This window comes from Schistosoma haematobium, chromosome 4 (genome assembly GCF_000699445.3).
Source record: "Schistosoma haematobium chromosome 4, whole genome shotgun sequence".
Classification (NCBI taxonomy): domain Eukaryota; kingdom Metazoa; phylum Platyhelminthes; class Trematoda; order Strigeidida; family Schistosomatidae; genus Schistosoma; species Schistosoma haematobium.
This window is the reverse complement of record NC_067199.1, coordinates 22515050-22570576: the sequence shown is the minus strand read 5'-3', so window position 1 is coordinate 22570576 and position 55527 is coordinate 22515050. Positions and strand designations below refer to the sequence as shown.

General features: G+C 36.6%; 2 protein-coding genes across 4 annotated transcripts; one reads left to right on the top strand and one right to left on the bottom strand.

Annotated features, from left to right (window-relative positions):
- The first annotated feature begins 9913 nt into the window (after positions 1–9913).
- Positions 9914–36951, top strand: MSH6 (DNA mismatch repair protein msh6). Its single transcript, XM_051215987.1, has 22 exons — positions 9914–9953; positions 10019–10225; positions 10266–10391; positions 10428–10679; positions 10715–10933; positions 10973–11305; positions 11340–11411; positions 12995–13253; positions 14629–14840; positions 22426–22534; positions 23872–24034; positions 24160–24327; positions 25615–25699; positions 27028–27123; positions 28172–28231; positions 30429–30655; positions 31085–31217; positions 31824–32066; positions 33400–33786; positions 34540–34674; positions 35377–35444; positions 36679–36951. The coding sequence occupies exons 2-22, from the start codon at positions 10085–10087 to the stop codon at positions 36749–36751; spliced, it is 3561 nt and encodes a 1186-aa protein (XP_051066534.1). The 5' UTR covers positions 9914–9953; positions 10019–10084; the 3' UTR covers positions 36752–36951.
- Positions 36952–38432: 1481 nt separating this feature from the next.
- On the bottom strand, positions 38433–47788 carry TR2_1 (beta ketoadipate:succinyl-CoA transferase, tr2). Of its 3 annotated transcripts, XM_051215984.1 has the most exons (8): positions 47433–47788; positions 47185–47392; positions 46533–47151; positions 45313–45563; positions 42065–42244; positions 40853–40922; positions 40108–40144; positions 38433–38705 (listed from the first exon to the last, which is right to left on the bottom strand). In XM_051215984.1, the coding sequence occupies exons 3-8, from the start codon at positions 46588–46590 to the stop codon at positions 38483–38485; spliced, it is 819 nt and encodes a 272-aa protein (XP_051066531.1). In that variant the 5' UTR covers positions 46591–47151; positions 47185–47392; positions 47433–47788; the 3' UTR covers positions 38433–38482. The 3 variants fall into 3 exon arrangements, with proteins under 3 accessions (XP_051066531.1, XP_051066532.1, XP_051066533.1); XM_051215985.1 differs by having other exon boundaries at positions 46189–47151; positions 47185–47788; XM_051215986.1 differs by having other exon boundaries at positions 45313–47151; positions 47433–47533.
- Between the last annotated feature and the right edge of the window lie 7739 nt (positions 47789–55527).

Below are 55527 nucleotides of genomic sequence, written 5' to 3'. Positions count from 1 at the left end.
ACGATTGCTGGTCAGTTACTCCACCCTCCCTCCTTTTGTGATGTTAGGCTCATTTTGTGTGTATGTTATACCTCACACAATCCTCTGTGTTTCACAACCTGTTGGAGAATACTATTTCTATCAGTACCGTTTTACAACCTTATCAGGCAGTTACAAGTTATGGAGTGTGGGTAAGACATCGATGCAGTGCTTCTATTGACTATAGTATAAAGTATAGTTTGCCAATCAGAGTATAAGCATTCAGAAGGGTATAATGTAGGATAGTTGTTTATTAAGGCAGGCGGAAAAGTATATGAGTTGTAGATAAGGTAACGAGTGGAGAAATAATATTAATTGCTAGTCAACATATTGTACAGAAGAGTAAAAAGCTAATACAGGATTAACAGTAAGAAACTCACATTAACTTGGTGCTGATGTTATTTTGTGTTGCCCTAACCAGTTGATTGGTAACAGGTTCTATAGATGCAAGACCACTGGTGGTAGGCAGTCGATTGTGCGATCCTCTTGACTTTTTGGGGTGGTAGTGAGTGTCCCTTAGCGACCGAGCTTAGTTGAACTGTATCGATAGGTCCAGTGATCTACCCGTCTACTTCAAGTGAAGGAATAGGGTGGAAAAAGTAATTAATACAACTGCAAAGTAGGGAAAATAAGGCAAACTGAACTTGAAGTCCATTTTGGTCTAGACATGGAGAGAGCCTATGATGTCTGAGTGGGGCGCAGATGTGTTCGTACGTGCAAGATCAGTGCAAGTGAGGGCTTGATCAAGCAATTTTTCAAACGTATGTAATTTATCTGCCATGCGTATTTCGTAGGGAAGACTGTTCCATATTATTGCATACTTGGTGAGGAAGAAGTTTTCCCGAGTTTTTGATCTGTATTCCTCAACTTTGACCGTAGATACTTTGTTTCGAAGTCCGTATTCATGTGAATCTCGGGCAAGAATTATCTGACATGTTGAGTAAGTAAGGTTTTTGAGTAGTTTGAAGTAGAGAATCAAATTAGACCTAAGCCTTCTCTCCCAAAGGGGTGCTATTCCTAAGACTTGGCATCGGGAACTGTATTCAATGACTTAGTCAGTTTTAAATATTTTGCGGGTGAAGTCTCGTTGTATTCCTTCCACTTTTAGTATATCAAATAGGCGTGGGTTGGAAAGTAAGAACGAGCAGATCTTGCACAAACTTTATGAAGAAGGATTTTAGATTCATTTTGTTAGAAATTACGGAGAATGAAGACAAGCGATTTCCGCATTTAAGATGTTTTGGCTGAGATGTGTTCAGAGAAATTAAGACTGTGTGAGCAGTGTACCCCTAGGTCAGTTACTGATGCCACTCTGTTCAGTGTGTGATTTCTGAGTGTTAGTTGTATTTTAAGAGACGTGTTTCCTATACGTAACCAGCCGCACTTCTCTATGTTGGGCCCTAACCTCCAGCGTTTGCACCAGTCGTCTATCGTGTTGAGTTCATGTTGGATTGTTTGCATAGTACTACGTCCATCGCAAATGTTAGTTTTATAGATGGCTTTTAAGTCATCGGCATAGAGATAGGTCTTACCTGTGCTAAAGCACTTGCATATATTGTTGGTGTAGAATATAAAGAGCAATGGACCCAAGATACTACCCTACACAACACCACTAGTTATTGGTCGAGGTGTAGATGTTGTAGAGTTAATCTTTGTTATTTGATAACTGTTCGTAAGAAAAGACTTGATCCATTGCAAAAGGGGGTTTATAATTCCAACTGACTGAAGTCGGTTGATTAGAAGATTATGAGGTACCATATCAAAGGCTTTCTTAACAAACAAAACGGAACTTTAGTTGGAATCCCTCCTCTCTATTGTTGTTTTTCTGTTCTTTTAGTTAGCCTACGAATACAGATGCAATTGGAGATCAACATATACAGACAGTATGCCTGTTAACAAAACAGCCTCCAAACTCTTGCGACGCGAAGATGGAAGACACTTATAGAGTCACATATATTTCATTGCGCATTGATCTTACTTTGAACGCTATCTAATTGGTTGTGACTACGGAGTCCTCTTTAACTAAGTTCAATAGACTTGACATCCATTTACGCACCTATCGTTTATTAACATTTACCCAACATACTCACTGACCATATGCAATGACAAGGCAACATGGCTTCGCACTTACCAGCTATGTCGTTAAAATCCAGCAGTAAAAATTTTACTTGAAACTCCCGCCTTAACTACCAATTCAGTGATATTCCCAGCTAGTTGTTTCTTTAGTTTTTCATCCAGCAAATAAATACGTATATCTTTTTGCTGAGTTCTCTGCCTTTCCTATACTCCATTACACCATAATCCTAAAATCTTCCGGAACTACAAGTGAACGGCAGATCAATCCTAAACACACAACTACACTTTAACGTAAGTCAAACAACTAAAATTCAAATAATTTTCAAACCAACTTGAACTATTGTCGTCAGATGCGTACAACCAAATATGTAATAGAATTTTACATTGAGATAAGAAATAGTGTAGTAGCGGTAAATAAAGCCCCAAAATAAATAGCTCTGTAAATTTTCGACATTGGATGCTGACCATATGTTTTAATGGACTCATCTAGCTGAAGGCGCTCAGTCATGCATCCGCACCACATCACGTGTGGTAACGCTGTGCTCAACATCTACCGCAATCGCTAGCCAGATTAGATCAGAGAATTCCGATATATTGGTTTTCGCCAAATACACTCTTCCTATCTCCTCGACTCTGTCTTTTGATTTCTCTTGGTGGGTACAAATTATATTAGAAGGTGTTGCTGGTAAAAGCGTTGTCAAACACTGAATACCTGTGCCATCTTCATTGGTGAGACCGATGTGATCTGGTACACCTAATTGCAACTGTGAGTCTGTTCCTTTTTGGGATTTTTTCATATATTATTGCCTTATTTTTTAATTTTTATACATTGTGATATTTTTTTCCCCGCGTCTCAGAATATCTATGTTTTTCACTTGTATTCTCGTACTTAATATTACCCTACGACCGAACAGACTCCTAAGGTATTTAAGATTAAGACCATATCCCCACCCTCGTTCCAACTTATGCCCTTCTGGCCCGACAACATCGAAGCCTGGTTCTGCTACGCAGAAGCCGACTTCCACGAGCACGGCGTGAACGACACACGTGCTTAATTCCTCTCAGTAGTCAGGTACGTAACACCTAGTATGTTTACTAGTGATGTCTCTGAACCTTACGAAACCTTAAAACGCTCGATTCTTAAACGAGGAGATCACACCGATCGACAAAGGTTAGATCAACTCTTTAATAACATAGACCTGCAGCACGGTTCTGCGACGGACATGTTGCAAAGGACGAGAGAAGTGATAGGCCTAAGAACTTTCGACGAAGGCCTATTCAAACAACCTTTCTTGTTTAAACTTCCCCAACAGGTGCAAGCGGTTCTGGTCTCGTTTCAGAACAACGCCTTAGACGAACTGGCTGCATCTGCCGACCGCATTTTAGAAATTACGAAATCTTCTACGACAGAGGTTTTTTCAGTCAAAGAAAAGCCTCACACGACTCAGAATGACATAACCGAGTTATGTCATACACTCACGCGTTATCTTAATCTTCGTACCGACCGTAAGAGTTCGCACGCCCCACGTAGAAGCATTTCACGTGAGCGATCTGTCTCTAGACCACGAGAGACGGATAACCCCGACTGGTGCTGGTATCATAACCAGTATGGAAAGTTTTCCAGAAATTGCAGAAAACCCTGCAATTTTCCCAACACGAAACAGACTGACTCGAAAAACAACTCGTGAAACTTCCAAGCCAGCACGCGTTAACGGCAACCGTAGCCGGCGAACATAGCCGTCTGTTGTACGTCACAGATGTGACAACGAGGTTTCGCTACCTCGTTGACACTGGCGCAGAAGTTAGCGTTCTCCCAGCGAATTCCAACGACCGGCTTCGGGAATCGGCTCTAAACTTACAGGCGGCAAACGGAAAACCTATCGCCACGTATGGCAAAACGTACGTTTACCTTAACGTGGGTTTACGCAAACCCATTCACTGGATCTTCGTTGTTGCAGATGTTTCTATGCCAATCGTTGGTATGAACCTTCTACAACACCATAATCTGGTCATCGATACTCACAATCGGAGGCTAGTAGACAGAAACACTAATTTATCCGTTAGCGTAACCTCCTTTTCTGGTTGCAGATTATCCCCAGTCACAACTAAGCATATGATAGACCCACTCTATCAACCACTACTCGATAAGTACCCTGGGGTACAACAAACTCAACCGAAACTACCGTGTGTAACCAGCAACGTTACACATCACATCACGACTACAGGACCACCTGTATTCTCTAAAGCACGACGACTAGCTCCTGAAAAACTAAGGTTAGCGAAAAACGAATTCGATCACATGATAGACTTGGGAATCATACGACCGTCAAATAGCCCATATGCATCTCCGTTGCACATGGTCCCTAAAAAGGACAGCAACGATTGGCGTCCGACTGGCGACTATCGGCGATTGAATGCGAAAACCATTCCCGATCGTTACCCGTTGCTTCACATTCACGATTTGACAGCTACTTTGAAAAATACAACTGTCTTTTCGAAAATCGACTTGGTTAAAGCGTATAACCAAATCCCTATGGCTACTGACGACATTCCGAAAACCTCCATCATTACTCCCTTCAGACTCTATGAATTTTTGCGAATGCCTTTCGGTCTAAGAAATGCTGCTCAAACATTCCAAGGAATCATAGACGACGTTTTTCGAGGTCTCAACTTCGTACATGCGTATGTTGACGACTGTCTAATCGCAAGTCCGGACAGAGAAACACATCTCAAGCATCTGGATCTTGTTTTCGAACGACTACAAAAACATGGCATAACTGTAAACGTTCAGAAATGCCTATTCGGAATCGACTCATTAAACTTCCTGGGACACACTATAGATGCTCAAGGTATTCGACCCCTTAGGACCAAATTGGCGGCAATTCTGGATTACCCAGAACCGACCACCGTCAAGCAATTACGCACGTTTAACGGCCTGGTAGGTTTCTATAGACGCTTCATACCGAAATGCGCATTACTTATGAAGCCTCTTACCGATCAACTTCGTGGAAATGCGAAATCCATCAATTTGGACGACACCGCACGAAAAGCATTCTCCACAATTAAGGAACTTATCGCGAAAGTAACAATGCTTGCACACCAGGACACTCGAGCACCCATTAGTATCGCAGTAGACGCATCCGACTCAGTAATCGGAGGAGTCTTACAACAATGGGTTAACAACTCCTGGCAACCATTGTCATTTTTCTCTAGACGATTGCTAGACACTGAATCGAGGTACAGCACATTCGGTAGGGAACTCCTACCTATGTATTGTGCTGTACGACATTTTCAACACTATATCGAAGGTCGTGAATTCACTCTTTTCACTGACCATAAACCACTCACCTTCTCTCCAAGCTCACCTTTAGATAAGTACTCTCCCTGTGAGTCTCAACAACTGGACTACATTTCGCAGTTTACTTCAGACATTCAACACATCTCTGGAGCAAACAATGTAGTTGCAGACGCTTTATCTCGCATAACTTCCTTGAACAGTCTCCAAGGGATCGACCTTTTTAAACTCGCCGAGCTTCAAAAAGAAGACAGTGATCTTCAGCACGAGTTATCGTCCACAACACTTAAACTACGCATCAAACAGATGGGAACAGGTAAGGAAACCTTACTTTGTGACACATCTACAGGTAGGGATCGCCCAATCGTCCCGAACCATTATCGACGCAATGTCTTCAACACATTGCACAAGCATTCTCATCCAGGTGTTCGTGCTGTAGTGTTAGTCATTAATTTTAGCCCATAATATATCTTATTCTAGTTTTCGGACATTCCATTCTATTCATTCTACTTGAGTCATATTTTGACCTTGTCAATTATTCACTTATCAGTCTTGACTGTTTTTATATATGAGCGTATATGTGTGTACACTTCATGTCCCATGACTCATCACATGTTTGTAGTTTATTTTTGTCTGACTATAAATACTGAGTAACGCTTGATTAAAATGGAGTTGGCTTCCCAGCCATCTTCCATACGTGTCATTTTGCTTTGCTGTGCTTCATTCACTTCATGTACGAAATATATGTATTCTCAAGTCAATTCTCGTTATTCGACTTATTTAATTCCGTTATTGGATAACGCGATTTAAGTCGACGATTATATACGAGAATCAGCGATAACAATCATTCATACGCTCTAAATGGAGTCAGATTAATGGGCCGCCGAAATTGGATGTTCTGATATATCGAGCGATGGGTATAGAATAGAATATCCAATTTTGACGGCCCATTAATCTGACTCCATTTAGAGCGTATGAATGATTGTTATCGCTGATTCTCGTATATAATCGTCGACTTAAATCGCGTTATCCAATAACGGAATTAAATAAGTCGAATAACGAGAATTGACTTGAGAATACATATATTTCGTACATGAAGTGAATGAAGCACAGCAAAGCAAAATGACACGTATGGAAGATGGCTGGGAAGCCAACTCCATTTTAATCAAGCGTTACTCAGTATTTATAGTCAGACAAAAATAAACTACAAACATGTGATGAGTCATGGGACATGAAGTGTACACACATATACGCTCATATATAAAAACAGTCAAGACTGATAAGTGAATAATTGACAAGGTCAAAATATGACTCAAGTAGAATGAATAGAATGGAATGTCCGAAAACTAGAATAAGATATATTATGGGCTAAAATTAATGACTAACACTACAGTGCAACCATCAAACTTATAGCATAACAGTTTTGCTGGCCTGGTATGAATAAAGACGTGAGGGAGTGGGCCCGCTCCTGTGTAAGCTGCCAAAAATCTAAGGTCATCAGACACAATAAATGTCCCTTAGACTCGTTTAAAACTCCCGATGCTCGTTTCGACCATGTTCATCTGAGTTTGGTAGGACCGTTACCAGATTCAAATGGATACGCTTACCTCTTAACCTGCGTAAACCGTTTCACTCGATGGCCAGAATCAGTACCTATCAAGGACATCACTGCTGAGACAGTGACTCGCACCTTCGTCGAACGATGGGTAGCAAACTTCGGCTGTCCTTCAACCATCACTACAGACCGCGGACGTCAGTTTGAATCTGAACTTTTCCGTCGTCTGACCACACTTTTAGGAATCACTCGCTTCCGAACGACCGCCTACCACCCACAAGCAAACGGGTTGGTAGAACGTTTTCACCGACAACTAAAAGCTTCACTATCAGCTGCAAACGTTTCACAGTGGACCGAAGCTCTTCCACTCGTCTCACTAGGTATCCGCAATGCAGTGAAAGCTGACATCGGATACACTGCGGCTCAACTCCTTTTTGGAAAGACACTTCGACTTCCAGGAGAATTCGTGGATCCTTCGTCCTCTTCAATGAACACGGATCCAACCTCCTACACGAACAGGCTTACAAACGCAGTGCGTTCAGTTACACCTGCTTCCACTCGACCACAATCAACCGGTGTTTTCGTTCAACCTGACTTACGATATAGTACACACGTTTTCATTCGTCGAGACTCGCATCGACGACCGTTCGAATCAGCATACGAAGGACCTTTCAAAGTTCTTCAACGCGAACCGAAGTACTATCTAATCGATAAGAACGGAACCAACGATAGCATCAGCATCGATCGCATCATAGCAGCGTATTTAGAAGGAAATCCTATCTACGTCGATTTTCCTTCGATACAATCGAACGTCTCGACTCCACTCATAATTCCTCAACCGACAACCAACACTAGCGATGATACTCCGAATGTATCTGAAAATAAACTTAAAACGACGCGTTCTGGAAGAAGAGTTAGATTTCCAGAACACTTAAACGACTATTGCACGTAAGGCACTACTAGACATTTAATATTATCTCGATCTTTCTTTTTACGATATATAATATATTTAAAAAAATAAATTTTAATATGCTTATATATTTTTATTTTTATTTCAAAAAACACGAAATAAACATTATAAATCTTTTTAAACAAAATTACGTGTAAATCAGTTTAAATTCCAATTTTTTGTCGCCGACATTGTGTTTTTACGCACATACAAGTGTATTTCGACATGCACTTACATTTTCTTTTTTCTTTTCCAGGCCGGCTGAAAATGAACGATGACGTTTATGAGGAGCTGAAATTTTCATTGTACATTTTCTTTTTTTACTACGTTGTACCTCGGTCCCATATAGTAAGGAAAGACGACCAGACGCTGCTAATCCTAGTAAGCTATCAGAAGAGTGTTTACCAACGACAAACTCGTTGGGTTTAAACTTCTGGCTGGCCACGTCTTAGGGTCATCACTGCCCCACTAGGGGGGAGTGATCTGTAGCGGTAAATAAAGCCCCAAAATAAATAGCTCTGTAAATTTTCGACATTGGATGCTGACCATATGTTTTAATGGACTCATCTAGCTGAAGGCGCTCAGTCATGCATCCGCACCACATCACGTGTGGTAACGCTGTGCTCAACATCTACCGCAATCGCTAGCCAGATTAGATCAGAGAATTCCGATACATTGGTTTTCGCCAAATACACTCTTCCTATCTCCTCGACTCTGTCTTTTGATTTCTCTTGGTGGGTACAAATTATATTAGAAGGTGTTGCTGGTAAAAGCGTTGTCAAACACTGAATACCTGTGCCATCTTCAGTGTAAAACAATGTAAAATTATATTACATATTTAGTTGTAAGCAGTTGACGAGAAACCTCGAAATATTGTGAATTCATACTATTCAGCATCAATATTTGTTCTTGCTTTATTTAAATTCATAAAGGGAACTAATTGCATGAAACTTTTGAACCGTTGTGACCAAAATCTTTGATGGGTTTATTGAACAGTGCGAAATGCACGGAACTTTATTTATTACTAAAATGCGAGTGGAGATAAATCATTAAGATGACACTAGCTAATCACTAAAATGTCAAGTGTATTGAAAACCGAGTCACGAGAACAAATAACAAAACTTACAGACCATTATTTTATACTCTATACATGTCTATGACTGTACACAGCATGTCACATAGAACAGTATTACGCGATGATCTCAGCTCATCGGTGGCATTGATGGACAGGAGGTCACTAGAAGTAGATCCTAACAAGACTGTGGTGATGTAGTTAAATAACTATGATGATTCGTATCATTACACAATACGTGGATTCGTGCTACCCAATGTAAGAAACTATAAAGATTTAAGAGTCATACTAAGCAGTGATCTCAAAACTACGAGTCACTGTAAGGCTGCTGCCTTAAAAGGCCATAGGGTATTATGGTCTATTCGTAGGTCTTCCCAGTATTTGGATGATGAAACGACCTTGGAATATGGGATTCACGCAGCGAGTCCGTGTTTCAAGTAGGAAGCAGATATGCTGGACCGATTTGAACGACGAGGAACTAAGATGGTAAAAGGCTTAGCTGGCCTATCTTATGAAGTCGGACTGGGACGTCTTAAAATATTTCCGTTATCATACCATAGAACAGGGGTGATCTAATACTGGCTTATCGTATACTGAACGATGGACTTAGTATTAATACACTTTGTCTTTTCATTCCGCCTAGGACTGACCATTTGAGAGGAAATTCGAAGAAATTTAAAAAACTGAGGTCAAATCATCTACGTCTGAAGTTTTGTTTCTTGCACCGAGTAGTGAATTACTGAAATTCTCTACCAGAACACCTAATATCAGCACCTTCTGTTGATATATTCAAAACGGGGTTGGACCTTCACAGTGCTACAAACTGCAAGGATTAATATAGGTCGATAGACCTTCTATCCTTATTACTGAAGACTAAAGACATATCATTGTTGTTCAATGAACACCTTCCTTTTTCTTTTTTACTGACAGCAGAGCAGACCTTGTGCCAATGCGCTCAATTAGGTTTTAGAGACTTTGCGGTTATAAGGTAGTTTTGAATGTTCTTAGTGAGTTTTGACTAATCATGACTCGTTTATGTCCCCTGACTTGTAGATTACTCAAATCTGCTTAGTATAGGACTTGATTATCAACTTACTACAATTTTTGATATCCTAAAAAATGCAGAAGAGCCTTTTGACATTCTTTACGCGTTCCCCTAAACCTTTATCTGAAAATTCAAACAAAATGTGTTCAGAATCCTCAAAAAGCACAAACTCTCCAGTTGTTTGCCTGAGACCACCCACTGGACACGATGACGAAGTAAAGTTCATCACCTCGAACTTAATACATTTAATGCTAGATTATGTCCAGCCCCACTACTTCGTCCGTTAGCAAAAGACGACGGGTTATCATCGAATCCAGTGATGATGAAGATGAGGCCCCTGCTCTTTCAAAAGAAAAGGCAGAAGCGGTAAATAAACATGATGTAAGTGATGTTACTGACCTGTTATTTTAGTAACAGTTGTCAAGGTATTCATTCTCCCCGCAGCCGGTCAGACAAAATGGCAAAAAGATAAACGAGGCGGCAGACGAATCTCCTCTAGAAATGAGTGTAGTCGCGCAGGTCAATGAAGCATTTGAAGATGAAACTGTTTCATGGACTCACTTAAGCCTTCCATTTTTAGAACCCTCTAAAATCAAAGATATCAATGGTCGAAGGCCCGATCATCCAGAATATGACTCACACACATTATATGTCCCAGAGGAGTTTAAGGTTTGTACACGAGTTTTTTTTGTTCAGTACTTTAGACTAAACAAACTCCTGGCATGCGGCAGTGGTGGGAATTAAAGTCGCGATACACCGACGTAATTCTGTTTTTTAAGGTTGGAAAGTTTTATGAAATGTACCACATGGATGCTATGATTGGCGTAAAGGAGCTTGGTTTGGTGTTTATGAAGGGGAACTTTGCACACTGTGGATTTCCTGAAGTGGCTTTTCCTCGTATGGCTGATCAGCTTGTCCGTAAAGTAAGTTTATAGGTTTCTTATGTGTTATTTCAAACCAAGGGTTATAAGATTGCTCGCATTGAACAAACGGAATCAATTGATGCTATGAATGAACGATGCAAACGAAAATCTTCAAGCGAGAAGGTTGTGCGAAGAGAAGTATGTCAACTTATAACACCGGGTACTTGCACAGCCAGTACGAGGTCAGAGATATCTGATGTAAAGGCTGTGGAGACTGGTGATGTTGAAAATGATGACGAAAGCTTTAGGGATTTGATAAACTTAGCCAATCCTGATTCATTTTTACTTGCTGTTGTAGAATCGCACGGTAATAAAAGTTACCCTTTTGCTTTCGGAATAGGTTTATTGAATGCATCCACTGGCAAAATCAATGTAAGTTGCCTTCGGTTTTATACAACTAAAGTAGATTGGTCAGTTTTTAGATGATCGTCACTGTTCTCGATTACGTACATTTTTATCCCACCATCCTCCTAACCAGGTAAGATATGCAAAGGCGTTTTGTTTTGTGTTAGATACTTAGCGTTGGTGTGTTCTCATCTGTTCACTTTGTGTTACCCTTTACATTGTTTACTCAAATAATTCTCTTTTAAATGTTATTCCTAAATACCTTGATCTCCGGTCGCATGCGAAGAAATCGATGTTTTTTGTTTTACGTCATAATTTACTTCCTTTTTGAATCCGAAATTTCTACAATTACTATATTCCATTCACATTTACTTCATTTGTGGATGACTTTGTCATTATGTAATTAGGGGTTTACTAAATTCTCTGTAGCCACATTGATTTAATCGTGTTACACCGAATCTTAAAAATTTCCACATGGAATATTCGTGCGCAAGTCAACATCAGATGCAATTAAGTGCTAAGCCGTTTATAAAATGTTTTCGAAGTTATTTAATTCAGTGATGGCAGGGGAATTATCTGTATTTATTTAAAAGGGTAGTAGGACCGTTACATTTCAGTCAACGTTTTTAAATATTAGATACCACTTAGGTCCAGACGATCCTCAATAAGAAATGGGAGATTTTTGATCGTTATAAGCGTACAGTTCCAAGTTCACCAAAAGGTTACTTCAAACTGTGTTTAACAATTATTCTAATGCTCTCGAAATTTAGTCATCTAATAGTTAAGTATCGGCGAGTTAAAATTTATCACATTAAAGTTTATGAAAATGTCAGAATAAGAGTAAGGTTGAACGACAAGCTCTAGAAATTTTCATTTGTTCTTTCTTCATGGCTTAAGGATTCAAATACTGCACCGACAATAACAAAGTCAAGTGTTGAGTTCTTTTTCAAATAAGTGTAAAAGACTAAGACGTCTGAAATAACTTTACCAGTCTGAGTTTGATGTGGATGGAGTATATATGATGAAATCCCTTTTCTGAAAGATTGGTGACTGATCGGTTAATATCTTTCGTAATATTCAATGATCAGTTGTTGGACAGTTGATCAGTACAAATTTGACCAATCTAATACTAACAATTAAAAAACAAGATTTATTTATGCAGTTGTTCTTCCTGGAAACAGGATCTGATGAACGTCCCATTACCATGATACTCGGCTTAGTATGAAATGATAGTACAGTAATATGAGCATTTGTTGAATAACTGAGGCTTCAATCAAGATAAGTGGCAGGTATTGTAATAATGATCTAAAAAGTTAAGCTATTTAGCTTAATACCTAATAATACTAGCTTCTGCTTTCTCACATGTACTGTCAACAAGCTCACTTCAAGTCATACGTTCAGTTCTTGAATTGGTTTATCCTAGAATTCTACCTCCTCACTCTGGTATTTCATCTTTTCGCTTCAATAAAACCAGATCATTACGGACCAAATGTAGTACGCCCCTCCCGTTCTAGCCGATGCTTTCGAGATCTTATCACTCGATATACTTCAGCTAAGTAAACTATTTTGGGAATTTCTATAACTAACAGAAAAAGCCAGCTTGGTTGGATCATTTGTTTAAATAAAAATGAAGGCACTATACACACAACCACTCAAGCAAGTTAATTTACTGATGATTTGGTAACATTAATAAAAAGGTTTAATGTTTTTTACCAGTTACTAATCGAGCGTGGAACTGCAGGAGTAGCTATAAAATCCTTGATAAAAACATCTCTTTCATGTGTTCCAACTGAGTTTCTAACGCCAACGAAACAATTTTGGAGTGCAAAGAACACTGTCCAAGAGTTGGAAACAGCTGATTATTTCCCAAAACGGATGTCCAACATCACCGTTGATTCGAACCATATCTCCAAAGTATCTTCGTTCCCTGATAAGGAAAGTTGGCCAGATGTTCTCTTAAATATGTTATCCGAAGGTTCGTTACGATATGTGTAATGTTGTTTTTCAGATTTCGTCCTAGTTAGTCTGTTTTGAAGTTGCAGATTTGTCAAAATCTTTGTAGCAGAATAACGATTATGTTTATTCTATATGTTTCAACCAATGCAATAAAAGTTCAGTGTTTTTCTTGTCGTTTGTTCATATCAATTTCTAATTTGAATTTTCATTGTTTTCAAGCATTTATCTTGGAGATATGAACCTCCAATAAGATGTCGGAGATACATCATGAATTAGTCACACTCAGTCATGTTCTAAACTGATCCTTTTGAATAAGAAGTGACATTCTCGCAACACAATCAAAAATTTAGTTGTGTTCTGAGAAACGTCCTGCCAAAGTAAGTAGTATCTGGTGGAGTTTTGTTCTCTGAGCTGGATGGTTTGGTCGTGGAGCTTTCATCGTTCTTCTGAACGACATCATCAGAATAAACTTCAGACTTCAGATAGAAGCTTCACGACCAATCCATCCAGCTCAGAGAACAAAACTCCACCAAAATCATCCATCTGAGCTACAAATCTTCTCCACCATCTCAAAGTAAGTAGTAGAAGAAAGACTTTTCGGTGTCATAACTAATTACAGTGACTCAATATTTAAAACGTCGGACTTTCAACCATTGGGTTGAAATTCAAATCTCATTCCAATTTCTTTGGTTTAGAATTCTTGATGATACGAACAGCGCCTAGATTTGAAGCATCATTCGAAGCCGACTATATTAGTCTGAGTTCAGATAGTGGTGTAAGCAATTTTCATTCCTTATTTTAGTAAAAATCAATCAAGTATATAAAAAGCGGTATAGTTAGTGTGGGAATTGGTTTTAATGTATTTATTTTGTAGTTTTCGTATGCACATCTCTTATGACCGGAGATTATATTTGGTCGTAGGTGACAGTCGTTATCATGTTAAACAGCTATAAAGTCCAAATCACATTAGCTATAATGTTTTTACTCGAGGATCTACTGCAGTAGGAGAATTGACTTTCTGGTAGTAAAACCAGCAGCACATTTATCACTGTCTAATACAACATATTATAACATCGTGTTACACAGTCATACCTTTCACTTGAATGTGCTAATAGTATAGATGCAGTACAATTTTTAAATTGGTCTCTTATTCCTGTGACATTCTACCCATGTCAGTTTTGACCTCTACGTTTTTAGTAAACCTCTAACCAATGGGTAGGTTAAATTTCCTAGTTCGCTGACTGTGAAATCATCTTTAGATTTTTTCATTACATTTTCAACAAAGTAAATAACACTCACTGTAACTGCACTTAGTACAATTTTATATTTAAAATACTCAGTAATACTTCTCTAAGTTCTAATGAATATGGCCTTTTTTATTTATTTCGGACCAGATGATCCACTAGGACGTACTGTAAAGCCAGAATGTGAACTAGCATTTCGGTGTCTTGGTGCACTTATTTACTACTTACGTTACTGTTTGATTGATCGTGAAGTACTATCACTGGGTTTCATTGATGTATACGTACCAATAGATATGAAGAATGCTAACTCTCAAAGAAGTCCTGGGTCTATTGAATTATTTTATGATACACAGTCTCAGATGGTAAGTTTAGAATTCTGAAATGCATTTGAGTTTTAAATCCCAGTTAGGTCTCTATCTTAAACTACTGAGTTTTCGGCCGTCTCAGTGATCAGTTTTCCTAAACACATCAAACACAACAAATGAGTGGTTTTTTATTTTGTTTCCGCAGTCCTAAGAAGAAACTATTGATGATGATTTTCCTATTGATGTAGTACTAGAACATATTAATTGACGTGTTTATTATTAACTAGCTTAAATCTCGATTGATTGATTTCTGTACACCCCTTTTGACATTTAACCACATTGAGTAAAACCAAGATAATTAAGTCTGCCACTTTTAAACTTGTGTTTTTGTGATACGTTTATTGGTTTCCGATTGTCAGATCACCACCTAAACCACTAGGTACATACAACTTACTCTATCCATATTTCTATATCATAGCTTGTACTAATGTAGAAATAAAAGTCTTATACTCATAACGTCAAACATGAGTTATTAGTATCAGAAGGGGTTTTGTGGAGATTGTAATAATTTCAATAGTTGAGATCATGAGTCAATTGAAGCTAGACCACGATGGAAAACCTGGAAGCACTGGACGACCGTTTCGTTCTGTTGTGGGACTCCCAAGCAGTACGTATCCACGATACCGCCCAGCGGGGTTCGAACCCAGGACCTATCAGTCTCGCGCGCGAGCGCTTAACCACTAGACCACTGAGCCGGCATCCAACGGTGTTAATGTCTAACTTCAACTAATCCACGAAATTGAGTGACACACCCACCATTGTCATCAGTGAGTCCCTATCTCACATGAGTGTTATTATTAAAAAGCTCAGACATTTGGTTTGGACGATGTGTACCGACCACCTATTCACCTCTTCCAACACCGTACCGATGTTCGAATAAGTAAATAAATAAAACAGCCCCAGACTTCGTAAATAGGGTTAATGATACAACTAAGAACAAAGTATATGACAGAAAAAAATTCAAATTGTCAATTATGTGCATTCTCTTTCTTTTTGGAGAAACTAAATGTTTTATACTTCAGTTTTTATTTAGCGTCGTGTTTTCTGTTCTCATAGCTTTTTATTTACAATTGATTGATCACTGGGTACTGATCAGTGTCATGTATGTCAGGTCCTTCTTATTGCAGGTCGAATCCTATCGACCAGGTTGCAATGTGGCTCGACAGTGCGTGCACTATGTTGAGATAAGATGGCGGTTGGAGGTAGTCAACAGGAAATCCTAGACCTAGGTTCTTATCACAGCTTTTTGGTATAGCTAGGATCCTTATCTTCATTTTCCCCTTCATTCTCTATCCGCGTGGCTACTAGTTAATGCAAACGTAGACTGATCGTCTGTTTCGGAAATTTTTCATTAAAGATGTCTGTTTTCATTTCACATTTTTTACACTCATATGTTTGAATTTGTAACTTTAGATCGTTGTTAACTCCCAGGTTTTTCTTAGGTATTGCATTTTCGTAGAATAAATTTGATGACTTATATGAGTTTCGATTTCTTTCGTTGTTGATATTGAGAACTGAAATAACCAATAATTTTTGCTATTTCGGTTCCTTATACAAATTTCTTGACATCATTTGCGTTTACGTATTTATTATACTTCGGGTAGTGGATAGCAACGAAATACGTATTCTACTTTTGTTATTGAGAACTGTTGATGAAAGTTTATTTATTTGAACACATAAACATTGGTACAAGAAGGCACCGAATACCTATGCGTCACACAATAACAATGAGGTTGTGAAGAGAGAGGATAGAGGGTGAGGATAATGAAAGAACAACAATGAACAGAAATTAGCGTATGAGTGAAACATTAATAACAATAATAATAATAATAATAATAATAATAATAATAATAATAATAATGATAATAATAGTGGGAGAAGCAGTTCAGTTAAGAAAAATACAACTAGAAAGAATTCTTTCAGTTAAAGAAGTTACGTCCACCTTTGCGAAGAAGGTAAAAGAAAGTTACAGCAGGATCGCGATGGGCTTCTTTTCTGAGCCATGTCTGATAACGTCTCAAGCCACTGTGTTGTACCATCTCTAGGATCCCAACCAGGGGGTCGTGAATGACCAACAGAAGCCAGTCCTGTACAGCTTTCTTTCATACCACATCATACATTGACCACCTCTCCACTTTTTCCGACCGGTCCCTGCTTTGGCAAATAATGCACAGAGTGGAACTCTCTAGGACGATATTCGTAGTACATGTCCAAGCCACGGAAGTCGATGTTTCGAGATGGTGACATCAACTAAATTATCATCTCTGTGCCCGAATGCACGACGTCGAACATTCCATTACTGGATATCAGCAATCCTTCAGAGAGAGCGATGATCAAACATATAGAGTCGTCTAACATCATCAACTCAAACAGGTCAGGTTTCACAAACATAGAGCAAGACTGCTCTCACTGATGTGTGATTGATCCAACTTTTTTACACCCAGTGTAACATCACGGTGTCAAATATGGGCCAGATTGTCCTTGGCTTTCACCATACGTGAATTGATCTCATCTCACGCACCGGCAATTACACAGCTACCCAGATATACGAATTCTCGACTACTTGATCTGTCACAATCCAGGGGGAGTGCGGGTTCAGGGTCCTGCTAGTTTTGTAAGTGCTTTGCACTTGGAAGGTGCAAAGCATATGCCATACCGATGGGCACATTGCCAACTGATTGAATGCGGATTGCATGGCTTGGGTATCATCCCGCAGTAAGACAATATAATCTGCGCACTCAATGTCCAAAAATCTTTCTCCAGGCAACAGATCCACACCACCACTACTTACATCCATCATAGCTGTTTTCAGAACGTCATCGATGAAAATACTCAGGAGGAATGGTGAGATCAGGCAGTGTTGCCTAATCCCACTGCTTGAATGGTGCAATGAATAGAGATGGTTACGTGCCCTCACTCTGCCTGGTGTGTTTGTATATAGGGCTTTAATGATGCTAATAAACTTTTGAGGAATACCCTTCTTCAATAGACAATCTCAGATAACAGCCCTGTCGAACGAATTGAAGGCGTCCCTAGTGTCGAGAAACACTACAATTTTTGGCTCGCAATAAGTATGGCGGTGTTCCATGCAATGTTTGAAGAGATTACAAGATCACCTAAAATCGGCAAACGAAACGAAAATTCTGCGACACGACGAATCAAGCTAACTATTCCAATGCGTCCTAGCCCCGCTAACGAGAGGTAGAAGACCAGTTCAAGATGAGGGAAAGATATATTCCAAAAGCAGCCAGAAGCACGAACAAAACAAGCACACAACTCAAACGTATATATAAAGTACAAAAAGGACCTTCGAAGCGTCATAAAATAGCGTATTAAAAAAATCAATCACATTGTAGATCCTACCAAGTGGGAAATACAATATGAGCGTCAAAATGGGCGCTTTTGGCGCGAAAATGAGAAATTCAAGTCTCAAAAATAAAATTGCAATGATAAGAGGTTTACCAACACCCTTACATCATAAATGGATCAATGTCAGACCATCATTGAAAACCTGGATGCACTGAGCAGCTGTTTCGTCCCAATATGGGACTCCTCAGCAGTGCGCATTCACGTTTCCGCACGCGGGACTCGGACTCAGGACCTTCGATTTCGCACACGAACGCTGAACCTCTAGAACAACGGGCCGGCATCCAACGGTGTTAATGTCCCTTTTCAACCAGTCCACGATAATGTGCGACCGTCCACCATTGTCTTCAGTGAGTAACCGCTTCACAACCAACACGGTAAAACTCCGCTAGTTGCGGCTTTTCACTAGAATTTCAGGAGATCCGTCTTGAAACTGGTCACTAGTGGACATTTAGTGAAGGATGAAGATATGGTCACTACAGCCTCGGCCAGAACAAAAACCAAGCTGCTCCTCGCGAGTCAATGTTTATCGGGTTTTGAACAGTCTACGAAGTATGATGGAAACCAATAGTTTGGGTGCAATCAAAAGTAGACTTTTGGTGGATTTTTGTTCTCTGAGCTGGATGGTTTGGTCGTGGAGCTTTCATCGTTCTTCTGAATGACATCATCAGCACAAACTTCAGGTAGAAGTGAAGTGTTCGAATTTCTCCATATGTGTTCCACAGCTTGTTCTGTGTACCTCGATGTTGATTGGTTCTTATTGACCTTAAATTTATCATTGTTCACTTCTTTGTCTTGGCTGTGTCTCCCATTGGTTCGATTTTTGTTCCTATATTTGTGCATGATTTTCCTGATTGGTTGATAAATTGGATTGATTTCAATATGTTTGTTGATTGCTGATTGACCTGAGTGCCAGGCTTCTAAAAATTCTCTGGTGTTTCTGGAGTTTCCTTTGTCTAAGATTTCTACATTTTTCCAATCGAATGAGTGTCCGTAGTTGTCCACGTGTATTGATATAAGTGAAGAGATATGGCGTTTGACTGCTAGTTGCTGTTCATGTAGGCGAAGGTGAAGGGGGCGTCCGCTTTGTCCGATGTAGTGTTTTTCGCAGTTGGCACAATTTATTTTGTAGATGATGTTTGATTTGTTTTCCTTTGTTATTTCATCCTTCGGTTTGCATAGGATTGATTGTAGTGATTTTGTCGGTTTGTGTGCCACGCCTATCCCGAAGGTTTTCAGCAGTCTCGTTGCGGTTTCTGATATTCCTTGTATGTATGGTAGGGTGATCCTTTTGTTGATTTCTGTGCTTGACTTGGGTTCTGATGCTGCGTGCGGTTGGTGTTTTTTGATTAAGTTGATTGGGTAGCCGTTCTTTTGAAATACGTCCTTCAGGTATTTGGGCTTGGTGATTTGTGTCCCTCCAGGTGTTGAAGTTTCTTGCGCTATTCCGCCTCGTTAGGTGGATCAGTCGTCATCGGTCATGGAGGGCACGACAATTTGATCGATGTCGCCGGAGCAGCAGATCAGTTGAACTGTTACTCGAAAAACTCTGTCCATCGTCCAAGACGTCGGTAGATATTTTTGGTTGGCATCCCGTCAGCTCCCCAGATTGTTTCACTCACACCAGACTTCATGCTCCCAGTGGCTCGGATAAATTCAAAGGGCTTCCGGCAGTTACCAGATGAAACTGTTGTTCCCAATTCGTTAGCACGTCCTGACCACCAGTCTTCTCGGTCCTTAAGCAAGCTTTTCACAATTTCATTTCTTGAAAATATTCGTTTATGGTCAAACTCGTGGTTACCCGAGGTAGACCGACGTGCTTCAGAGAGTTGTTAAGAGCTATTTAAACCCAGCCCTTATAAATGGGAAGTTCTGCGAAGCCGCAAGCGACCTTACTCGCCATTTTCATGGCGTTATGCAATTATAGCCAATACTCATCTATACTTTTTGGTGGGCTGACAGCTTACCTCAAACCTACTCGGTCTGATATTTAGTTGCAACAGAAGCTGCAACCATGGATCCGTTTAGGACGATGAATTTGTTGGCCACTAAAAAGTGAGGTAAGATTAGCGCAAGCAAGGGTATGATCAAAGTCCACATAGGTACTCCAAAAGAAGCGACAATCTTGTACACAACCACGCCAGCGGTAGCTGGTCGTAATGTGATCAATCTGAATCCAGGCTTGAGATGACGAGGGAGGACGCCATGTAACACATTGGCGATGACTATGTTAGTAGATAGTGCTAACCAGAAACACGCTGTGATCTGCAAACAGTTGGAGTAGGCAGTCCCAGTTACCTGACCGGCGACCAACAAGTTCCTATCGGCCACCTAAACGACTCTTTCCCGTACCTAGACGCCCGACCTGAGCATTCAAGTTTCCGGCTAGTACTGCAATATCTGTCGAACTCACTTTCTATAGAAAAACGGTTAACTGGTGATAAAACTCACCTACAATCGCACCCGGAAAGCAGTCTATCGGAGAGCAGGGGATATGACGAGAAGACATGGTTTCTCACACCGATTTCTTCGCACTCCGATGTAACTTAATCTAACAACACATAGCCGACTGTTAATGAGGATTTAGTCGATCAGTACTGCCTCAACTTTAGTGCGACACCAACACCAGCAAAACTAAACAAAGATGCCACAAGGTCTCCGTATAAACGCACGTAAAACAAGCTTATCTGGTCGACAGATGGAGAGCGAATTTGTAGTACTTCACTAGAGTCTTGAATACGGGTTTCAGATAGACAACAGACATCAATAATAATACTTTCTAAGGACATAGCCAACCCTATCTGTTGTCCGATCTGCATTAGTGCGCGAACGTTGAAGGTAGTCAGTCTGAATGATGTACATGGTTTTAGAAAAAACTTTCAGTATTCGCATTCGACGGTAGCATCCAACTTCCGACCAGTCAGTGACTTGATATCGTTTAGATAAGACGGTTTCCACCATAGGCGAGCTGCTGTATAATTTGAAAAAGAAAAGCATACACATAATGAGAATAAAAGGGAGTAGATAAGCGACGTAGTGTAAGAAAGATAATTTTGAATATGATTTGTTGGAATCAGTGTCGAAGCAACAATAATTTTCTCCAATATTAATAATCATTTAATTTGTTTGAGTGTTGGGATAGTGCAGGGGTGCCTAAACAGGTAGTTTTCTTAGGAGGCTACACCCGAAGCCTTTGACCTAAAGGTCTATTCCACAAGGCAGTGGAACAACGTTAGAAAATGCAGTCCTATGGAACCGGTGACTAACAATAGGTCCATACGCCATTTGTTCCCTCAGTATCCTGGAGCCTGTGTGCACCATTGGTTTTGAGTCAGGATTTTCCAACCCCTGTAGGTAGATCCTCTGTATCCATTATTCCGGTTAAGGAGTAATTCTCTTTCCATCCTTTTAATTTCGTAAACAACACCCCCATCGCATGAAGGCAATGCGTAGGACCTACCTTGCAGTGACTGTATACGTGAGTTCATGTGAGAGTATTTCGAAAGGGAATCGGATTCTCTTTCTTCTCGACCATATCAGGGCATTAGGGGCTGATGAAAGTTGTTACGCAGAAACCCGGTGAATCACGATCTGATATGCGAGATAATGGGCACTGATTTCAAGTGTCGGTGAAGACATCATTAAAGCACATATACGTTCAACTAACAAGTTCTGAACTAAACGTAATTCGTTTCATGAGTAACTCTACCACTAACCATTAAAAAATATATATGTCAAGTAAAATTAATGTTATTAAACAACAGCGTCTATAGAGTTTTTCTAATCGGAGTTAAAACACTAGGTTTTTATAATTAATTTCTGCACCTTTGGATGTTGTCTTCACTAAATACTTCATAAAAGTATCATTTCTTACTATTATTCCTACTAATCAGCTAAGACAAAGTAGTATACTCAACACTCTGGAATTACGCTATAACAATCCAAAGTGAATTTAAGCAAATTACAATACATTTTTGCAGATTACTACAGCCTTTGTACATACTGAATTAGCTCAACTTGTCCTGATTTCAACCCACTTCTGGACGATTGAAACTAATGTTTTTCCACAAAAGAGGTTTTTATAGGATAGTAGGCTGGTCAACATTTAATTGTCATAGATAGCATTTTTTAAATTTAGGTTTCGATATACCACATTATTCAATATATTTACTGTTTAAGTAATTATTTTGGTCGTGTGGATAAAACATATATGCAGGTTTTGGACAGTATTACATTATCTAATTTGGATATCATACGAAACAATGTAGATGGTTCTCAAGAAGGTTCTTTGCTGCAACGTCTCAATACTTGTTGTACCTTCTTTGGTATGTCATTGTTTGTATTTGTATAATTTGTTTTATAATCGGAATATAGACAAATAACATGTAACAAGAAGCGGCTATAATAAATGTCGTTGAGTGTTGAACAATCAGTTAGCCGTAACATAGAGTCTGGTACGTATGCACATCGGTTCAAGATGTCATGCTTCATTAGCACAGAGAAATGGAATTGTTATGCTAAATCTCAGTATAGTAGATGTAGTGTTAGCATCAGTGGTAATAGGAAAGATTACGCGTTGAAGATGCGACTCGAGAAGAAAATACAAAATAGTGAAGTAAAGATAAAACAGTAATTTAAGAATCTTAGGATTTGGCGGAAGATGAAGAACGAATGCACGTGCTCCATTGCAAATAATTTGAGCCATGTCATTCAAAATCTCTAACCATTGGTTACGATAATCACGAGGACCCCAACTGGGTTCTGAACAATTAGTTTCATAATCGTTGGATATCAATTGTTTAGCAGATACTTGTAGTTATGTTTGTTAAAATCACAACAATTGAATATCGTCAACGTTTCGCCTTTCGGTGCGATCCCAACCTCAGAGAAATAATCTAAATAATGTCACACCAAAACTATGTATTAAACGATTGTCCGATCATGTTAGACTGTTGAATATCATTCCTAATGTGTGAATATGAGTCATTTGATGTGAAATACATTCAAATTGTAGTAATTGGAGAAATGTTTGTATCTGTATGTGATTATTACTCGAAAATCAACAGTTGTATATGCCGTTACTCTATTGTCATAATCATTCACATTGATGTATAGAAATCGAAGTCTTTAGTTACAACTTATTAAAGAAAATGTACTATAGAGAACCTAATTTTTTATAAACTAATAATAATAGATTTATTATTATGAAAAGTCTCTCAAATTGTAGAGCAAATATAATTTTGTTATGACATTTGACCATTTAAAATGCCGAATTTCATAAACATTATCGAGACGAGTTCAAAATTAACCATAATGACTAAAAGCAACGTGTATTCCTTATTTATATGATAACTTTGTAATAATCGAAATGATCATTTATTGTTAGCCAGAAATCCCATTTACACAAAATGACTCTGTTGTAAAAATACTTTTCTGACGTCCGCTGTCACTACTATGCTACAAACTCAACTAATTTCTTTCATATTATGAAGTCGGTTAAAATATAGTATCTTTTTATTTAAAAAAAAAGATTGGTTTACGGATGCTAGAAGTAATTACTGCTGTTACCCTAAACACTTAATGGATATTGAAAAGACACCTATCGGTTCCTGTTTCATATGTATTTAACACAATTTTCTCACATTTCGATTTCTCTTTTAAGGACGTCGTTTGTTGCGTCAGTGGATAACTGCTCCACCATGCAACCCAAATGTTATTAGACAAAGACAACTGGCAATTGAAAATCTTATTTCTATCAGTGATATAATTCCTAAACTCCGAGACAAATTAGCTCAGTTGCCTGATTTAGAGCGTCTTATTACAAAGTAAGTTTGTTTGTTGATTTTTTAAGTTATATTCTGTTTCTAATCAAATCTACTTTGTACCTTAAAAATACACTGATATTTCAATAAAGACGATTGAACATTTCCGATAATTTTTCTTCCTACAGAATTCATTTATTGGGTTCTAAAGGTGATAAAAACCATCCAGATAGTAGGGCAATCATATTTGAAGAAGTTCAATATTCAAGAAAAAATATTACTGATTTTGTGGCTACTTTAGATGGTTTCGAATTGAGCTATAAAATAATTCATGAAATCAACCATTATTCATTAAGGTTAGTTTTAAATGATTTATGCCAATATGAATTAGTATATTCTCGATCGGCAAGTGTTTTTTTTTAAAAAGTTTACTAGCAAAAGATCCTTTTAGTAAATCCATGCTTATTGATAAGTTCACTTGATGAAGTGGCAACACTGATATTCAGAATTACGTTAGTGACTGATAACACCAGGTTGATGCTAATACCATTCTTTCTAACTAACTTTATGTGAAGTTATCTTAAGATAAATAACATAGTTATTTATTATTACAAAGTACTGTGATATGATCTAAGAATTACGAAGAGTTTTTCGACTTTCAGATTGCCACTATTAATCCTGCTAACATTGGACTGCATAATAGGTTTATTGATTTGAGTGAGATTAAAATTATTTAGAGCTTAGTAAAATAATTTATATTGTTGATTTTCTCGACGTTGATTTGAAGTCAAGAAACTGGTATAAACGTAATTTGATACATGTCTGGAAGGTCGTCGCAGCCAATAACGAGCCATATATAATCATATTCTTTTCCTCGCACTTAAAAATGAACAGTTAATGTATCTGTATTGTGACTAATAGTTTAATCCTGGAAGTTGCTTGTGTTACAGTTTATTAGTATGTAACTTACGTTTCAATGGAAACACTACTTACTGTGTATGTTTTTAGGTAGTTCTGTTTCGTGAATTCATTAATCATAAATATTCAAATAAACTAGTGACTAATTACTTATGGAAAACCATTTCACTATACTCCAGTAACCTAGAAATTTATTTCTTGTTTACATTATGGATATGACTTCTGTAAACACAATAAGATGATGATCACCTTATACTCTCCTATCACAAAGTCCTGTTTATTTACTAGAGAGATACACTTGATATCTCGCAATGAAATTAATTTCTTCAAATGTTACTTTCTGTATTCCGTAATTTTGTGTAACAAAGAGACAAGATCAGATCTCTTGAAATGACTACCCTCTTTTGGAAATTCATTATATGAAGAAAAAATTGCACTCTTTTCTTGTGACCTTAGTAACTGCGTACCCTGTTAGAAGCAATAATTCAGTCAAGTTATCGTTTTCATCGCTTATATTTTCTTTAATAGACAAGATAATTTTACCCATTCTTTCGATTGAACTTTATAAATTGTACTGGCATATCACAAAAATCGTAAATACAACAGTTTCATTTGTCTTGCATATCTGTTTATCTAATCAATGACCGCTACTTGGATGTAGTACCATTTTGTTTATTGTTAAATATACTTGAAGTCTGATGTGTATTTTTAATCCATAATTTTAGCTCCGCATATTTGAAAAAATTAGTAACTTTAACTAGCCTGAGCGGCAACTTTCCTGATATCAGTGAGAAAATAAATTATTTCAAAGTACGTTTGAAATATATGTGTTATTAGCCTTTTAAACTGCTTAATTATAATTGTGGAAACTTTGCTCTGTTGGCCTTTTGATTTGTTTTAATTGTTTCCCTTTTTTATCTTTCCTTTTCAAGTTTTTTGAACCAATGATAAGAGATATGTTGAACCTATGTAGGTTGAAGAGTTGAACCTTCATTTTTGACCAAATAGAACTATGGCACATTTGTCAGTTGTTACCACTAGGGCGTATACTCGTTTAACACATGTCAGTGTATTCACTCAAGTTCTTTTCATTGATTCACCCTTACTCAGTTCATTTCATCACCATTATATAATAACTTGCTACTTGATAGAAATGCCTAGTACTAAGGACTAATCATCAAATAAACTTTACACCCATTTATTATTCATTTCGGATGCAACGGTATCTTTAAATTCAGTTTCTGTAATTAATAGACACAGTCTTTAGTTATTACCTTCGTTGTCATTTTATAGAATTGCTCATAACATTGATTTGTTAAATGGTGGCTAATAGCTTATTGTATGCAGGTACATTTTAAATGTCTAAGATTTCGTGCTTATCTAGTATACGGAAAAGTCAAATGCACTCAAATATCTTATCATAAGTAGTAGAGGAGGATAGGTGTTAATACTTTGACAAAGCGAAATCTCACAAAACGTCATTGATTTATAACATTAAGCTTTGTAGTAGAACACAGGGAGAATAGATGGGTTACTAAAACGAAACTACTTGGACCGGCCAATATACAACTTTCCATAGGTTCGTTCCTCTGCAATATGAAAGGAACCTGATTGACACACTTCATATGCTTCCTAGATGCGGTTGAATGTACCGAGTTTGTCTTCATTCACTCTGTAATTTTATCCATATTGAATAAGTTTCATTATTATTAATTTTCCGTTTCGTTCGTAACTCTTCAACAATTAGCGGATTTTGAGGTTCTCGTATTGAAATCTAAGTTTCTTTGTCAATTGTTGAGGGAATTCTCGACAGCTAATAAAAATCCCCCTTTAATCAACTTTTTTTAAACAGCGAATTTATTAATTCGTTATTTGGAAGAGATTAGAGTTAATATTGAATTATTGTGACTCAGGAAACGGTTTGAATTTTTTCTAAGTTGCCATTTGTTTTTTTCACTAAAGAACTAATGAAAATGTTAGGGTTTTCATGAGGAAACGGATGGCTTTTATTTGAAGTTCAAACAGTGTTGTCTTACAAATATGGAACGAATTATACTAATTTGTTGTTATGTTTCGTTTTGTTCGACTACAGATTTTCACAATTACTCTGATTTCTCTTCATGTCATATATTTTATAGAATGCTTTCGATGCTGAAAAAGCTAAAAATGAAGGTCGAATCATTCCAGAACCTGGTATAGATCCTGAATATGATGAGTCTGTGTCGGAAATCAAAGTTCGTGCTCATTTTATTATTAATAATTTTCAACTCACTTTTAGTGTGATTTGTATTCATAGGTTTTGTTAACATATTGTATGTTTATTCTGGAAGCTACGTGTATCACGGCGGCTTACGTACATTATTGAGTGTAAAATAAGAAAGTCTAATTTTCGTTTTAAAAATAAGCATTCCAATGAAACCCAGTCAAATTTAGTTTTAGAGATTGTGTGTTATTAAAACTCACACTATTAGGAACATTAACATGAGGAAAGCTATTTTAAATTCGAAATAAATTCATCACGGTCCAGTAACTGAAAACTTGGCTTTCAACCACACGCATTAGTGAGGTCCAATGAGACTACTCGATTATCTAAGGGGTGGAGCAAAAGATTTACATGTGTGTGAATGCATCAGCCAAAATTAAGATAGTAAATTAGACAATCATACTAGGTAGTAAATGATAATAAAATGTATCTTATCATATTTGAGAAAACGTGGGACTGAATGCAATGGCTACAAAATTAGTAACGAATATGGTAGTAATAATCAATTGAAAGAGTTTGACGAGTAAATTTACATATTGACTCTGATTTTAACTCACTAACAAAGTGATACGTCAACCGCGGAACCAGGACACAAGATTTATTTAAAATACAAAACCATCACAGCAAACAAAATAAATATTGAAAATTTATGAACAAAGAATCACAATTTGTGCGGTGTTTCATTATGTCGACGAACACATTTGATGAGAAACTTCATACTTCATTCAGGAAACAGCACATATTTATATCAAGCGGGAGTATCAACGACAAACATGTCAAGGATTTTCAAAATTAGGTAGTTCGTTTAAAAAACAAATAAATGTGATCAAAAAAATGAATGATGAGAAAAGAAATAAGTACTGTTCATTGAGACTACGAAACATAACATCAAGCAGTATACAAGTCATACAAATATTTAAGCTACTATGTAATAATAAGTAGTGTCAGCGAATAAACAAATAAAGTTTGGGTGTGAAAAAAATTTCAAGTTTTTAATTTTCATAATTTTCCGCTTTCAGAGGATTGTTGAGGATATGAACAAGTTTTTATTAAAATGGAGCAAAACATTCGGTACACGGGTAAGCGAATAGTTTCTTAAATACCCAAAGGCATATAAAATACCCATTGACCTTCCTTTTTTATTTAAAATTAATCCGTTTTTTTCATATTTCTGAAAATATCGTTTAAACAGTAATGCTAAATGGGAGCTTAGATTTTGGTACGATATGATTTCATGTCTAAAAGGTCGACAGTAATTTGGTTAGATAAATTTTTTTAAAGAGCTTAAAATTATGCTTATGTACAACAAATAGAAGATATTCTAAGAGCTCATGAATCACTATCGATCCTAGATAGTTTAATCGAAATCGATATGATAATGCAGTAGTCGATAGCAGTTAGTAATAAATTCTAAGTTTAGCGTCAATATTTTTTTAGTATATGTTGACGAATTAAAACCAGCAACTCCGTAAACATGTTTCCTTGTGAAATCGTCCGCCAAGGTGCCATCTCACTAAGTTGACATAGTTTGACTAATCGAGTTTAAACACATCTGTTCCATACTGTCCATTTTCAATGACTGCCGAACATTCACGAGCAAAAGTCGTTTTCATTCAAATTAATGCTCAATGGAAAATTGTTTATTTGGAGTATAGGTTTCATCATGCGTTTTTCGCAATCTACCTAGTGTAATACAGATAGTAGAATTTTTTATATTCTAGTAATTATCACATATGCAACGTTGGTAATTTATGAACCAAAGAGACTGGTCAAGAACAATGAAGGCAAGACAAACACCGAAATTCAAGAACACAGGAACATATGGGTAGAACACTTCGAGGAACCTTTAAACAGACCAGCTCCATTGAATCCACCGCACATTGAAGCAGCACACATAGGCCTTCCCATAGATATCACTCCACCAACGGTAGAAGAAATCAGGATGGTCCTCAGACAAATGAAGTGTGGGAAAGCAATAGGACCTGACAATATATCAGCTGAAGCTTCTGATTTCAGAAATAGAAGAGGCTAAAAGCATGCTTCACGTTCCATCCAAGATTTCGAAGGAAGAACAAGTGCCGACGGACTGGAAAGAAGGATACCTTATCAAGATACCAAAGGAAGGAGATGTGAACAAATGCGAGAACCACGGAGGCATCAAATTACTGTCAGTACCAGAAAACGTTTTCAATGGTGTTGCTGAACCGGATGAAAGACTCAATAGATGCCCAACTTCCAGATCAACAAGCTGGATTACATAAGGATCGGTCATGCATAAACGAAATCGTGACACTACGAATAATCGTTGAACAATCAATTGAATGGAACTCGTCACTATACATCAACTCCATTGACTATGAGAAAGCATTTGACAGTGTGGATAGGAGAACATTATAGAAACTTCTTCAACACTTTGGAGGCAACGGATTGGCAAAGCAAGGACAGCATTCTTACAGTTGAAGAACACCTAGAACTCAAAAAACTTGTCAATCAATACTAACATAAAGACAGTTCTACTGTACGGAGCTGAAACTTAGAGAACTACTACAACCATCGTTAAAAATATAAAAGTGTTTATAAACAGTTGTCAACGCAGGATACTCTGTGTCCGTTTGCTGTAAACCATCAGCAATAGGCTGCTGTGGTAGAGAACAAACCAACTTCCGGCGGAAGAAATTAGGAAAAGGTGCTGGAATTAGATAGAATATTTATTAAAGGAATCATCAAAGTTCATCAAAAGGTAAGCTCTCACTTGGAATCTTGAAGGGAAACAAAAAAGAAGAAGGCCAAAGAATACACTACGTCGGGAATCGGAAGCAGACATGAGAAGGACGAATAGCAACTGGAAAGAATTGTCCAGGATAGAGTTGGATGGAGAGTTCTGGTGAGCGGCCTATGCTCCAACATTAGGGGTAACGGGCGTAAGTAGTGTGCTAGTTAATTAATAAATTTACTAAACGAGATCCATAACAATTAAACTGTTTTCATACCAATGTATTTATTCACACCACCTTATGAATAGGTGGTAATCTACCATACAATTTACGGATAACCTTCAAGTACAGTTTTATCTGTGATCAGTAATTGAGTTAATGTTTCATTTTCATTGTTTCCTAATAATATCGACAGCTGTTTCCCTTCCATGTTATTTTTCTGTTCTGTTACTAACCAGGAGTGTTTATTCGTTCAATATTCTTTTTCATAATCATTTTATCTTTTAATCGACTATTTTGTTAATTTATTCATTGCATCTGGTTTCTTGTTTAAAATGTTTAGCTTGCATATTGGGGAACCGGTCGCAATCGTTATCAGATTGAAATCCCAGAATCTTTAGCATCTCGTGTTCCCAACTCATGGCAGCTATCTTCACAGCGAAAAGGTGTCAAACGTTATACTTGTTCAGAGACCCAAGAATGGCTAAGCGAGTTAACTGCTGCTGAGGAACGAAAGGACGCTAGTCTACGGTCGATAATGCAACATATATTTTCATCGTTTAGTGAATCGTAAGTTATCTTTACATTCGATTCAAATACAATTTGAAACAGTGGGGAAGTTAATATTCAACCGATTTGTGATCGTCAGCTTGATAATTATTTCGCTGTTGCTGTTATAACATTCAGAACATAAAGTAATCAATGAAAATATATTTTGAAGACTTTATTCTCAAGCTATATGTGCTCATTATATGTACACACTGGATGAAAGTAATAGCTAATGTTTAACCTGTGTGGCCACAAATCTAGGACATTTTTCTGTTTGTAGAAGCCAAGTTTAATTTTATGTTATTTGGTATGGATACGATAATATTGATAACTCTTACGCGCTTTAATTATTGTTACATTTTTATATAGCTTTCAACTGTTTATTAAATACTTTATTTAAAATCTTGAAGCCATCCATGACAGATTATTTCCGTTATTTTTAATACTTAGGTTTACCGATTGGCATATGGCTATGTCTTGTTTAGCTGAATTAGACTGTCTAATTGCTCTATCTTCGTACAGTACAAATGCCTCTGATGTGATGTGTCTTCCAGAATTTATTGATCTAAATTCATCTACTAAAGTATGTTTGATATTTGTTCATTATTTGTAAAATGTTTGAAATTACTATCATGTAGTGTGAAGATAATTGTGAACCACTGTTAATTTTTCCTGTAAGTTAACAAATTAGTTAATTATCAGGTTTTCATATGAAGTCTGCTGACATTGACTACTGTATATGCCAAAAGACTGGTAGCCTACAGGAAATTACCCACCGGTCCCTGATCTACTATTTAGAACACTAAAAAAAACTGGCTAACTTCCTTTTGGTATTCTTCTACATTCTTCAGAGTCAAAAACTCAAGTGATTGTATACATAAAATTCAAGACCATGATTTGCACAAACAATCTCAATATCTAGATAACTAAGATATTTTTTATATAAAATTAAGTAAAATGTTTATAATTAATCTTCTGTAATTTATAGACGTTAAAAGATATTACAATAGATAATGAGTCAAACTAATCGTTTTGTATATATCTAATCAAAGTGTTCGTATTAAATCTTCAGAAAATAACTATGATATATATATTCCACATTATTTGAATTGATATTATCCATTTATAAGAATAACATTTTTTTAAATTATAGTTGTGTAATTTGGATTTAAAAAATACATTTTTATAGCCATTACTGGAAATAGTTGATGGAATTCATCCTTGTCTAATAAATACATTTTCGGGTGGAGATGTTATTCCAAATGATATAAAACTTGGTACAACATCATCGATGATATATTCACCAACACAACATCATACGTTACGTGATACGTTTAACAATGTTTCTGTTATTCTTGTTACTGGTCCTAATATGGGTGGAAAATCAACTTTGATGAGACAAGCTGCTTTATTAGTTATACTAGCACATTTAGTGAGTTGTATTGTGACTAGTTCTTTTGTGTATATATGTTATATCATTTAAATTATGTGCCGCAAAATGACACCGTATTAATCAGGCTGTAAAAAGCCTAGCATTTTTACATTTCACTTAGAATTTATTGTAATGGTGAATTAATTTTCGGTAAGGTGTTTGTATAAATATTGTTAGATTTTTTGAATTTCGTTTCATGTAATTCTGTTTTGATATCTGTATTGGTGGGCAATGTTAATAACCATTAGGTAAAATAAGTGTAACAGAAAACCAAATACTTAAACATGTATATGGTAAATGGGTTAGATAACTTTATATAATTTAAACCATGCTCATTTTTGATGATTTATGTGTTGGTAAGTTACATCAAACTACATGTTAGTTACTGCTATGAATAGACTTGTGTGGATCTCTTTGTTAATATAACTGAAGCTAAACATATTTTTATGTTTGTTTGCTAATTCATATCAACGCTATAGTATTCACTTTGTAAAATGTATGAATATTTCACATATATTTTAAGCGTTCTGTACAATTCTTTTATTCAGTCTTTGGGTACGTTTCGCCACTTAGCTCAGAAACAGACAAATTTGTGTGGTAGCGTTTACTTTTTATGTATCTTCTTGAATTTAAGTTTTAATATGTTTTTATACATTCATCTTGAAACCATAATTTTTTTATCTTTTCCACTATCTTTGGTATCGCTTTTATTTCGATCCTTTACCATTCACTGTTGATTTCATCTGTGTTTTACTAAGCTATTTGCTCCTCAATTTGTATTTCAGTAGATTTTATTTTATCGAAATACTATATACATTTACCAATACTGTAGGCAACGTTTATCAGACAGCTCAAGAAATATAGATCAGTGCAACAAAAATTGTAGTCGTTTATTTGTATTAAAAATAGTTTCAGTAGCGGCAGTAGATTACTTTTCGAAATTTCTTCTGATCCACATCTGTTCCAGGTCTAGAACTGTTAGGTGTTTGCTTACCCTATGTATTATATTCTTAAATACCAGGTGAAAGATCTTATATTAATTTCAAATATCTATTAAAACATGACCGATTTGTGACCTTATATATTGTGTTTTTGGTTTCACCAAACTCCTCTTGGATTGTTTGCTTTTTACTAATGATGATAAATATCCCATTTTTAGATATTATTTTTATATTACCGCACTTTTCTTTCCATAAATTTCCGTGAGGAATAATCAGAATGGGATAAATAAATATTCGTACATTATAATTTGCATGTCCCATATTTTCTTTGTAAATGTTGACAAGATTCTGATTTAAATTATTCTTTTTAATTGTTTCAAATATCTTATTAGGGTTGTCGCATTCCAGCCAAGTCATGCAAACTAACTCCTGTGGATCGGATATTTTCACGCCTTGGTGCAAGTGACAGAATGCTTTCAGGTGAAAGTACGTTTTTGGTGGAGTTATCAGAGACAGCATCTATTTTACATCATATCACTCCTCATAGTCTTGTTTTGATGGATGAATTAGGTCGTGGAACTTCCACTCACGACGGATCAGCCCTAGCAGGTGCAGTTGTCTCTTACTTAGCTAAACCAAATGGAAGATTTTTCGATGGCTCTGGCCCTAGGACTCTGTTTTCAACGCACTATCACAGCTTGGTAGATCAAGTTGCTAACACAGACCCATCTACTTCCGATGAAGATATGAACCATCTATGCATTGGCCTGGGTCACATGGTAAGCATGTTAATGTGATTGATTATAAATATTCATATATGCACGTAACATCTTTTTGGTTGATTGTAGCAACATTTCAGTTGTTTCTACGCACTGTGATTTATCCTTGAACTTCAAAAATATCTAATTCCTATTTAGTTATCGAGGTGTTTTACTGATGTCAATGTCGACCATCTTTGACACATGTATTACTTGCTTAAGAATGAATGTTAAATTACTGCAAGATGTCCGGAATAAAATAAAGCACCAGTTCACAAAGCCACTGACTATTTACCTGAACTACGTGAGATAGCAGTGTGGAGTATTAGTGAGGTTCTCGTGGGTCTCGAAATCTATTACATAACGAGATAAATATATTCGTCACCATTCTCCAGATCTGGAACACCTTATGCTTTTAATTAGTTGTTCTATGTCCTACGGCATTCTCGTTCCAGTGCAATTTTGTTTATTATGTCCTATTGTTCGGTATATCATACTGGAATAATCGAATCCGTTCAGATATATTCCCCTTTTTTTACTTCCTTTTAATTTGTTATGCAGGAAATTTTTTACCTGTTCAAATTACATTCCCAAGTTAGGATTTCTTTCAAGAAATTTCCTATCTGTATTATAAATGCTTAAGATTGAAAAAGTCTTGGGAGTGTATTTTCCCGAGCATTATGTACTCAAAATGTTTCTTATTAAATCATCATCATAAGAATTTCTTGTATCTAATAATTGTTTATTTTCTACTTGTATACGTAAATAAAAAAGTCTTGTATGGTTGAAGCAGAATCGGATTCAACGAATGATTTGGAAAATATCACATTTCTGTATAAATTTATTCCTGGTGCATGTCCAAAAAGTTATGGCTTCAATGCAGCTCGTTTAGCTATGCTACCTGATAAGGTTAGAGTTTCATGAATAAATTATATATTGTTTTAACAACAATTTTTTTATATGTGCATAAACTGTTCGTTTCTTTGAGACCAGACATTTTTTCACGGGATTTCACATAGTAATCTTAATCCATGTACCGTTATGTGTAACTGATAAAATCTTTAGTATAGTTTATCCTTTAATTGAGACCTTATTACCCAAAGATTGCATTACAACCTAATAGCAAATATGACATCTAAATAACCATGTAGTTAAACACTACGTTTCGTGAGAAATATTAATAATGATATTTGTAGTTTACCTCAAAAGTTCACTGTGTACATATCTGTACCCACTTGAATGGCGATTAAATTATCTTAAGTACTTTTACTTTTTAAATCCCCTACTGAATAATTAACCTTACATCATTTTTATTATGATGCAGTCAGTCTCGATATATGTCAGAACGTCCTAAACATGTGAATATTGTTACTTCAGTCGAAGTATATTTATACGTGAAGTGACTTATTTAATGAGGAAAAGTTAGGTAGATAATGCAAAAGCAGAACTTTAAGGTTGATTTTTTAAAGTTCATCATGCTGTTGATCATAAGATGTATCACACAAGTTTCCTCTGTAAAACCACATGCCCACCAACAGATTTTCTGGCCTCATATTGTTATTAAACTACTAAATGTTTGTTTGTCACAGCGACTTTACCTTTCCACCTTAGGTTATCCGACTTGGTTTAACCAAAGCGAAGGAGTTCGAAAAAACCACTGCAACGTTTGCATGCCTGAGGTAAGAATTGTATGTTTGCTTCTTATTTATCAAAAGAAAAACTTTCTCAAACAATGTAACGAGAAGTCTTTTTAAATTATCAAAAAATTACCAGTTTTTCTTCCCTCTATTAGTCTGACACCATAGATGACATTTGTTTATCATAAGTATACGAATGGATTTATGAGATATTCCAGGATAATCAATGAAAAACCGAATTCAATAGAAATATACACATTGTCTTATTTTTCATAACAAGAAAACCTTAACAATGTTAAATTGCATCGACTACCTTCTCGGTATCGAAAACAATCATCTTGTGTTATTAGCTTAGAAATTGAAAACTAAACGCGAAATGACCAATTATTTATATTATATAGCTAAATTTCAATCAAAATAACGGTTCAATACATCTACGGCATTGTGAATTGGCGCATTTTGTTCATTCTCTGGTTACTGGCACCTTCCACATTCAGTCATTTTCTTCATACTTTTGCACTCATCTTAAGCGTCGAAGTAATTTTGGTGTAAGCAAATACAGCAAGTGTATAACATATTACACTCATTACTATGAATATCGCTTACTCACTGATTCTATTGCACCCAAACAGTTACAGGTTAGTAGCATTGACAGCTCCGACATAGAATCGACTGTCTGATAGCAGCCATTTAAAATAAGACTCATTGGTCTGTCCATTTGATGATATGGTTTAACATTTAAAAAACGGGGATAAGTTGGCACATTGCTGGTTACTAATTTGCAGAAATCATCGGCCGATTACCATAGGAGACTTATCAAACTTATTTTCTATAACGTCACTATATTAACTGGTGGATATCTTGATAATTTCCACTAACTACAGTTTCTTCCTGCGACACGCGCATATCTTCGTACAATCTGTCACACTTCACATTTGCACGACGATTGAGATAACCTACTTGTGTCCATCGTTAGGTTTGTGTAGGCGGTCCTTAAACCGCAGTCTTTTTACGTTCTGATAGAGAATTCTTTTGTCAGGTATAAAGGAACCACAGGGAATAATTTTCAGTAAACTTCTAATTACAGCTGTCAATAGTATCTGGATACTGATAATTGACTATAGTCATTCACTCGCAACAGATATCTTGGTTGTCAAACTTAATTAACCGTAAAAAATCATTGAGCTTTTGGAAATTTGTAATAATGTAATAATTTTTCAACCTCTATACATATTTTGATTGATTAGTTTTAAAACATTCCTCTTTTTCATTTCAGGACATTATTGCAAGGGCCGGTTACAGTGGAGGACCTAAGACAGTGGAATTCTAAATTAAAAACATTTTTATAACATAAGAACAATACCTTGAAAATCATATTCACTCAACTTTTAAATGGCACGTCTTAGATTTTATTACCAATACATATCTACTTCCCACTTTCCCTCATTAAATAATTCATATTTTTTTTAAGAAAACTGGTTTTCTTACACACCTAGTGGTTCGAGTGCAATTATGATGGGAGAAAAAAATGATCTGTGTAGACATTTTAATGGATTATGATTTAGAGGAAATTTCTATATTATAATAGGTATCAATAGCTTATTTTTAAAAACCGTAACTTTTGGCTACTGCAAATTATTATGAGACCACCTCAGCATACCTCTACGTGTTTCCAATTTTAAAAATTGGTTTCTGTATACACAGACAATAATTGTTGAACAATGCTATCATGCCAGTTGTATCACGTTGTTACATTTCAAACGACCTACTAGATACAGTGTGATCCACTAATACTTAACCAACAGTAAAACAGAAGTTTGCAATCATCTTAGTTTTATGCATATGAAAACCTGATGATACATATCAACTATTAGTAACTCCATTGCTCTATTCAACAAAAACCAGGGAGAAAACAACTTTTGAGCACATCGAGGAGAAACTTCGTTTTGTCAAATCTGATTTACCCTTGCATCTGGTTCGAGAGCGAAACGATTATCCACCACATATCAGTATCCAGTAGAAACTTTGAACAGATCATTCACTAAATCACTTTTCTTTTTTCATGTATGCTGTTGCGAAATGTAGCAACCACGAGACAATTTTTCGTTTCTTTGCCTACTATCAATTTTTCTGTGTATCTGGTACTTTTCAATTAGTGTGAACGTTAGACTGTTTTAGTATATTTTGAAGGGGAAATTTCTAATAGGTTTTTTGATGACGATGATAATAGTAATAACGATACTATTAATAATTGCTTACCCAGATAAACACATTATACCATAATGATCCTCAAGTAAACACGCACACCTCTTTGGAATGTTGCAGACATTCGCTTCCATCTACACCAATACGCTTTGTTGTCCCAAAAAATTTAAATAATCTGATCTCTCTTGGGCGATCTTTACGATGCTAAAACTAGCGATAACATCAAAATTCATGATGCAAGGTTTTCCCATATTTGGATCAGTCTTTAGTTCTTTGATTCTGGGTTTTTTATCGGAACTAATTGCACATGTATGCGCATTCACACTAGCATTATATGAAAGATTCGGGTGAATACAAATGAATTTTACAGCACTATGCAATACTTTCTGAAAACTATTCTCCACCGTTGCTAAAAAAATTTTTTTAGTCATGCGAATTTCAATTTACAATATATGTAGTTGTTCAATCGCATCAGACAATGAAAACTATTTATGTTGATCCGAATTACCGTTATGCATAACTATCTACCTATATAGAGAGATTACTTGATCTTCTGTGTAAGTCAACACTCAATCTGTGAGCAAAAATCCGATTAGCCAATTTACCACGTACAGATCCATGTGCTTGGCTTCGTTTCAAAGTGGAAGGGGTAGGAATACAGCCCGGTTGTCCAAACCTTAGTGGAGCGAGGTTGGAGTCTATGATTTAAAGTTGAAATTCAAACACCTTAACCACTGAAATATTGCTCCACATCTACAATGCTCAACCTGTGATGAGTCACAAGGAAGACATTACACCTCCAGTGAAAAAAATTTAAAGTTAGTGACCCATTTTATTTAAGAAATAGCATGTAATATTTGGAAAAATAAAGTTAATTAGCGTGGACACATGATAGATCGACCACCATCAACCATTAGCAAATTGCCAGTAGTGAAGGAAGAAGCAGAACTCGAAAGGAAAGCTATTGCTCGAGCCACTTCTTCCACAGTTCCGGTTCGTCCGAGAGCATGTGTTTCATTGGCTCTTGAAAGAAACTTCTCATAGTCATTTTCAGACATTCCAGATCGACGATGCAGTTCAGTGACAATAACTGCTGGGCTGTAGAATTTAAGAGGGTCAATGAACAGTTACTGAACTTAAGTATGCAAATGATTATCGAGAACAAATAAGGAGTAATCACAAACACTAATTATATGTAACAAGTGAACCATGGTGAATAAAACAGTGTAATCGACGATTTTGGGCCAACATAGTTTCGTGACGAATATCAATAACTGCATGTTTTAATTAATCGTTTACGGGAATCAGATGCATCGTTTATTAATATTGAAGGTGAAATAAAGATTGATGGACTTCCATAAACTCCCAATCAGCAAAACCGTCCATTACAAAATTTTGACGGGTTTTCCGATTGATAAAGGCCTTTTCATATGTAATCTTTCTAAGAACAAAGTCACTGATATTACTATTAATTATTCATCATAACAATTACACATAACTGTTTGCAGTATAAGAAAACAAACTGAAATAATTGATTGTAACAAACTAATTTACTTGGTCGTTTATAACAACACTACTTATCAGTAAACTAACATTTGCTTTACATGCAACCATCAACTGACTCATATAGCTTATACAAAATAAACAGTGTATTTCAGCATGAAATGTGAACCATTCATAACGCCTACACAAAAATGCGTTCGATGTCGGAATAGTAGTAAAAATGTTGGTCCCGGTTGAATCGAACCACATTACTGTTTGGATGAAAAAAGTGTCTACAACAGCGCATTAATTAAAAAAGAACTGCATATCGGACAGACATGGTCTTGTCACTAATGATAAAAGAAACACCGGAACGAAATGCGTCATGATTTAATAAAGTTAATCTTTTTGATGAATAAAGACACAACAATCTCATGAAACATTTCAATCACAAAAAATGTGTTGTGATTGGTCAAGCATGCTTACGTACTTGCATGAAGTTAATCTACCTGAACAATCTCAAACCAACGTGATGACAGTTCATTATTTTATCGCTCCGAACAGGCCACTTCTAGTTGAGGTTAGAGATTGATCAGTTAGGCTTTTTCCTTTCGTTGAGCGCTCCTCATATCTATTACGGCTCAAAAAGTGTATATGGGTTCTCGAATTCTGAGGGTCGTGTTTTGGAATATCCTTCGCCTATTTATGTAGTTATGACAGTGACTGCACGGTATCAAAAGTGGATAGGAGAAACAAACCACATGCGGTCTTCGGAATCACACTGCGATAGTGAGAATGCTTTTATCTACAGATCGCACAAGCAATAACAGTTCCTAAGGTGCTTTAATAGAAAGATTCTTAGAGTAGATAACCTTCAAAAAATCACCGGTTACATGTAGTACAGCCAAAACATAAATCATGACTTTGAGAAGTTTATTTTTTTTTCATCTTATTTCATTTGTCACCCCTGCTGATTTCAAAAACTTAGTCACAAAGTAGCAAGAATGACACTGCTTACTTGACACTATTTACTCGGATTCCTTTTGGAGCTAAATCTAAAGAAAGTAAAGAAAATAATATATATTAGCTAAGTGAAATACTATTAAAATGTCGCGCTTCAAATTCTTCCTTCTTTATACAAAATGGAGAGAAGCTAAAATATTTAAGTACACAATGTCTGGTTAATAAGATACTCATAAGTATTCGAATGACAGTATCTGGATTTAAATTCAAGCCAATTTTATTGCATTTCAGTAACTTAGCAATAAATTAGATGTCTAATTCAGTAGTTTTATAGTTTACATTAACGTCAGTGCAACTTGACAATTCAGGTACTAAACTACATAAATTGAAACACATCGAGAAAGCCAGAAAAACTAATAAATGGTCATGCGCAAAACTTTGAGTGCAATTTATAAATACAATCTAAAACCGAAAATGCTTAGCTGAAAGTATTACGCAAACTGTAAATATATGTATTTTTAGAATCTCAGTCTGACGTATTGTATTGTTAGAAAAGAACTAGAATTAAAACAAACTGATGAATAACATACCATGTAATATTTGTCACTTGCACGAGTTAATGAAAAAGTGACTAGTATTTACCTATTGAAATGTGCATTTTATACAGCAATAGACAAACAACCAATCAATGTTATACTCATAGTAAAACAGACAGTTTTCACTATTCAACGCTGTTTATATCTATTTAAAGGTCTGTTTTATTTTATCAGGAATTTCGCACAAAAGTTAGCTTTATTTACCTAATGCAGTGCATTTAGTGAATTGATCCAACGCTGCTTTGCTAATGCAATAAGACATTACTCCAGGAAACTGTAAGCAAAAGAAACAGAAATGCAAATTTAATATTAAATATTGTCATAAAACATAATTTAATGCCATCAAACCACACTTCAATAGAATCTCCATGTAATTTTTGAACACTAGAAAAAGTCATAACGATGACATCTGCCTTGTGAAGTACATAACTTGATAGCAATAAATTAATTTTTAATAATTATGGGTAATTTTATTTGAATAAAACTGTAACTTACTAACTAATAAAGTAGTTTTTAAGTAATCGGTGATAACACTAAAATATTAAACTGTAAAGCGGTATGTGTCATTTAATTAAACCTCAAAATCCAATGTTTGAGAAATAAGAAAGGAAAAGTATAAGACCTAGGTAGTCGCTCTTCACTAAATGAGTCGACGTGTTTTTTAGAGGTATTAATTTAACTTTTTGGGATTATCACACATTTCTAATTGTAAGCCCACTCTTCACTCATCAGTTATCGTTATGGCTTTAACCATTCAGATCAAGTCATTTTATAATAATACCGTGATTTAGTTTTATATCAAAAGTCTTTGTTTAATGCTTACTGAAATCCGCAAACTGTCTAACTGTAGTTTTGCATTTCACTTGTACATGTAGTGGATCAAAATCATAAAAAAAATCGTAACTACTTCTTTCGTCTTCTAGTACTTCGATTGGTAATAAAGGAATTCACGTGATGTATTGATTATATACAGGTGTAATATTTATCTAATAGGATTAATGAAGTGTAAGTTACGTACACCTAACCACTACCTACTTGAATGTGCAATTTTAAATATAGCAGGAATGGGTTGAATAAAAATTAGGGATGATCAAACCCATACAAGTCATCAATCTATATGATTGGAATATGACGTGTTGTTAGATGACGGGTACCTAGTAGGGATTCACGGGATAACCTGGACCGGTGGTCAGAGACGTCAGATAACATAGGTCAGAATCGATTACATTGTTTATATCATCTCACTATGTTGATGCGGTAATAACAAATAACTTTGGCTGATCCAGATTTTTGTGAGGCTTCATGTTGATTAACTGTGATTGACTGTTATGGTAATGAAATGAATAGATTATTATATGCAATAACAAACAAAAGATTATAAACTAGACAACATCAAAGCAACTATTTTGAACTCACTGAACGTTTTCCACAGACACTAGATACATTGACGATGGAACCTTTGGAAGCAGAAAGATCTGGGATAGCCAAATTAGTTAACGTAATCGCAGCAGTTACATTCACTTTCATCATGTGTTCATATTCAGTAGCATTAAAGCTTTCGACAGTATCTCTTATCATACATCCTGCGTTATTTACCTGAAATATTTGTTTAAAAATGTTATCTTGTAACAGAATCGCAAACAGATAAAGGTCGCTAGGAATTAACCTGATAACAGACAAGAAAATTTCAAGGTATTTTGCTGAGGATTTATATCACCTTGGGAAACATTGTAAACCATGGGAGCACAAGACAGTTGTTTCATATTAGTGAGGGGCTCCTCAACGGTTTATAACCAGAACCTTAATACAAAATATGAAAACTACTATGTTGGAATCCAATGATCGACATTCCCAACTTTAAATGATATCTCTAATGTTTGTGGTGGGCAATTGTTTCACTCCTGAAACGACTCAATTCCAACAGTCACGGTTTATCATTTGTTTGAAAAAAGACTGACCTGTTGAAAACAATGTATGGCCGCTCAATTGATAAAAAAGCTTAAATTCATTCCTGGAAATATGTCATGGGATTTACTAAACTTTAGTCAATCTTTATACGTAAAATATAGATAAGACAATAGCTAATTTGACTGGGCATATATTTTAGGCGTTGAGAATTTACAAAATATCAACACATAAACTTGAAAGTGTAACCGACGTTCTGTTGGGACTGATCATAGTCAGTCTTTTGCTGTTATAAGTAGTTCTAATGACTACGCACACTTATGACATAGTCTTACAACTTTAATAATTTTATCGCTATTTAAGCAGTATACGTAATCACGACTTACCAATTTCACTGTAGAAACTGATCATACTAAGGAATGAACGTTAAGTGCCAAGATTTTATGTAACAGGCATTTGTTTAGTTGTGTTGATAATTATCAAAATCGACACCAGGACCACCTTGTCAATCAAGTAACCGGGATACTTGATAGTTTGCAAAAAAGTCTTCACTTGGTTTTACGTAATTAAACGGTGGTACTTTGAAGTCTCTAGTGTTGCTTTGATTACGGGTCAAAGACATTCATTGAATTTACATTTCCTGTTTATAATTACTTTCCTGCCGTGTTTCAAGTTCATGATGCGTTAGAACGCTGGTACTACATCTTGCAGTGCCAAGCACGTATCCAGTTCCACAGGTGATACAATTCGAGTAGACTTCAGAACCATGTGACTGAAGTCTACAAGTCAGCAGGCATGCTTATCGGCATCCGACAATCATAGTTCTTCTTAACTTAAAAGCAGCATTTGACTGTAGACCAAGAGGTCTTGTGTCAGTGTCTGTCATTGAAAATTGTGCCTCAGAAGTAAATAAACCTTATAAAGGCCCTTTATTTGAATACTACCAGTCAAGTCAGAGCTTATGGCGAACTATCATCTGCTTTTGCAACCTCAAGTGGTGTCCGTCAAGGCTGTCCACTTTCTCCGTTTTTGTTCACCTTCATCATAGACCTGCTACTGGAAATAGCGCTCTCGTCACCTGAATTTCCGGGCATTGATCTCCTACCAGGAGGTCCACTTATCGACTTAGAATACGCAGATGATATAGTCCTGTTTAGTGAAGACGCTGATAAAATGCAGAGTATTTTGGTAGCACTGAGCAACAATGCCAGAATGTTTGGAATGCATTTCTCCCACTATAAATGTAAATTGTTGCTTCAGGAATGGCCTGCTTCAGTCAACACCTGAACTAAGGATAGGAAGTGAAGTGGTCGAACGCGTAGACAACTCCACATACCTTGGGAATCTGATCAGCCCTAATGGGTTGGTGTCTGACGAAATCTGCACGATTCAAAAAGCTTGTTTGGCTTTTGCCAACTTGTGTCACCCATGGCAAAAACGAGACGCAGGGTATTAAGCAATGATGGTAAGTCAGTTGATGAGGTTGTGAATTTTCATCGACTGAGATGGTTGGGCCACGTGCTACGTATGTCTGAACACCAATTACCACGACGCGCAATGCTGACTAGTGTCGGAGACGGATGGTAGAAAGTTGGGGGCGGCCAAACCAAAAGGTGACGTCAGTGCTTGAAGTCACTAACTTCTGGTCTGAGCCATGTTGTTTGACGCAGACTACTTGGTTGGGGTCTGTGTGACTATCGCAACCGATGGTTGGAGACTATGGGTTACATGGTTCAAAATCGATCACAATGGTGTACGTTTACACACCCTTTTTTTCCTACCAACTGATTATTTCTTCCTGTACTATATCCCTATACATGTTTCTTTTATATATTACTACCATTGAATTAACTACTTTTGCGAATTTAGTGTTCATCAGGTTGTGCTAACGAGGTGTGACAACTTGGAACGATGCATATATGTGCCTAGTCCTACGTTGTAGCTGACTGAAATACGTGAAATATGGTAAATCAGTCTTGGGACTGAAATATACTTCCGACATACGTAATTCATATCATGGATATGGTAGTTTTGGAAACTTAAAAACAATCGTTTTACAACATCCTCATCAACTAAATCACTTATGAAATCATTTATTTTTAATTATAACACTCTATGATTGACTTCAATTTACCCAGTGAGAGTTAAAGAAATGAGATAATGGGATGAAATAGTTGACTTATAATGTAACAGACTGGCATTTGACATTTTCTTGACACTTAATGATTGTAATTCTTAAAATTGTTTATTCTAATATACAATGGAGTGATTTGGCAAAAACTATTGGTTAGTGAACATCCCGTTGGAACTTCTTATTTACCAACTCAAAGTGTGGTAGTACAAACTGGAATCCATTTTGTCTGGAGTCGATAGTTTTAGTAAATATAGTTTCAAATAAATAATTAAGATAATGATAAAATTATGGAAGATGAAGATCAGGAAATTATGGTCATCTTATATATATTTCTAGAGACTAATTTCCGGCTTTAGAAGTTCTTACAATCTAAATACTGGTAAATACAATGAATAGAATAACATATACCATTGGCAGGTAATGAATTATGTCAGAGCTCCTCTATTCTGCAGTGACAGCCTATTAATTGTTCATCCACATCTGATTATTCTTAGGGCTATATTTCACAAACGTTTAAGACCGAATAAATAAACGTCCGTCAAGTAAGTAGTTAATACAAATAAAATGACTATTTACCCACGTAAATGACATGAGAAATCAGTGGCAGAATAAAGAGTTAAATTACCAATATATCAAGTTGGTGAAAGTGATTTATTGCCAATCGATATGCTTTCTCAACTTCACATGGTTCAGCCAAATCAGCCTCAATGCACAAAAAAGGCTCTTTGTGTTTTTCATAAACGTCAGGGTGAGATATTTGGATGCATGCTTGTCGAGTTTCTTCCAATCGTGACTTATCCCGAGCAACCAAAGCAACACACGCTCCCAGTTTTGCAAACAAAATAGCTGTCGCTCTTCCGATTCCTGAACTTGCTCCTATGGGAAAGAAAGTGAGACTAATTTTAGTTCTCATATATTTGTAATTTTCTGAACAGATTTGTATGGGTGATGGGTACGTACACACCTATAAATAACCGAAATTTTCTAAGAACTACGATGAAAACCCGTCATTCACGTACTAAGACTAGCAGCAAAACTTGGTAGTGTTTAGGTTGTGTTCAATATCTAACGTCATCAAGTTCGTATGTGATTACGTCAGACTGCGTCAAACGCATTAACCATGTACAATTTTATGGAATAGCTTAGTGTATAACACCCAGATATCATAGTCTGCAAACCATACTAACCTTTCGACGTAGTTTTACCACTGTAAACTGACGTATCCAAACTAACTACCCCGTTCTCAAAACACGAAGTGCTGTACTATAGCTTTCATGATGGAAAGGTGGTGCCTAAAAAGATTCAATTATGCACTACACATTAACAAGTTTATTGACAAACCAAATATTGCAACGAATACATATTGAGGGGAGTTTCTAACAACCTTTTTGTAGTCCTTAAATTCCATCCCGAAAGAGTAGAGGCAGGAAGCTACAAAAGTCCAAGTAAAACATGGGATTAATACTAACATTAAATAAAATATCATTCTAGGAATGCCTACCACCATGTTCTACAGAAGACACTGACAGCCGTCCGGAGCTGTGGAGTAGTATGTTCACTTGACTTGAATGTTTTGCCGAAAACCCCCACATTTTCACACTTACAGGGTTGAGATTGCCAAGGACTTTAGTGAGTCCAAACAAAAGATGAGCACTGGGGACGGTAGGTGTTTTGTTACTACAGATAATATGGTACAACACAGAAAGATGGGGGAATCAGAATGTCATAAATAGCAACAAGTCTTATCGTAAAATAAAGTTTCGTAATACTGTAACAAGTGCTTAGCCCATTAGTTTTAAGGAAAGCATTTCGCTAGCAGATGCAGCATTAAACTACCACAGTTACCTGTAATTATAGCCACCTTTCTTGACAGGGATATCATATCCATTCCTGTACAAAACATAATGAAGAGTAGACAGTGAAAAATTTAGTCCACTTCGTGAGTCCCAATTGTAATAAAAAGATAAAATTGGTTTTAGATACTTGATGTATTAGTAAAGTACAATTCAAATAATCTGGTCATAAACTTTTGAGTCAATCAAATAGACGACTGAAATAACTGAACAAATAGACTAGAAAGAATTTTGAAGATAACTATACTGATAAAAACTAAAGTTTTTACACCATAAATGCAAGTCTCTTCACTAAAAGTTAAATTATTAAGAAAGTAAACACAGGATTTTAAACTCAGATAAATGCATAAAGTGTGTAAGCCCAAACTCTGTACATACAGGCTGAATGTTATCAAAGCTGTAATAAAGACAAGCTTGTAGACTCTGGAGTCAGCCACTTGACATCCTCCTTATGGAATAATAGTCGCTTGCATTCGCACAAATTCTGTCCCATTAAATATGTTTGGCGACAGCGATGTAACCACACAAATTCCGTGGCATTGCGTGAGAGTGCTTCGGTTGGATAGCTGTTCATCCGCTCACAGCTATTTGAGCCAAAACACAAAAGTCGTCTAGATTGTGATAGTGTTAACTACCGTACTCACTTGCAAGAACATTCGTCTTCGATATCTTTGCACTTAACCCGCAGTCTAGGTGAAAGGCCCCTGGATGTTGCTTCAATTGTTTCTTCTTCAATTGGTACTGGGCTTGAGACAGTTTTTTCAACAGCATCCAAATCCCTTTTACTATGCTTATGTTTAATTAGTTCCATAGGGTCACGTTCATCTTTTTCTTCCTCATCGTACTCCTCGTCTGGCAGGGTTTTCAAATTATCAACTAACGCTAAACTTACATACTTTGATAACCCCTACTCCTAATAATAACAATACAAGCAACCTATCTCTCATTTCACCATTGAAATCCAAACCCCGCTGATGAAAGATGGCCTTGTACAGTAGAGTAATACAGCGTGTCAATTTATTAAAAAATATTTTTATACGAATTCGTGTAGGGTGGGTTATTTTTCATCTCGCTTCTTGATGTTGAGGGATTCGCCCTAATCATCGACCAACGTCCATCTAAGTGAAGTCGCTTATTCGCATGAGCTGTAGTAGGTCAGTTTTCTGTACTGACGAGTGTACCGTTGAAATTGTGGAAATAAGGATGACTAACCTATTTTGTGAATAGCTTTTGATATTATTCGCATTTATTTTGTTAATTTTTACAGTCTGCACATTTACCACAAAATGGTTGAACATGTTGTTTAAGTGTATGACCATGAACACACATTCTTTCGTTGTGTAACACCCTTTTCACGACGCAGGTTGTTAACCACTCATAAATACACTACTATACACAAGTCTTTTGTTCTCCGCCGCTTGTGGCTACGATAGCTAAACTCTGAAACATTTATCATTACCTTTTATAGACTGCGGCTACATTTCCATTATATCCTACGCTTGGCTATATCACTGGGACCACAACAATCTCATTGGAATTAATAATTATCTATAATTGTGGATTATGGTATCAGGCACAACTGAACACGCACAAATCTGCTGATCTAAGTAACTTCTTTTAAATTTTATTTGCGTTTATAACTTATAATTTGTATACTATGATATCAACGTCTGGACGTTATAACTTTATTGCTATTTTTGAAATAATATAATTTTTGGTCCATCACAAGATCTTAATAGTTTGTATTTCGGTTAAAGTATAAGACTCTTACTCCTACCATTTTTCATATCATGTTGTTCTGGCCTGGCAATACTAAAGTCTGGATGTACAACGCAGAAACTGACTTTCACCGGCGTGACGTGATAAACTGACATGCACAACTCCTCACAATAATGAAGTCGCTTCTGAGCGATTTTAACCGGTACGTCATACGCAGTGTGCTCACTTTAAAAAGAGGCTATCTTTAAACGAAAACACCTAACAGATCAACAGTTTATATCATTTCTTCGAAAATATACAATTAAACACGTCTCAGCAACGGAATCGTTACTGTGTATGTGGGAGCCCATTGATCAACAAACATTTGATGAGAACTTCTTTGAGAAATTCTTCTCATCTAAGCTTCCCCAACAGGTTCATGCCGTTATTTTATTATTCCAAAATAACGCCATAGACGGTCTAACTGAATCTGTCGAACGAATTCTCGTAATCACCGGGACCCTAAACACCAAGGTTTGTTTTGTCAAAAAAAGGGTGTAGCAACGCGAGAAAATATTAGAGATATACATAATACCCTTAATTGCTTTCTCGACGTTTGTCATGATCACAGAAACTCCTAAACTTCCTGAAGGAGCCCGTCGCGAAGATCTCTAGCTAGACTACGAGAAACAAAGAAATAAATAGGTTCCAATGGTCTCTCTAGCTTCTTCAACCTCTAACTTAGCAACAGTCCATACCAAATTACGCGTTCCACATGAGACCCTTGACAGATCGACCTCGTGTAAATGTGGAAATCATCAACTAAGACGACAACGTGAAGAACGCATTCGTAATATACGCGAGAACTATCACAAAATAAACGAAACAAACACTCCATGACAAAAGGCATTCGTCGTTATCATCAGGAGCGCAGCAAAAAAGAAAACGGAAGAATTTTATTTCGGATTCACCGTAGTGCAACTCTCTCATAGAACGATTCCTCGGCTTCCTGAAGAATTCGTTGATCCTTCATCTTCTTTGATGAATGTGAGTCCAAACTCCTACATGAACGGGCTCACAAATGCCGTGCGTTCAGTTAAGCCCGTTTCCACTCGATCGTAGCTAACTGATGTAGGATCCATTTTGAATGTTTTGTGTGTGAAATTCCCTCCATGTATACACTTTCAGTTTGCCCCTATTAATTCCTTTGGTTGTACATTGCCAGTCTTTTTGATTCTAGCTGAGTCGTTAATATTTGTATTTTATTATACTTTTCACTTTCCTTACACCTTCACTAAATTTCCGTGTTTCTTCCTGAACTGCATTTATGTTGTTCTACTTGATATCTAGTCTTGGTGGCAGCCATATTGGTTTGTTCCTCCTTTTGATTCTGTTGCTTGTATTGACCGGAATTGTGCATTTTTGGTTGTGAATTGAGGCACTCTTCCAGAATTGGAAACACTCTGTGTTATAAAACAACCAAATATTGTCTGTTGAACGAACCTGTGCTTAGTCTATCCAGACAGGATAGAAGAACATTTATTTGTTGTGATTGGTAATTTTCTCGCATCCTTTATCAACTTCGTTATTTATTGTAATTTAGATTTGATTAGTTGAACAATTATTGGTTGGATAGCTGGGTGGTCGTTTTTGTTAAAGTAACGATGTACAGTTAAATTTATAATGAATTATAGAACCGTCATTTTACCCAATTACTTTGTTTTGGCCTCAACCGAGCAAGGGCATGTATCTAACTCACCTAGACAGCTATTCTTCAATCCCAACCCTAGTTTAGATCTTACAACTGATGTTTTCGTTCTACCCGAATTACGATATAGTACACACGTCCTCGTACATCACGGAGTATCACGACGACCTCTCAAAATGGCATACGAATGACTCTTAAAAGTCCTTCATCGTACATGTAATTACTATATCATCGATAAGAACAGGACTAGCGACAACATCAGCATTGATCGTCTTAGAATCGCGTGCCTAGAAGTGGGTCTTACTGATGTTGGCTTTTCTTTGGCACAACCACACAACACAAGCTCCACAATTACGATACCTCAGATGCTGGTTTGCATAGCAAGCTATCAGAAGAGTGTTTACCAAATACAAGCGCAACATTGGTTACAAAGTAGTCCCAGCGATCTCAAATGAGTCTCTAGAGGGGAAACTTGAGGCAAATCTGAGGACTCAGAACAACGCATCGTATTAACCTACTAGTACTTCCTCTGCTTCCTCTTTTCATCAGCCATAACCTCTCGCCTGATGGTCCGGCGATTCATTTGTACCAGACCCGTACGTTCATTAAGTGTAGTATTATTGTGTTCCATCCACGACCGTACGAGGTTAAAGAATCTTACGTTTTTCCTGGAATAAGTGCCCTTCGGGTCGAATTGAAATCGACAACTATGGAAAGCATGTTAGAACTGTTTGATGAGTGATTTATTAAGCCGTTCTGTGAATATGTATGTGTAACCCTGTATACGTCATTTGAAAAGTATATAAGTGCTTTCAAATAAAATCTGACAAAAAGTAACACAAACGAGTCCGTAATGTCAAGGTTTCAACTGCTAAACACCAGGCAGCTGCCCAGAGTTTCAGAAATTTAGAAGTGATGTAATGATAATTGATGGCATTCTGAAGGCTGACGTCACTTAAAGCACTTACTTATGTCCAATCCTTTACTTCAAACTTGTTGAATAAATAAAATTGGGTTTTTAATACTACAGCTTATGAAGATTTTGCCTTCCAAGATGGCGAAACCATCATTTTTATAGTCTTTTAAAAGTAAAGTAAATCCCCTTAGGTTTTTGGTGAACCAACTCACATTGACTGACCATAACATTTGTTATTTGTTCCTGTGCACTTTGCTTACCACTAGGTTCGCAGTTTCAGAAAAGATAACTCCTATGGTCACAAGCTTCTCTTCTATTAAGATTCGGCTCACCTCGGCATTAGGAACAGTGATCGGAAGACTTGAGAGATCCAACAAATCCAGTAAATTCTTTTTTCTGACTGCGAAACACCGACATATCTTCTGATTCACTAGGATACGCTCTTCTGAACATTTAGAGAATTGGTTAACATGTCTCGTTATCTTCCCCAAATATATTTGTCTGTGTGACTATCCTAATGATTATTTGTAAATATAGTAGCATCACGTTACAACGGCTGTATGATTAACAAACGAGACAATTCAATTAATACCTAGATAGGACAGAACTGAGGGTTTCTAAAACCAGAACATTCTAAGTGCAAAATTATGAATATAAATAAGAACGAAGACAATAAAGAATGAGTGGAGAAGTGTATTTAAATAGGAGTAGTGTGAGATTGGCGTGAGAATATTAATTTTACTAGCTAGAGAGAGATAAAATTTCCATTTGGCTATCAGAAGTGCTTACAGAGTAGCGTGAGTGAGGAAAACTAGAAAAAAGAACGAGGGAAAGATGAGTCAATGAACCTACAAGCGCACAAAATTCCCCCCACGATAATTAGTGAGGAAAGCAATAAACAACAATTACGAATAACGTAAGCACAAAAATAAAAGAAACTGAAAGTCGAAACTAAAAGTAGATGATATGATGTTTGAAAACGTCACAGATTATCAGGATTTGATAACGCTCTTTTCGATAAAACTTTGAAATCGATGAATCCCTCGAAATATCGTGCACCATTTGTTAGACCGAGAGCTGTATGGTCAGTACGGAGTGATGATTGCGGTTTTAGGAATGATTTCAGCAACATTGAGAATCCGGTTGTACGCTTTGGCCGAATCGGCTGTCGACAAATCTGTTATGCATTTCAAGGTAGATGTCAGTTCGTGAGTGTGAGTCATCGGGAAACGGTCATGAACGGTTTTAGCATTCAGTCACATATATGTATCGGGTGAAGTTGCCACACGTCACTAGCACAAAATGATGAGTACCGAATTCGCAGAAGTAGTTACTTCAGTGGTAGTAATGTGTTAAAGAAACATTATGTACAGGGATATAGTACAGGAAGAAAGAATCAGTTGGTAGAAAGAAAGGTATAAAGAAATTTTAATCTCACGGTTTAAAGGAAAACAAAGATTTTATAAACGTACACCATTCTGGTCGATTTTGAACCATGTAACCCATAGTCTCCAACCATCGGTTACGATAGTCACACAGACCCCAACCAAGTAGTCTGCGTCAAACAACATGGCTCAGACCAGAAGTTAGTGACTTCAAGCACTGACGCCACGTTTTGGTTTGGCCTCCCCTAACTTTCCACCATCCGTCTCCGACACTAGTCAGCATTGCTCACTCAGTCACCAATAGTCACCTGTTGGATGCCAATCATTGCTGCCTTTTTTGTTTAACACATGCATGGAGGATGTCCGTGGGCTTTTCGATGGCCGAGTGGTCCCTAAGTCTATGATGTAATAAAGTTCGTTTCCAACCAGTCCTAGCTTTTTCGGAGACAGTTGACACGCTTTCGAGATGTGATACGTAACATTACTGGTTATACACTGAAACTCTGTTCGCGTTTGGTATAGTTCGGGGTGTAGTGGCAAGCTCTGATTACCATATAGGTGGCACGTAGCAAACCGTCAGCGATAGTTGTGGAAGGAATCAAATGCTACAAAATAAGATAACAAGTTGGTAAATGAATGGACATCTACAGACCATCATCGATTGCTGACGGAGTTAGTTGCCATCCATTGGAAACACCGAGCGAGTTGGTAATACTACCTTGGGCTGCGGAAAAAATTAGGTATTCTTGATTGATAGATTAATCGAACCGACGTTTGTATGGAAGTCGACTGTAAAGGAAGCTAATGAAATAGCTTAGATTGATTAGTTAAGAGTTGACCTCAAACAGCTGAGTATATGTCAATACAATAGAGCCGAATCATTCAGTCACTTCCTTGTTTTGTATAGGCATTATATTTCCTGTTATCTGATACTGAATGCTGAAAAACGTTATGTGTTTGAACAGGTAATCCCACGATCCTTTGTTACTGCTACGCGATCTAAATAGATACCTATTAACTACTAGTCTTGTTTCTTCTATCAATAGAACGAGGGTTACCTACAGTCATGAAAGGGTACTTTACAAGTATTCGCTGATAAGATAGGTCCACTACATGCTTAACAGTGACTGGGGAAAACCTGCAGTTGGAAAAGGAGGTATTAAAAACAGATAATTATGCATTGTCATCTAATAACCTCCATCTGCACGCGTCGACGGTTAGATTATGGTGCTGTTGCAGGTGTATACCATTATTTGGCACGGAAACATCTGCAACAACGTGAATCCAGTAAATGGGTTTGCGTAAACACATGTTAAGATACACATATTGCTTACCATATATAGTACTCAGTTTCCAATTTGACACCTGTAAGTTGAAAGCTGATTTGTTCAGTCGGTCATTGGGATCTGCAAGAAGGATGCTAACTTCCGCAAAGTAATTTATTTGCCACTACAGCTATATATCCTTGGCCAAAGTGGACAATAAATATTAAACCTGTTTGTTGCTTTCAGAATGCAATCTTTTCTAAAAAATTTAACTGAAACTTCAGATGAGCTATTTCGTGATGCACTAGCTGATACTAGGGAGTGAATAAAAGCTCTCACTGACCAAGGGATTCAGTGCGAAATACATATTCAAATATTGCACTTACCCGTCAGTTAGAATGTCTGTACAAGCTAATAATCATCTTCACAGAAAATTTATAAAGAATATTTACATCTTAGGCAGGAGTAACAAAATCTGATCATCTGACACTGATCGGCTCAGCGTTTTGTTTCCTTAAATTTGAAATCTTGTTGCAGTTGATAGTGTTTCAACGGATTTCGAAGCTGATTTGCACATCTGTATTGTTGATGTTATTTTACATAACGTAATAATTTTTTTGGTATTTGTACTTCAATGTGCCCAAGTGTAGTTGTCGTACCATTTATAAGATTAAATACCGAATCCAGTTTAGGAAATAATACAAGCTGTCCTGGAAGTTACAGTTAAGTAAGAAAATTAGAAAAATTTTTCAAGTATTGTCAGTTGTATTGATCTGGAATCATTGGAGTTTTTGACAGAAACTTAGTAAACTGTATTAAAAGCCATGGTTTTAGGGGAATCTGTACCACTGACGAAAGAAATGTAGGGTTTCCTGAGGAATGATACTATTTTATGATACCCCTCAGTAAGGCATTTATTCATGTTTTGATTTAAACTTCCAGATAACCTGTAACCAGATGATTTTTATGAATGGTATGTCCAGCTGAACCACTGTGATGATTATTGACCTATCTCAAGTAACTTTGGACGGGCTTAGCCAAAGAATAAGTATATGGTCAAGATTGATGTAGCAAGTTCTTAACTATTTCCTGACTTCTACAGTTGTGTTGTGCCTACTGTATGAAGGTGTGAAGTATGCAGTTGGTAGATAACCGCAGCCCGAAACTATCTCAGTAGTCTCTGATATCACTTTTCTGAAATAATTAAGCATTCAACGCGCCTTAAACTAGTTTTTCCTTCATTACTTCAGACCTATTCCATTGTGTCGTCATTTATTACACACTATTTATTTTATTTGATCCGTATGTGGTATCTTCATTGATAGATTATTCTAGTGCATGCCTTTAGTCAGAGTGAAACTTACTAATCAGACGTACCTTAATTTGTTGCATTAGAAACAAAAAGGATTTGTCGACATTCTGTCGTCATTAGCCCTGGTACTTTTAAATTTCCCTTTTTTGTCGGAAGCACGAATAAAAAGGGGCATCTGATCTGTAGAGCTTCTGAGAAAACTCGAACTGTATATATGTTCTCCAGCATCAAAACTACTTGATGCTTCTGGTCTGAATATGTTAAAACACCTGTAAGATAGTTGTACGGTCCCATCGCCGGGGCTTAACCAATTTCTGGTTGGTATAGCAGAACGAATATTCTGTCACACAAGTCAAATGATTTAATGTTTAATATTCTGCTTAGGTAATACCTCACTTATAAACCCATATTGCAAAATATAGATTATTTCTGTAAAACTGATGTGAACATGCTATGTTAGAAATTAGTCGTTGAAACTGTTATCAGCAGCCCCGGCCCTAATTTGTGAGACGTTTGTTCAAATCAAATTTTGAACCCTGTCAACACACTATTCTTACCTTGGCTTAGTTCCACTCGTTCCCTTTTACTGACTCTTTGCCCCTGATTTCTATTAAAACCTAACACTGGAGGGTTGTCCTAAGTAAATTCTTACGCAGTTGTAAAATTTACGTGCTCTTGATATCGTTTGATTCAGGTCGTAACA

What these genes read in the sequence shown, in the direction of transcription:
- TR2_1 (XM_051215985.1), bottom strand. Translation starts at nt 46,279, where the DNA reads ATGTGGGGGTTTTCGGCAAAACATTCAAGTCAAGTGAACATACTACTC. An exon ending in GTCTTCTGTAGAACATGGTG is followed by an intron (nt 45,564 to 46,188) that starts GTAGGCATTCCT and finishes TCTTTCCCATAG; the next exon opens with GAGCAAGTTCAGGAATCGGA. An exon ending in ATCCGAGTAAATAGTGTCAA is followed by an intron (nt 38,706 to 40,107) that starts GTAAGCAGTGTC and finishes TAAATTCTACAG; the next exon opens with CCCAGCAGTTATTGTCACTG.
- MSH6 (XM_051215987.1), top strand. Translation starts at nt 10,085, where the DNA reads ATGCAGAAGAGCCTTTTGACATTCTTTACGCGTTCCCCTAAACCTTTA. An exon ending in TACTTGTTGTACCTTCTTTG is followed by an intron (nt 22,535 to 23,871) that starts GTATGTCATTGT and finishes TTCTCTTTTAAG; the next exon opens with GACGTCGTTTGTTGCGTCAG. An exon ending in GCATTGGCCTGGGTCACATG is followed by an intron (nt 33,787 to 34,539) that starts GTAAGCATGTTA and finishes TAAATAAAAAAG; the next exon opens with TCTTGTATGGTTGAAGCAGA.